This window comes from Mytilus galloprovincialis, chromosome 6, assembly GCF_965363235.1.
Source record: "Mytilus galloprovincialis chromosome 6, xbMytGall1.hap1.1, whole genome shotgun sequence".
NCBI classification, from domain to species: domain Eukaryota; kingdom Metazoa; phylum Mollusca; class Bivalvia; order Mytilida; family Mytilidae; genus Mytilus; species Mytilus galloprovincialis.
In genome coordinates, this window is record NC_134843.1 from 87,054,439 (window position 1) to 87,115,386 (window position 60,948).

General features: G+C 32.7%; 4 protein-coding genes across 4 annotated transcripts in view; 1 reads left to right on the plus strand and 3 right to left on the minus strand.

Annotated features, from left to right (window-relative positions):
• Positions 1-892, minus strand: part of LOC143081052 (uncharacterized) — a 4,483-nt gene extending 3,591 nt beyond the window's left edge. Inside the window, exon 1 of the mRNA XM_076257288.1 lies at positions 730-892. Within this exon, the coding sequence (XP_076113403.1) occupies positions 730-841 (112 nt within the window). The 5' untranslated portion in view covers positions 842-892. The remainder of the gene's footprint in view (positions 1-729) is intronic.
• Positions 893-16,389: 15,497 nt separating this feature from the next.
• Positions 16,390-23,567, minus strand: LOC143080592 (monocarboxylate transporter 13-like). The gene is made up of 5 exons (XM_076256503.1): positions 23,159-23,567; positions 19,831-19,974; positions 19,283-19,426; positions 18,104-18,880; positions 16,390-17,174 (listed from the first exon to the last, which is right to left on the minus strand). Exons 1-5 carry the CDS (start codon positions 23,349-23,351, stop codon positions 16,969-16,971), a joined length of 1,464 nt encoding a protein of 487 aa, XP_076112618.1. The 5' UTR covers positions 23,352-23,567; the 3' UTR covers positions 16,390-16,968.
• An 887-nt stretch (positions 23,568-24,454) lies between these two features.
• LOC143080591 (uncharacterized) lies at positions 24,455-47,466 on the minus strand. The gene is made up of 11 exons (XM_076256502.1): positions 46,768-47,466; positions 38,779-38,926; positions 34,431-34,657; positions 33,757-34,080; positions 33,254-33,380; positions 32,116-32,348; positions 31,046-31,357; positions 30,437-30,703; positions 27,206-27,517; positions 26,599-26,865; positions 24,455-25,487 (listed from the first exon to the last, which is right to left on the minus strand). Exons 1-11 carry the CDS (start codon positions 47,360-47,362, stop codon positions 25,195-25,197), a joined length of 3,105 nt encoding a protein of 1,034 aa, XP_076112617.1. The 5' UTR covers positions 47,363-47,466; the 3' UTR covers positions 24,455-25,194.
• A 1,622-nt stretch (positions 47,467-49,088) lies between these two features.
• On the plus strand, positions 49,089-54,082 carry LOC143078389 (monocarboxylate transporter 12-like). Its single transcript, XM_076253263.1, has 6 exons — positions 49,089-49,293; positions 50,030-50,173; positions 50,962-51,105; positions 51,553-52,356; positions 53,461-53,723; positions 53,936-54,082. Exons 1-5 carry the CDS (start codon positions 49,245-49,247, stop codon positions 53,694-53,696), a joined length of 1,377 nt encoding a protein of 458 aa, XP_076109378.1. The 5' UTR covers positions 49,089-49,244; the 3' UTR covers positions 53,697-53,723; positions 53,936-54,082.
• Positions 54,083-60,948: the final 6,866 nt, after the last annotated feature.

A 60,948-nucleotide genomic window follows, 5' to 3' on the forward strand; every position in this document is an offset into this window, starting at 1 on the left:
ATTATTAATTTCAGACCATTATGCTTATTTGTATCAATATCGTCATTTGATATTGTTTGAATTTTATACATCATATTGTCTCCTTGACAATAACAACACATTCGTTGTTATTTAATTATTTTGTTTGTTTGTTTGACATCTGAGGTATTTGAAGATTTTTTTCGTCAAATAATCGATTAAAGATATCATTTGTTTCAAAACGTTTAACGATATCATGAAATTCATTACATGACGTCACAAAGTAAATCGGTTTTTATATATTCTAAAAATAACCGTGCAATATGCTTTTTGCTATCCGCCGTTTTCTCTCTACCTGCGAAAATATAGTTTAACATGTGACTATCCCTAAACGAATTAAACCTGTAAAAATATACGAATTTATAATATTAGAAGTTATTAATTATATTGTGCAATTCATTTGTACCTTGCATCGTAATCATCTATAATTTTAAAAAAGACGTTTTACTATTTTATTCTTGTAAGAGATTATAATTGAAATTTGTACTATATATAACATAAATAAACGTAGCATTTCAATATATTTTATAAAGTTAAAATATCAGTTGGCGACTTACATGATTTAACTTTCGCTTTTAAATGTTATTTTTTCAAGTCTCATCCGTCACGTTTATTTTTTTCTAAGTCCTTGTCTAATAAGTTTATTTATCTGTGATTATCCCTTTTCATTTTTTTTTACAATATCATAAACTTGCTCAATAAAAGATTTACCACACTTTTCCCATTTGGACAGATCTTTCAAAATAGAAACTTCATCTGTAGCATTTAGTTTCAAATCTTTAATGATCTGTTCCATTAACTTGAAACAATCTGAAAACTTCATTGGGTTCCATTCTGTGAAATCACAATGTGCCCATGGATTTCTTATGAAGGATCGTACCTGTAAATTAAATGTAAACAATACCAAAGGAGCAAACACATAAATCTATTTTACTGAGTATGATTACCTCTATATACCTTACATGCATGTTAAAAAATACCATTAAAATAATAGGTTTATATTTTGAAAATGTGCAAATTTTGAGACATGACTGACAGTGGAATGGTTATATTTCATATATATTGGGGCAGGTGTAATGCGCCCGAATTGCAGTAAATTGTGTCTTAAAGTTTACATACAAGGTTTAAAGATAAAATACATACTGTGATATAAGGGAATATGCAGATATGCAGGAAAACAAACAGTGTGTAATGCTTTCATTATAATTTCATGATGCCTGATTTCTCTGATGAATATAAGCTATAATGTACAGCCCAAATCCCACTAGAACACGATCTCACCACGCTCACCGCGATCTAAAATAAATTTAGATCGTGCTAAGCTTGCAGTATCAGCGGCATGAAAATGTAAATTTTTTTTCAATCTCACTGCTTTTACGTCCCCATTACGCTTCTACAACGACCCCGCTTCGAGTATACCACGTTCTAACCACACATATTCTGCGACCTCATTCCGATTATAACAATCTTTCTACGCTCATCACGGCCTCACTACGACAACACCACGATTTATTCGATTGCAACACGATCTTACCACGCTTCTACTTCGATTATAGCACGCTCTTATCACAACCATACTATGAACATAACACGTTAATACTGTGATCTCAGTACAATCCCAATGATAACGTCAATATCGTGTTCCATATAAATACTGTATCATTCCTTCTTTTTCATTGATACGTAGAGTTTCTCAGAAAAAAAACACAGTCATTCTACCAAAATATACGCAATGGAAAGGGTAGAGGTAGAGAAAGAGTGAGATCTGATAGAAGCGAATCTTGATTAGGAAGATATATGTCGGACCGAACAGTCCAAACTAAATCACAAGTTATTGCTGGTCCATAAAGTTCAAATGAGAATGCTTTAGATATCGATATTAGGGATGACACAAGACTCAAGAATGATTGAGTCGTTGGCGATAAAGGACAAGAGGTTCAAATTACATACAGCCAAACAAAAGTTGGAAAGCTTTTATAAATTTAAAATGACAATGAGCATGATAACCGAAGTACGAACGTAAGAACAGCGTGATGAGGACGGCGTGGGCGTACTAAAATCGTACTGTTGTCTTGTACAGCATGGTATAAACGTAATATAGTCGTCATGGAAGCGTGTTTGGGTCGCTGTAAGAACGTGATAGTCGTATTGAGGTCGTAGTAAACTCGCTGTGAGGTCCTAGCGAAGTATCTCTGTCTAGAATCGTGCTGTCGCTATGATGACCTTTGCGATCTTACCACGGCCTTACCGCGCTGTCATTACGCTTCTACTGCGACCTGATTTCGCCACGACCGCACCTGATTGTTTTGAACATGTTCAAAGTTGGCCACACTCATCACGATCATGAAGACCTCACCACGACCGTATTTTGACCTTACTGCGTTCTACGATCGTCAATTTTTTTTCACAGATCGAAATGCAATAGTGGCCTAGTGGGAGTGCGGTATGAACAAAACTTGGGTAAAAAGTTATTATTAAAAGTATCTTTGGAATAAATCTATTCTTAATAGGATTAACCTTTAGAATCTTTAATATAGGCGCAAATGATCTTTTTTTTTTATATACAAGGCGCAAATGAAATATAATTGCGGTGCAATGAAAGATTTTTTTGGGCAAATGAAATGCAAATTGGCGCAAAATGAAAGTACTGCCGCAATTCATATGGTTGAACTATCTGACATTAAAAGAAACTAATAATTTGATATATAATCAACTGCTTTTACAAATACATACTTTTTTGTTTGGTTCCATTTCGAAGAAAAAAAATTGTCTAAAAAGGGAAATAATTAAAATAATAATTTGATTTATAAACTCGTGTATTATTTTAATTTTTGTTTTGAAGCAAGAAAATCAGTACTGTGAGCTCACATGTTAACAGCCATCTCCTCATAATTCATCTTAAAATTAAGTTTCCTGTCTATTCAAACAAAAGTGTTTTCCCATATCATTTTAACAAAATTTAATTAATTCTTATCAAGCTTGATGACCAATAATTTTAAGTGATATATTTTTTAAAGCCTGATATAAGCTACACTTTTGCAAAGTATCAAAAAGGAGAATATAGTTTGTGACAATTTCTTTTTTTATTAATCAATTTTATTGCACATTTGGTGTTTTAACAATTGAAATTATATTTCATTGGGGTCATTTCAAAAATTATCTTCTAAAGTTTGTACGAAAATATGCTTATCAAAATATAGGCTTATTTTATACTTGCCTTTTTAGCAGTAGATTGTAAACTTGGTAAAATATTTATGATAATTCCTAGCAAAGCTGATGAATCACAAGAATCGTCGATCGCTGTGTAATGAGCCATAAACGTCTGTACAAATAGTTTGGATAAATCAACAGCATTGTAGACTCTGTAGTCATACTGCATGTACTGCTTAACGTTTCTTACAAGCTTAGTATTGTTGGTGTTGATAGCCTCATAATTCAAATTAGTTTGAGTTGGTATATATTTCTTCAAATGAGTACTATATGTTTGCTTATCAATGTTGTCTGAACTTACAAGTGAGTTATATAAGGTGTCAAGAACCGGAGTAATAAACGTTCGCAGTGTAGGCGAGATCACTGAGTGGAGACATATACCAACAACAAGCCATCTTTTCCTATTGTCATCCAAGGCATCGGGAAGACCTGGTAGATATTGAAAATGCACTTTATTAAAAATACTGCATATAATTATTTAATATCTTACTTTTAGTCAGAAATATGACCACAATAGAATAATTGACACGAGGTTATATTATTTATAACTGGCTACTTCAGAATCTTAATGACTAAGAGTAACTTCGCTGCTCGTATCCAAATTTGAAAATAACGTCATGTCATTATTTAGTTCCATTTTCCAATTTGAGGGGCCTTATTAGCCAACCACAACATTTGATGTACACTTTTGAAAATATTACCCATAGTACACTTGATTCAGTTTCAGTATGTGAAATTCCGTGTTAGAAATAATTTGACTCTGTTTTAAAGCAAGAGTAATACTGTGGGCAAAGACAATAACAATCAAAACCAAGGAGTAAACAAAGACTCACAAAACCAAAGGACATTTACATCAACATTTATAAATAATAATTAAGAAACAACACGAACTCCACTAAAAACCGGGAGTGAAATCAGGTGTTCCGGAAGGGTAAGCATTTCCTGCACCGTATACGGCACCCGTCGTGTTATTTCTTTGTTCAGTTCGGTAATGATGGAAGGTTCTTATGACTGAGGAAGAATATCAGATATGATTTCTGACACACTTTTGTCATATTGGACAATCAGCTCATGATTGCGACCGTAAAATTTCTTGAGCGATGACCTTAATTTGATTGGTTCATAGCACTGTCTTTGCAACTTTTTAGAAAGCAGTATTCCTCGTTCAACAAAATCAATAATATAATTTTAGTTTTCAAATTTTGACATGATCTAACCACGACTCATGTGATGATTGAAACAGTATTAACTTGAAAATTTTAATTGAAAAGAAAAGATTTGCTATACATGATTTACCTGCAGTTTTTGAACATATATCGAATATTGCAGTAACTTTGTCTTGTAGGTCGGTTGGAATTGATTGCTGTATAGGTATGAATCCGGTATCATCGGCCATCTCAAAGTGTTCTCTATAATTTATGACACCAAGTTTAATCTATTATTTTCATTTTCTACATAAAAAATGCCTGTACCACATCAGGAATAAGACAGTTGTTATTCCTACTTTGATGTGTTTGAACTTTTGATTTTGTCATTTGATTCAGTATTTTTGTGATTTTACTATATTCTGATACAACCGGATAAAATCAAAACAAAGAGATGCCATGGGGCAATACAAGTTACAAAACTAGCAAAAAAAAAAAAAAAAAACTAAATGAGTAGCTCTACTCTTAAATGAAGTGGTTGCTTTGGACAATAAAAAAACCCTGATAAGTTGTATTTGAATTACTTTCATAGATCGATATTGTAAGACGCAACCCAATGTCAAAAAATTACTGACTAAAAACAGTTCGTGTAGCGTAGTCTTTTGTTTTTTATGCTGTGTGCTGTGAAATGTTGTTGTTTTTGGTCTTTTTCATTTTTAGTCAAGGTGTTATCAGTTTATTTTCGACTCATGAGTTTGGATGTCTCTTTAGTGTCCTTCGTTTCTCTTTTTGCATATCTTATTAAATAATAAATAATTAATAAACAGGTATTTTTGCAATATTGAATAGTAGTCTTTTTTTCTAGTAAAACGTAAAATAACTTACAGGAAAATTCTAAGCAAGTACATTTAGGAAAATTTCAAAATCAAAAGCTAAAGCACATCAAACGGATGGATTACTGTCATATTTCTGACTTGGTTATGTAGATTCACCTCACTGCTGATGTTTATGTGAAGGCATAGCTATACGGCTTGTTATGTTACGCTTCTTAATGTCTAGTTTGATATAACTTGGTAATATATTGCGACAGACAAGAAAGCAATAACATCTTACCCAAACAATATCATGTCCTGAGGTATTCAATACAAACATATACAATGTATATATATAAAGTCTTTTTTTTAAAACATTTTTCTGTCTGTTATCATCATTATTTTGATACTTAAATTATCTTCACTTTGAAATAGCATCGTGAAAAGGATAATCATCTTTAAATAAGGAATTATACTATCTAGTAATGTATGCGAAAAAGGAGTAGGTTCAGTAAGACCCCTTTTTGGCCCCAAAATAAAGCAGTTTTACAAAATTGTTAAAAGGTAAACTTTCAGCTATTTATTGGGAAGTAGAATACTTCTGCTAAATAAATATGGACTGTTTTTTTTACAATACAATGCACAAATATCGGGTACTAGCATCCTTAAGTCATGCTTAACTACTGAAATCTTCATAATTTTAGCATGTGAGTTAAATGGCCGCATTTGTGGTCATTCTTTCTATTTGAAATGTAAGTTGTATTTCATCATGATTATACATAACACCTATAAAGGTTGAAAGTGAACACGAATGCGGCAACTTTCATGTTTGACAAAAACCATCGGAACAGTGACATATTATGGCATATTTGATAGATTTTGCATATTTCAGCTTGAATTTGAGCGTTCTAAATGACTTAATCAGTTCAAATCTTTCACATAAAATCATTGAATCGAATGAAGTAGACACTTAAGTGTTTAAAAACTGTACGAGATCTTCCTTCGGATGAACCTGAAATTTGAGGCCAAAATCGGCCCTACTCCTTTGCGTTTACATATGGTTTATATCATTAACGCGTATATATTTCGATGGTTTACATAGGACAATTGATTTATGTGGGTTAATACAGTAAATGCACTTACAGTTTCCAGAAGATACAAGCAATATGTACCGATTTAATCAATGCTTAGTCCAATCTTTTAATGTGCTCCATATTGAATGATTCTATGTTTAGTGAGAAAAAAATGGCGTTCAATTACCAATAATACAGAGTATGCATACGATTTATATTTTTAAACTTTAAGTTTACTTTATTTGTATAGTACACCGACAACCCTGATAACCCTGATAATTTAGTGTTTTATTATGGTTTTGTATGTATGCACTGTATTATTTAAATCTACCTTTGTAAGAGACTGATATCTTACACATTTATAAAGTTTCAAATGATTGAAAGAGGCCACTTCGTTGGAAGGGAAACATAATGTCTTTTCGATATGTATTAACACTTTTTTCCACCTAGTTATCAATACCCAAAATGGTATATCTAGTGACGACTCGAAGAAGCAAAAACTTAATAGGATTAACTAAATTTTGATCATTGAGAAGCTTAATATTCCTTTTACAACACAACGTAATTTAAGGTAATACCTAACACTACAGGGAGATAACTCTGTAATATCAGCAAAACGTTTTAATTACGTTGCCTTGTGAAAGCAATATAAAGATTCACAATGATCAAAATTAGTGTTTGTTAGACTGCTATATAACCAGTGTAATTTTTCTGATAAAACGTTTTGTTAAAATTTTTTGATTTTTTTTATATTTTTGTAAAAGGGTCAAAGTAAATAATTTGTCAAAATTTTATGAAAATTAAACGAGCCACATTAATTTTGGTGAAAGTGTTGGGTACCACCTTAAACGTTTATTTATACTGAGCAATGAACCGTGAAAATGCGGTCATGGTCAAATAAAACCTGTGCGACTGACATATAGATCATAAAATATTTCCATACTCCAAATGAAGGTCGTACGGTGACCTATAGTTGTTAATGTTAGTGTCATTTTGGTCTCTTGGGGACAGTTGTCTCATTGGCAATCATACCACAACTTAATTTTTTTATATTTCATAATAAACATACCACTTAACAATATTTCAAGCTTAAAATCATCCCAGATAACATCAGTTGCATGTTATCATTCTAAACTATAAAGTTTCTACGTCTAAAAAATGCAAGTTATGAATATGACAGTTGTTATCCATTCGTTTATTTGGTTTGAGCTTTTGATTTTTCCATGTGATCCTCAATGCTCTTTAACTTTGTAATGTATTTGGCCTTTTTAACTTATATGGATTCGAGCGTCACTGATGAGTATTTTGTAGACGAAACGTGCGTCTGGCGTAAATACAAAATTTAATCCAGGTATCTACGATGAATTAATTTATTGATCAGGGACTTAATTTCTGCTGTAAGTTTTCCTCTCAGTTCGGTATTATTGTTATTTTACTTTTTTCTTTAAAAGTATCCAATACCCGTCAACAATACCAATTCTCGAAATAACTAAAAGAAAAAGCCCCCAAAAAATTAAAAGCAACCAAATATAAAAAAGAAGATGTGGTATGATTGCCAATGAGACAACTATCCACAAAAGACCAAAATGACACAGACATTAACAACTATAGGTCACCGTACGGAGTCGACATTAAAAACGACTCTCGGATCCCAAACCCTTGTTTTATCTCGCAATGAGCAATTCACACATACTAAATTGAATTGTTAAAACGCATTCAGTTTTATTTGTTGATGGTTTATTTCAATTGAAACACCAAACGGCTTGATCGTTCAGGTGACCGGCCACTTTGAATGCATTTAATCATGGAAGTCAGAATGAAATAATCAGAGTTTTGTGTTTCATTACTTCCATGACATAATATTTTCATGATCCAATCATTAAAGTCCGATGAAAAGGTATACTAACGATTAGTATTTGTTATTAACATATAAAGCTCTGTGCTAAATTCATATGAGGTATCTCATTATTTGCTCATTTATTGGTACAAAGAATCATAATAATGAATTGAAAAGGGGAGCGGTCTATACGTAAACAGAATATTAGACAATTCATTAAAAAAACAGTCTCTTCTTTTTATCATCGTGTCATTATATATTTGTATAATGTATGCCTTAAAAAAAATCCTAGAAAAACTAAATATTAATGATAATATTCTTACACTTAAGAATTTAGTGTGGGGTTATAAAATAAATGATGAGCAATACTTTGAAATTAATTTATTATGTTTTGTATATACAAGGCAAATTAAATGTCTGAAGGGAAAAACAAAAGCTCTAGATGTATATTCTATGTTTTAAGCAGAATTCATGCACAGCTACAAAATGCAGACAACTATTAAACATGCATACCAAGAATAAATTTCTACTTGATAAAGTTGTCAAATTGTTGTAATAGTTTGTATGGTTCAAAATGTATAATCTAGCCAAAACGAAAAGGAAAAGGTTAATAAATTATAAAAGTTCTAGATCCGGAACTGATTTAGATTATAACTTTGAACTTTATTTGATTACTCCGACACAATACATACGTGTATCAGGAGGAAGAGGAATACAATGTTCTCACATACAAACAATACAAAACAATGGTGGGTATAACAAGGAAAATGAAAAATACATTTTAAAAGAATCATTTTACAAAATGTTTGTTCTATAAATAAGAAGACATGTTGACAATAACAAGCTATATTTATTGACCTTCTATACAGGAGAGTATCATAATACATAACAATAATGTCCGGATCGTATCCGGTTGAGATATGTCAATATTACGGCATGTGACATCCCCCTTTTTCTAAAGATGAAATGAAAATGAAATGATTTAATGAATAAATGAATTTGAGCATTACCCAGTTTAAATTACTACTGAATGATTTTGACTAGAAATTAATACAGACTTGGTTTTGACTAGAAATTAATACTGACTAGATTAATGTCTCTTTTCCAATTTAACTTAAAGTCTATATATTGTCTTTTCTGATAACTAACTAAAACTCTAAGTAAATGCTTTCTAAAATCTACTTGACAGTTCAACAAAATCATTTTACATAGTCATTTAATTTGGTTGGCACTTTGAATGTTCGTCCTGATCTTGTCACGGGTAGCTTAGATGGTTCAATACTTTCATTTTCCTCGGACGCAATGGTTTCACTGCGGTCTAATGTTTGTGAAGTGTTACAGACAGTTGAAACTTTACGGACGGTTGAATTGTGATTGTCCTTGAAATGTTCATTATCAACTGTGTTTCCATTGTAAGCTGTTGGTCTTATATGCCTACGGTGTCTTCTGTAACGCCTGTCATGTTTGTACTACACAGGAGCGAGGAGTGTGGTGTTTTTGAATTATTTTTCCTGCTTTCCATTTTCCATCTGTGTACATAACAATAGAGTCTCCTTGTTTTAGCTGTTACAATTCAGATCCACAATGTTTATCATAGTTGGTTTTAGCTTTCCTTTGGCGAATTTCGAGTTTTTTGATAATTTCACTGTTGTTGACGTTTTGTGGCATCAATAGCGGTAATGAAGTAGGTAGTGATGTTTATAATCTCCTATTTAGGAACAATTGTGCTGGTGAAAGATCAATGTCCAACGGTGTGTTTCGATAGTCTAATATAGCTTTGTGTGGATCCTTCGATTTCATAATTAGCTTCTTGATGGTTTATACGCTTCTTTCTGCTTGTCCGTTCGACTGAACATAGTGTGGGCTGCTCGTGGTATGTTTAAATCTATATTCAGTAGCAAATCTTTTGAATTCTAATGAAGAAAACTGAGGACCATTGTCAGCAACTAATTCGTCAATATATCCAAATCTTGACATTAGTCCTTTTAAATAATCAATGGTGTTTTTGCTAGTTTCATTGTCTAGTTTCATAACTTCTGGCCACATTGAGTAATAGTCTACTACTAATAGATAATGTTGTTTTTGGTATTCAAATAAGTCGGTAGCAACTTTTGACCTAGGTCTTTCATGTATTTCTGGCATTAACATCGGTTCCTTTGCGTTTAAAGACTGATGTTGAGCGCAAAGTCCACATGCTTTAACTTTGTCCTCGATGTCTTGTCCCATGCCGATCCAGAATAGTACATCACGTGCACGGCTTTTGCACTTTACGATTCCAAGATGTGATTCGTGTATTTTGTCCAACATTTCATTTTGAAGCGCTTTTGGTACAATAGCTTTGTTTGACTTGTACAATAGTCCATCGATGACAGAAAGTTCATCACGGTAAGTCCAATATGGCCTCAAAGAGTGTATAAGTTCAGATTTTTCATTTGGCCATCCATTAAATATGACATCTTGTAACTCCTGAAGGTGTTCATCATTTGCAGTTTCCTTCTGAAATTTAGCATACATTTCTGGTGCAATTGGCTAGTATGATATCAAATGAATGTCATTCACGTGTAAGTCTGGTACTAATACTTCCTTTGTTTCTTTTAGGAACGATCTACTGAGATGATCTGCTAGATACATCTCTTTACCTGATTTATAGTCAACTTTAAGATCATACTTTTCTAATGCTATTAAAAGTCTCTGTAATCTAGGCGGTGTTTGGTGAAGCGGTTTCAGGAAGATTGATTGGAGCGGTTTATGGTCTGTCTCTATTTGAACTCGGCGACCATATACGTACTCATGGAATTTATAACATCCATAAACAATTGCAAGAATTTCTTTCTCGATCTGCGGATAACGTTGTTGGGTTTGAGTAAGAGCATACGCAACTGGTTTCTGTTTTGTATCAGTACAGCTCCAAGTCCTTTTGAACTAGCATCAACACTGAGTGTAAGCGGTTTGTTCGGATTGTAGTATTGCAGCAGTGGTGCATTTGTTGCCATTTCTTTCAACTTCTGAAAGCTAGTTTCTTGTTTTTCACCCAAGAATGTTCTCAACGGTGCACTGACTGTTGACATGTATGGCATAAACTTGCCAAGATACTGAATAAAACCCATGAAGGTTTGCAAATCCTTGACGCACTCCGGTTTTGACATTTTTTTTTCTTTCTGGGTCTGGTTTCACGCCTTCGCTTGTTAGACGGTGTCCAACGTATGCTACTTCCGGTTTGCTGATTTCGCATTTTCCGGCACTGAGTTTCAAGTTCTATTCTCGCGCTCTGTCTAGAACTTGTTTAGACGCATATCATGTTCTTTTTGGTCTGATCCCCAAATAAGAATGTCGTCGATAATTGCTTCTGCTTCTTCTATGTCGGATACCATTTCAAACACAATTTTCTGGAATACTTCTGATGCTGAATTTTTTCCAAAAGGTAAGCGAGCAAATCTATAACGTCCAAATGGTGTATTAAATGTGCATAGCTTTGAGTTATGTTCGTCTAGTTGAATATGCCAAAATCCACTGGTGGCATCCAGTTTACTAAAGACTTTAGCGTTCGGCATTTGCGAGATAACTTCGTCTACGGTTTTTAACGGATAATGTTCACGTAAAATTGCCTTGTTCAGATCACGTGGATCAATGCATATTCGAATTTTGCCGTTTGGTTTAATGACAGTAACCATTGAGTTGACCCATTGTGTAGGTTCTTGCTGTTTGAAGATTACACCAATGTCCTCCATACAATCAAGTTCAGCTTTGACTTTGTCTTTGATAGCTATGGGTATCTTACGCGGTGAGTGTACAACTGGTGCTACAGTTTTGTTGATACTTATCTTATGTGTTCCTGGTAGACATCCTAGGCCTGTGAATAAATCTCCATATTGGTGTTCCATATTTTCTGGTAAAAATTGTTTTGTCGTTTCTAACGGATTGCTTGTATGAGTGATTGAATGTATGCGCTTTATGAGTTTCATCGCTTCGCATGTTTTGGCACCTATTAAAGATTGTACATTACGGTCTACAATGTGAAATTTCACGGCATGATCTTGGCATTTATAACTACACCTAAGATTAATTACTCCAACAGTGTCAATGATGTGTCCTGAGTATGAACGGAGTGGCGATACTTGTTTAGTGATGATAGGATGCGAACAAATGGTTTTCAGTTTGTGTAGGGAAAGTACGTTGCACTTTGCACCTGTGTCTAGCTGTAAGTTAACTGGAACGTCGTTGACGTTGATTGTTTCGGTCCATTCGTCGGTATTTAATTCTTGATTATCAATTCTTGCTACGAAAAGTTCGTCGTCATCAGATTCACTGTATATGTCTAAAGTGTGCATTTTCTTTGATGATTTGTTTGATGACAGACAGACGGACGCAAAGTGGTTGTATTTATGGCATTTGTTGAACTGTTTCCCAAATGCAGGACATTTTCTACGCTCATGTTTACCTCCGCAGTTTTAACATTTGTTTGCGAAATTGGGTGATTGCCCCTTGTTATTTTGAGGTGGTCCCCTTTGTGGTGTGTGTTGCTTGCCATACTTTTTTCCTGATGATCTTGATTCTTGTTTGTTTAACATGTTAATTGTTTTATCTTTGCTTTCCATAGTTTTAAGTTGAGCCTTTGAAAGTTCATAAGTTCTAGCGAAATTTATAGCCTTTTCTAACGAGAGTTCGGACCCTTCAGTAATACATTTCTCCCGAACTTTGTGGTCTTTAGTTCCAAAAAAACAATGGCATCACGTACCATTTCCTCCGGCGTCAGATATCCACAATCTTTAACCAATATTTTGAGGTCTGTGAGATATTCTTCGAAAGTGCCAATTTCTTTTTGTACACGTCTCAAAAATTTGTATCATGAATAAATCTTATTCGATTTAGGGCGGACGTGTTTTTCAAAGTTCTGATAGTGCACATCAAGTTTCTTTTTATCATCCTCCGAAATTTCCCAGGTTGAATATATGTCCCTGCCCTTGTTGCCAATCCATATCATTAGATAGTTACATTTTTGTGCTTCGGCAGTTTTAGCTAGAGGTCCCGCAAACCAGAATTCTGTATGTTGTTGGAAAGATTTCCAAGCGGTCACTAGGTCTGTCGCTTCCCAGTCAATTTTAGGGTGAGATCCTGATAGTGCATCCATGATTATGATAATTTAGGTAGCTGGATTGTTCATGCAACTTTTAAGATTGCTTCCATCTACGGATGGCTTATTTTCGTTATGATGGGCGATGGTTCAGTCTGACACCATGTTGTATAACTAGGAAGACATGTTGGCAATAACACGCTATATTTATTAACCTTCTATACAGAAGAGTATCATAATACATAACAATAATGTCCGGATCGTATCCGGTTGAGATATGTCAATATTACGGTATGTGACAATGTTCTTGAGTTTACTAATAAACAGTGATATATATAGAGAAATGATTCAGACATACATGTGTATAGCTTATAATCATATCTAAATCACTACTAAACTAGTTATTTCCAAACCAGGAAGAGATATTAATACAATAATTCTAAATTATAGTAAAAATAGTGTGAACTATTTTCGGAATTTTTTGTTCACCAAACAAGGTAGATAATACATAACGATAAATAAGAATTTTCATTTATATGCTTATTTATTCACGATTATAAATAGATTATGAGTTAGCTTAAATAAATTGTAATGTAATATTGATAACCAGAGGGTAACCCTGGATTTCTTGCAAAAATAAAGAGACCCTTTACTAGAATGCTGGACTAATGAAGTAAATTTATAACAGCATACAGTATATTTTTGAATTAAAAAAATAAATAAATATATGCTTTTATAGCTGTAGCGTATATGTTGATTGCAAATCAAATTAGGCATTTATTAATTTCTATTAATAGTGCAAGATTAACAACGACAATAAAGTAAATGATAATTTGATGTTTGTATAATTAGAACATACTCACCCCTTCTCGTCCAATGAAAAGTCAGTTTTTCTCCCTCTAATTTTCATAGTACATGGTTTTCCATGCACTATGAAATGCTATACATGAATGACTTTTCATTGTCAGTTAATTATGAAAGTGATCTCTTAATAACTGCACTAACGAAGTGTACAATCCCCTGAGGTATTTTCCATGGGAAAAGAGCCTACTGATTAAAAATGCAAGAGCAAAGATTAAAACAAAACATTTTAAATTTTGCAAATTTCATGCATTTTCAAACGGAACACATATATAGAATAAACAAAAACAATTTGGGTAAGGGTGTAAGTACAAATAATACTTATTTAATTTATATACCTGACATTTGAGGAGGTTTTTTTCTTTCAAGAAAACAATGCCAGTCTGCTGATATATAGAGCAAAGATTTTTTATCGGAAAAACACAAATACATGTAAATTTATCAATAAAAAGTTAAGCATTAAATGTTGAATGGTCTGAATTTAGATATTCATACAGAGAGTTTTTAATATTTATAAAAAAGTCAAATTTTAAAGAGGGGATGTATTTAACATTGTGTTGCTTTCAAAATTAAAAAATCTCAAGATATATAAGTATTAAACTTTACCTTAATCAGAAGAAAAACAATTTATCAATTCGGTCCTCACAAACTATGTCCGAGCTTTTTCATTCCGTTCATTGAAATGACGATTACCTATGTTTTACATGTAGTTCATTATAAAAAGTGAACACTTATTTAGGTTTGAATATTACAATGGGAAAGGATAATTTTGTAAGGTCACTCGAAAGTGTGAATATGTTCTAAATTGGTCAGACAATACTTGATCATGTTTTATGAAGATTTAAGCCCTCGGCCTCGCCTTGGGCTTAAATCTTCATAAAACATGACCAAGTTTTGTTTAACCTATAAATAAATATTGCCCTCAAGCTATGACAATGTCATTTTATTGTCTAACATCACAGCACTTTAAACTTTGTCCGATGGACTGTATCCTTATCTTTTATTATAAGGTTCCTACTTATATCCTCTAGAACTAGAAATTAAAGAAAAACAGACATGACTTCCTCGTCTCTTTTTTTACTTAAACCTCGAATTCGACACAAACGGATATCACTGTACCAGAATCAATGACAAATGAGCCGATCATTATTTTGAAATTATCAACTTCACTCACTTTATTAGTAATAAACTAACCTCACCTGTGCATGAATTATAAATTCAAACTCATGCGGTATTCGAGAGCATTCAACTGCTTCCCAGACTTTATGAAACGTAACCGATGTCTAGGCATAAAAAAATTGATGGACGAGCCAATGCTCCGTGTTGAAGGCCGTACATTGACCTATAATTGTTTACTTTTTTAAATTGTTATTTGGATGGAGAGTTGTCTCATTGGCACTCACACCACATCTTCCTATATCTATTATGTAAAAGAACAACTCGTCCTTTATTTCTCTTTAAAAGTTAGTCGGAAGATTCCAAGTCCTTGTAGACATATTTTCAGTATCAATTTCACAAATAATACATAATATTCGTGAAGTAGAGATTCTAGGTGCTGACGTTACTTTTCATCTTTATTACGTTTTATATTTAGTGTTCTTTTATTTGACTTTGTAAATTATAAACATTTACTGTTTATTCTATTTTTGGATAATATCCTTTTGGCTTGGCTCGGTACTTATTTATTCCGCCTATATGTGATTGTGCTAAGGTCGTTTTTATTCTATATTTGTCTTTCTTTTTTGCTTATGTGTTTTTTTCTTTGATGAAATATTTGTTTGTTTTTGTAGTGATTAAAATTTCCCTAACGATCAAATATGTCGTTTATATAAACCAATCCATTGTTAACCTAGTTCGGACAGAACAAGTCTTGGTTGCGATATTCAATCTTCTATTTCCAGAATTAATTTGTTTTCTGTTTACCGTAAAGTGATCAAAATATTTTGCTAAACCTCCTTCTGTTTTCCTGTTTATTAAGGAAATTTTATCTTAAAACATTCATGTAAAAGACAAGAAAGTTTTTACAGAACTTGTTTAAACATTTGATAAGAATAATCTTTCAGTTCGGCAGAATGGTTTGTACCAACAACTTTGAATTAAACCATAGATTGTGATTGCCAATGTTCAAACCAATGTGAGTGAAATGACAAATAAATATGTAGCTGGCCAGTTGAAGTACGCCTCCGGGTGCGAGAATTTCTCGCTACATTGAAGACCTGTTGGTGACCTTCTGCTGTTGTTTTTTTTTCTATGGTCGGGTTGTTGTCTCTTTGGCACATTCCCCATTTCCATTCTCAATTTTATTGACATTGTATACTAACATCTTCATTATTTATATTTTGGTTCTTTTGTCGTTATTAATTTTTTCATTCCAACTAATCGCTTATCGTTGTTAATCGAAAAAATAAATTGTGTAAAATATCTTTAATTTTGTTATAAAATGATTACTATGCCTACTAATGAGCGTCATAATTTTCCCAATCAAGTATCTTTTTATTACATTAAACACATCAAGGTTGAACGATATCCCTTAGGACAAGTGTTTGAAAATATCATGTTACTGTTTAACAAAAGTAAGAAGATACAACAGGAATTATCAGATCTCAAAGGTCGAATACGTAACACACAGGAAAATAAAACCAGAACATGATATACAGTCACACGAAACAGAACAGTGCATTGTATATCATATAAAGGAGACAAATGTTTCATTATCGTAGAAGGTAATATCTGATTATCAGTCAGTATTACATAATTATTCAGACTGATTTTTTGGTCTTTTGGTCCTTAACACTGCATTTAAATCTGTGCATTCTTTGTTTTGAGAACAGAACTTTCTTTTTCAATTTCGTCTAACGGAAGATATTTATTTTGCGATTTTTATTTTAGGCCATCAGGGTTACTATCAAATGATGTCCCTCCTTTTCTCTCATTTCTCTTGCTATCCGTTAAATTTATAAGCCACAGGAATGGACTTATCGACAATATCGCGGGAAACATCAATGATGTCGTCTGCTACTATTCGATGACAGCACCAGATATGTGAAATCGGACGTTCCAGTAAGTATAATACAACAGCAAGTGCACTAAGAATACCAACGAAATAAAATGATGAAGTCCAAGACCCAGTTGCATCTTCCAGCAAACCTATGTAAAGTAAACAAAACCTTTCATCAACTGAAACAATATTATTTTGAAAAACATAAATGAGACCAGAAAAACAATTTAAAAATATTCAAATCAGTCGACAATATAAGATAAAATATAAGACTATTAAATGAAAGCATTTCGACATCGTAATTTTGTTATGCGCGATGGAATGTCTGTGTCACATATACTCAAGGATATGATCAACATTCCCTTTTTCTAGGTTGTGATATTTTCGACATATCTCGGAGTATTTAATTGCCATGAACAAGGCGATATGTGTTTATTGTTGTGACGGAACTGCATCGCTTCCGGGAAACATGACTTTATCCTGGTTTTGATTTGTTTAGTGTTACTCAATCTTTAATGTTCTGTAAACATTGTTTTTACTGTTGCTTGTGTTTTTGAATAGGGTGTTGAATTGTACTTTTTTCATATATCTATTTGGAAATTTAAGTAAAAAATGTAGTATTGGTAAATGATGATATTTCAACTTGTACATTCCAACCAACAAACATGCATTGTATTTGCATGTTATTTAACTCTTCTTCTTAAAAGTTAACTGGTTATAGATTGAATAGAAAGTGACTTCTGCCTGAGCCAAACATTATCATAACGTTTTGGGTTTGTATACTGCACTGTCTAGTCGATAGCTTTTGATGGAAGCTACTAATTTGTCTTGTGCATACATCGACTCTTCCTCTATTCCTGATATTCCAGTAAGATTGCCAGGCATTATGAATCGCAAAACATTTGTAATAGAAGACTTTGCCAAGCATGAAGTTGTCTTCGTAAAATTACAAATGGTTTGAATAAATAGTTAAGTTGAATCACTATTATTCACCAATGATACTGAATTCTGTAAATAAACATTACAAAATAAACGTAGACAAATGCACGACAGGACAGTTATACTTATATTAACTTACCGGCTATTGGTTGGCTTATACATATAATTATACCGATACTCATCGACAACAAACCAAATGCTGGAGACAAATGTTTTAGCCCAACACAGTCAATTATGATTACTTGGTTTAAACCCCAAATTGATCCAGAAAAAGCTCCTATAACAACGGCATAAGCTATTACAGCCGGCTTGTATGGTAAGTAAGGCATGCAAAACGCTGTGATAGCACATATAAAAGAGCATATCATAAATATGGTTATTCTAGATACAACATTTTTATCTGCAAACCATCCCAATAATATTCTCCCTACAAGTTCCGAAGCACCGAATAAAGAAACTGCTAGTGTAATGGTTTCAATACCAAAACCCAGACCTCGAATATAGCCTGGTAAAATAACTTTATTTGATGTAGTATTTGCAGCTTGTAAGCATATTGCCGTTATATAGACACTAAATTTCGAATTTTTGAAAAGATCGAATCTAAATATTCGTTTTAACGCTCCACATTTTTGCGTCTCCTTTTGTCGTGCTTGCCTTTCTACTATTTGCCTTGTCACATATATTGGTTGTCTAAGAAACATGCTAACAGGACAAACATGGAAATAAACTGCTCCAGCTATTAAAATAGTTCCTGGCAGACCGTAATTTTCTATCAAATACTTGTACATATACGGAAAGCACATATTGCCTATACCACTACACGATGCCATTATTCCTGTTGCTAAACCCCGCTTTTTGTCAAAATAAAAACTCAGTATAGTAGAGCACGGACCAAAGATTAATCCATATCCCATTCCTATAAAATAGATAATGAAATTACAAAGTTAACCAAGTTTTTTTTAATGAAAATTGGCACTCCTAGAGAAACATAAATTGTGTAAAAAATGTATAATTAGATTAACTCTACGGAAAACATATAAGGCAATTGTAAACTATTAAAGTAATGGGGCTATGTGGCTGGACAAAGTGGAAGCAGATTTACTAAGATGTCACATATGTTTAAATGCTACCTCCTAAGAAAATGATAACAATTTCAACAATTTAAAAATGCGGGGCTTTATGTATGTATATTTATGCTGTTAGACCTATATAACCCTATCTAAATGGCATGCACATATAATAATAAAGTGTGATTTTATAGTTTTGCCTTCAAATCCTAATTTAAAATTTGGAAACAAAGAAAAGAAATATAATTTACCTGTAATTATTCCGTAGGTGATGTAAAGGAATTCTAATTTAGGCACAAACGCACTTGCAGTCTGACCTATCAGTACTAAACAGCTTCCTATCCCTATTACCACTCTATATGTATATTTTTCACCAAGATAGTTGGATACAGGAGCTAGAAATATAATAATAATGAAATAATGAAATTAGTTAATAAATTTGAATATGATGAAGTATAGTAAGTTTGCTTATATAGAAAAAAAAAAAAAAATATACCAATAATAAATGTTATAACATCAACAGTACCAATGCTACTGCACCAAATACGCATTAAAGTTAAGGACCTCGAGGACAAGATATTTGATAACAAATTGAGAAAGATTATAATTGAGAAGATGAATACATATCCCATATAATGTCTTTAATTTATCTTGATTAATTAACTAAGAAACAACTACGTCTAATCTTGTTTAATTTCAATCCTGGTATATATGATGAGTATATCTAAAAAGAAATTACGAATGAGATGAATTTTCCATAGAAGGAAACAAAAGTGACACAGTTTTCCATACATCTTACCAAGTCCAAAATAGAGAAATAAAAGTACTCCCGGAATCCCTGCCGTATTCCCAGCTCCGCCATCATAGTAGTCTAGCAGTTCTGTGTATAGCACACCAAAAGATTTTACACTACCAGGAACAATAATGTAGACGATACAACTAACTAAAATTATGCAAATACAATGAATATATATTTATTGTATTAGAACATTTCATATAAACCTAATGACATTTTTTATTCTTTTTTTCTATCCATATACATAAGAACCAACTTTCAAATTTCTTAGACTGATGTTCTTTTTTAAACTTTTAAAAAATTAATTAACAAGATAGTACATGTAGTCACTTATCAGCAAATCCATTTTAATATGAAACTGGCATTCTGATTTTTATAAAATCTCTACAGTTTGAATATTCAATGTAAATTCTTGTTTAATAATAATCTTTTTTTAGAGATACGTATCCTGTTTTAGTAATAAACCCAATTGTATTCAGTCACAAAGTAAGTAGTAACTTTCAAAACAATTAATGTGAAGTTTTGATCATTTTTCGCTACGCTAAAGGAACATAATGGGATATGAATTTAAGGTAGCACTCAAGTTGTGTTGTACAAGAATCTATAAAATATTTTGGGATGCAAGAAAGAATAAAGACGCTAAATTCATTCAAGTGTTGACATCACAATATAGCAACTAATTACATAATAATTAATTTTGTAATAATTATATCATAATGAAATTATCACAATTTGAAAGATTAATCTTTCTTCTTTCTTTTGGTACTCATTTATAAAATATAAATATCAGTTTAAAGTTGTCTGATTGGGAGTGAAAAAATCTTTGTAGTGTGCTACCTTAATAACTAAAATGTGTTCATTACTTTAAGCTATATTTAGCACATTCGTGTGTATGATTTTGAAAATATTATTGATCGAAACTCTATTAGAAATCATGCTCTCACCTAAGGATAGTTATTTTCGTGCACATGCAGATGTAACACGATTTCGTGCTCTCTTGGTGCCAGTTCTTAAACTTTTTACATCGATATATACTTTTTACTCTATCAAATAATCAAATGAACGAATACTATTATTTTATATAGAATATCAGGCAGGTTCCTTATAGTGGAGTGGGGAGGGTTACCATTATAATTTTAATCCAGATTCTCAGTTTAAAAAAGAATTGTATTGCAAGACAAAGGAAAGAAAACATTTTATCTGAATAGTTCGTTGAAAAAGAGTCAGCTTTTCCGCAAAAAAATTCATACTCTTTTCATAAACAAAGTTAATACAATAACTTATCAATGATTTCAGCTTTCCAATTGTGAATCTTTCCATTTATAAGTAGCAACATTCCAGCAGCACCTGCATACGGGGTATATATCTCCCAATTGATACGATATTCCCGTGCTTGTATTTCCTATCATGATTTTCTTGATAGAGGGTTACTGCTCACAAGGAAGCTATTAAACCAAGAGTTCCAAATGGTGAAGTTGAAATCATCCCTTCGTAAATTTTACGGACGCCATCACGAGTTGGTTGACCGTTATGAAATAACCGTTTCACAAATGATATCGGATATGTTCCTTACGTCGTAACTACAATCCCCTTCCCTTTCATGAATGTGACCTACCGAATTAGACTATTTACCGGATTTGTAATCACATAAACAACACGACGGGTGCCACATGTGGAGCAGGATCTGCTTACCCTTCCGGAGCACCTGAGATCACCCCTAGTTTTTGGTGGGGTTCGTGTTGTTTATTCTTTAGTTTTCTATGTTGTGTCATGTATACTATTGTTTTTCTGTTTGTCTTTTTCATTTTTAGCCATGGCGTTGTCAGTTTGTTTTAGATTTATGAGTTTGACTGTCCCTTTGGTATCTTTCGTCCCTCTTTTATCAAGTTACTTATATTTTTAATACACTATTACATTTATATGTGTCTTGATTCATGCAGTTACAGTGATAATTTTTATTGTAACTGGATAATGAAAAGTTTGTATCTAGATTTATTAGTGCATATTAAAACCTGAACGCATCAGAATAGAATATCTCAATTTAGTTTGATCGTTAAATAAGTAAGATATATTTTGAGGTCTTCTGTTCTCCTGTGTTATACGACAGGAAAACCCTCAAAATTAGCATTTCAATAACATAATATTTGTACTTAGGGTATAAACTCAAATTTCTATAAATTTCTATTTTATAAACTATAGTTTATTGAATCATACGTTTTAAGATGTAAATAAACCTTTTATTTAAAAGAGGGTCGAAAGATACCAAAGGGACAGTCAAACTCATAAATCTAAAACAAACTGACAACGCCATGGCTAAAAATGAAAAAGACAAACAGACAAACAATAGTACACATGACACTACATAAAAAAACTAAAGAATAAACAACACGAACCCCACCAAAAACTAGGGCTGATCTCAGGTGCTCCGGAAGGATAAGCAGATCCTGCTCTACATGTGGCACCCGGCGTGTTGCTTATGTGATAACAAATTGGTTTTATTTAACATATACTTGTGTATCACTATATACTTATTTACAAATTTGTTGATTATAAATGTATCAATTTCAGAATTTAAAAATATATTTCATCGATTTCAGATTAATAAGTTGAAATAGTAGGTAAAAACTACTTCTACCTGTTGTGCTATGTCTTGAACGAACTAATGATACATCGGCAGACATGTCCTCCGTGACATCGTTACCATCACACAAAAAATAATGCGCACGGGTTTTATGTCCTTTAAAATGATCCTATGCATGTTCTTTAGTTTGTTAAAGTTTGAATTGATTGATTGGTTAGTGTTTAACGCCACTTTTATCACTATTTTGCTATTTTGCCGCGGTAATTTTTTATTCATAAAGGAATCCGAATTACCCAGTGAGAACCATCGACCTTCGGCTGATGATTTGTGAAAGAGAAGCTGAAGATAACAAATGGATAGTCAATTTAATAAGTCAAAAACGAACAGTATATGCCATGGAAAACCAAGATTAACAATATTCAAACTAAAGTCGACCTTAGCCAATTAAAAGGTGAAAACTAATTCTAAAATAGTTTTAGTCATAGTGAAATGTACGTATATCTCTTTTGAGATCAAATACGTACTGCAAATTATAATTCACACAGGCAAATTACATGTTTACGCACTTTTATAATAAAAGAAGATTTAAGAAATTTAAGATGCATTTAACTAGTCCATGATAACGTATGTAAATGCATGTTATTGTACATAGTAAATTTAAAAAGTGTTTACACTGTTACACAATTTAAAAGTACCTTTATCTTCATAAAAAAGAAAGTAATCTAACTATAGGAATAACTTAAGACATACTTATCAATATAAACCAAGCATATCCCTTATCAGTGACATCTTCTTTCTGTACGGACCTTTGGAGCCTATCATCAGCGATAAAGGGGACGTGAGTTGTATCACTATCATCATAATGTTCCTGGTTTTCATGATGCGGTTGATTTCTATGAACTAAGAGATTTTCTGTATATTCAATATCTTCGTTGTGCGACATTAGTTTACCTTCTATGTATCAATTTATTAAAAATCACTCACATTGAACCAGGATATACAAAGTACAAATGCAGATTGCATGCATTGATAACTTTTATAAGATTTCCATATTTCTAAAAATATACAATATTTGTAAATTTTCCATTATTGATTATGCATCAATCCTCGTTGTAGTATACAAATATAAAAGTGCGTGATACTTTTGCACCAAAAATGTTAATAATTCTGGTATTACGTCAGAAAAAAAGAGGTGAAAATATTTAAAAAAATTATTGGAATTGGTATTCGAAAAGAAAGATTATGGTATATCATTTAATGACACAACATGTTGTAATGAAATTTCAAATTTCAAAAGGCACTAAGAACTGACCGTTAAAATTTTTTTCTTTGCCTAAAGCATAACACGCTACAAGTGCTTACTAAAGAACTAAGACTAAAAGTAATATAAAAAACAATCACAGTCAAAACAGCAAAATAAAAATAATAGAATTTTGCCTTACAATCTCTTGATGACATTAGGAAACAATAGAAACTTGCAGACAGTTACGGCACACCAAAATAGTTGTTGAATAAATGAACATGTGAAAAATTATATACAAACTAAAAACGGTCGAATCCACAAAACGTGAAAGATGGTTATCCCCGGCTTATAAAAAAGAAGATGTGATATGATTGCCAATGAGACAACTGTCCACAAGAGACCAAAATGACACAGACATTAGTATATTTATAGGATTTTGATTGGTTAACGCACGTCGATACAAAACCCAATGTAGGTTGAAAATTCAATGATACCGACATTTAATATGATATTGTCAAATATGCATTTTCCTAGGTAAGTGCGCTTTAAACACTTTTCCTAGGTAAGTGCTCTTTAAACACTTTTTTCATCAACTCAGCCTCAAAAATAGATTCCAACTTTTTTTATTTGTTATAAATAATCAGGAGCGGTGGTAGTGACATAAGCCGAAAAAATGTACAGCAAGTGTATTTCAAAGGTAAAAAGGAGGCCGAAATACAAGATGCCGCCGAAAATGAATAATAATAATATTAAAATGTCTTAAGGTGGCTCGTGGTTACAAAAATTCAGCAAAAAATTAAATCTTTATTTTTTCGTTACAAATTTTATTTATTACACTATAAGTTATTACTTTATGATATGATACAAAAATCAACCCAAAAAACCCATTCGGTTTGGCCCCAGATGACTTTTAAAATGTTTATATCATTGAAAAAGCTCCAAATTATCTCCCTTTGGTGCAAAAATGCATTAAATTTGAAATATCTTTTTTAACTCATCGGTGACCTATATTTTTTTATTATTGTTTTCAAATAAGCTGTAACATAAACTAAATAATTGTAAAATTTAAGCGATTTCTGGACATTTAAAAAAATGTATGCTTTTTCCGGAGGCAGATTGTGAGTTAAATGAACGGTGACCACATTTTTTTATTTCATTTTTCTTTTAAGTATATGATAAAGTTCATTTAGCTAAATCCTATATTAGAAAAAAAATTGATTTATACCCAGGAGCCCCCTTAAGTATCGTAGGATCATAACCTTTAATAAACAAAGATTAAATTTTATAAAATTAATAGAGTAAATATAAACAATTTAAATTGTAAATACGGTTTAAATGACTTATTTCTAATTTTTTCAGGCTAAGTACTTTTTATCTTTTTACTTTTCGTGAATGGATTTTCTAACTGACGTTTTTATCACAGCAAATCATTCATATGTTAAAACATTAAAATAAAATGTATTTTGTCCAACAGTGAAGAAAGCTACACCTAGGGAAACCAGATAGCAAAACGAAATCACTAAATTGTACAAATAGTTTGTATCTATTTAAAAGTTCCAAAACATTTGAACGATGTAATATCAATTAGAAGTAATGTGGAGAACACTGAACATAAAAATCCAATTCCACAATAACCAATCCGTTTGGAAGATGGCCTGTCATCTTGCATACAAGTACGTTTGTATATTGTGGAGGATAAAGTTGATGTATCGACAGATAATGTTTGTCGAAGTTTATCTGTTACTGGTGCGAGTATTATCTTTAATTCGTCAAAAGAATAATGACTCAAGTTCTGATTGGCTATACTATCACAAACACATGGACACAAACTCTCAGCTGAAATAGACGAAGATAACAGAATTGTATCGTAACATGTATAGGACAATGCATAAATGGTTACATACAATGATGTTTTTAGCGATCAAGATATATGCATTTTGTTTTTTTGTTCTATAAACGCAGGTCGAAAAATATGATGCAGTCAAACTGTGATTTTTTTATATCGGGAAAAATCTTCCATTATATATTTTCGTCTTACAAATTATTCAATCACAATTTTGCAGCAATATACTCTCTGAAAGTAAAATGTGTCTACGCAGTTTTTGGTGAAAAATGGCATGTCTATTACACCCGTAATTTCGAGCTAATCATTATCATTATCATTTGCAATAAATCATCATTGAAATAAAATAAAACGCTGACCTCGTAGTTAATCCTTAAACTATTGTATTCTATAAATGTAAATTCTGAAAAATAAGGGTTGAATTTTACTAGTTGTAGAAGTTACATATGATTCTTGCAACTTTTTGTTTTTAAATCAAATTAAAGATTCTGATATTTTGATTTTAGTTCACTTCTTATGACATTTGTTTAATCTTCAAATACATAAAATAGAAAACTAAACTGCTACTGCTCCATAATTCGAAAGGAATAAGAACAAGTATACTGTACAGATATAGTTTTGATGCCGGATGTCATTTCACTTTGTTTAAATTAAATTAACTACCTCTTTACTAAATACCTTTTTCTATATGTATTTTGCCCGTTTTAATATATTAAATAGAATCCGGATGTTGACTCATTGACTTTAACCACACATGACCTTTTATTCGTAAAAACATTTCACCACATTATTGAGCATTAAAATCCAATATACTAATAAATGAAACTTATTTGAAGGATATGGAGTATCCATCCGTGACACAAAATAAGTACAATCACGACAAAAAAAACCCAACTTACACACATAGAGCAAAAGGAACAGTGTTTTAGTGTTCAAAGTCACAGTGATGCAAGAAAAAAACCTCTCTCAATGCAGGGTAAAGTCAGCTTCTAGCACCGGTTTGAGCTGTAACATGTTGATAGCAATATGTTTTCTTTGAAGTTATAAAAACAGATAGAAACGGGGAATGTGTCAAAGAAAATGGACGAATTACACAAGATTTACCTTCGTTCACATAAACACTGTATACAAGCTTTCTTGACCCCACGGCATTCTCCACATAGCAAGTGTAATTACTACTATCGCTTAAAGAGGCGTTGGTTATGTCTAGATACATGCTTGAGGTCTTAAGAATTACTGTAGATCCTCCAAGACTCCTTGTCCAATATTGATTGGAAATGCTCGGGTATCCATATGCGTCACACGTCAAAGTTATAGTGGCAGAAACATTGACGTCGTAAAATGTTGTGGTAGGAACAATTATAGGTATACCTTGAAATTAAAACAGTTCTAGTTATTTATACTTATAAATTAGTTGAGATTGAATTACCCTCAATCAATAAGAGTTAATGATGCGAGTGTTACATTTCCTGTAATAGCTTGGTTGATATTCATTATGATAAAAAAAAATTGAAACAAGAACTAATTACATTCCCGAAATGGATTATTATGTAGACAAATGTAACGATTTCAGCTGTCCTATAGTTAACTTCTTGTTTAAAAATATTATAACCAAGAATACTCGATATTTGACTATAAATAATCTATATTTTTCAATTGTATAGCACTTATTCTCTACCAAAATACTAAATTGATAATAAATGTGTTCAACCTTGGTTAGCTGTGACAGTAATATCTTCTCCTCTGCCTAACCCAAATTCATTCCCCACAAAGCATCTGTATATGCCCTCATTATTTAAATCTAAACTATTGATGATTAGTGACGTGTTACAAATTGTGCCACCATTATACAAGTTGGTGTCCTTTGAATGGTCTAAAATAACTGTCTCGTTACTAGTCTTTCTTTGCCAATGTACGTCTGTGATGTTCCCCAAGGAATAGTACGGACATTCCAACACAATTTTCGTCCTTACTGGCAATAAAACTTTGGATTGCGTAATGTATACTAAAGGTGCTGCCCCTTCTGAAATTTACCAATTTAATACATTATACATTAAACAGGTCGAGAACTCTAGATTTCCTGACGTCAGAATATATTTGCATAGTAATTTCCCAAACACAAGGCCAATACGGCCTTGAAAAGCTGACCAATCGACTCAATGAACTACAATGTATTGTGGGCAACTACGAGTTTAATACTACTTGAAAACACGTGGAATTAGTGGGAAAACTGTCAACTAATATAGTGTCTGGGACTCTCAAAGAAATTGTTTTTGTTCTGCGAATATGTTAATTGTAAAATATATAACATAATCTTCAATTTGCATGCTCAAATTAAAAAAATATTGTTTACGGGCTTCAAAAGTAGTTGAACAGTTTTTTTTTCCATTGTTATGCATTGTACCTGTGTAATCATTTCACGGCGTGAAATAGTGAAATGTCAGATGAATTGACCACTGTCTAGCATGAACAATTTTTGAGCTCTTTTAAACCTGTATAATGTCATTCCAAAAAATAATCATTTCTGCCTCAAGGATCACACATTTTTCTTTTACTATCTATACGAAAGTTGCTGCCCTCATGAATATTAGCACCGGCTGTTATCGACGGCTAACTCTAGTAAGTTAGTTTTATGGGTAATTGTGTTTTTCATTGCTGTTTCGTTGCTGTCTGGTGGACGAACAACTGAAATCGCCGTGTCAAACATCAAACATATTAATGGCTATATATCGGATAATTCAAACAATTGTTTCTTCGCATAGAAACAACTCTTCGTTAATCTGAGCATGGAACGAATACTTTATATCACAAACTCTAAATGTGGATAAATAAAATGAAAAACTTAGCGAAAATGTTTATCCCGCATTGAACGAAAAAATGTTGCATTTCAGAAAATAACACGTGTTCTTCGTTGATTGTAAACACGAAGTAGTCCATCATGCATTGTTATTCATTTAATGGATTGGTCAAAATCCAAGGTAAACATAATTGCGTCACACGTTAATAAACAGTTACATGTGCGGGGACATAAGTATGCTAATTCATGCATTTTCATATATGGTAGAGTTCCTGACCTGTTAAACTGCACAAGTCAAATTAAACCAAAGGTGTATAGAATGGTCCGTCAAGTGTTTCACTATATGACTTTAGTGAATTAGACGAACGAAATTTATAAACTTTTCTTTTAATCCCTAAATTGTTTGTTTTATATCCAATTAAGTCTGTACACTAAGGCGTGGAAGTGAATTTAGACTAATACAAATTTAGATGTTTGATTCGGACTACCTGAATTCTTACAAATACCACACGTGGATCATGATCTGCCTACCCTTCCATAGAACTTTAGATCACCCCCGGTTTTTGGTCGGGTACAATATGTACGTGTTACTCCGTCATTATCTTTCTATGGAAAGTTTGGCAAACTGTTGTTTTACTTTGTTTTTCTTTGTTTTTCATTCTTTTTTGCCATGGCGTTGTCTATTCGTTATCAAGTTACGAATTTGAATATCCCTCTGTCTATTTCATTTTATTTCTCTTTTTTTTTTTTTATCAAAATGAAAACCTTGAAATACATTCTAAAAGATTTATGCATCATGCTTTTTCCTAATCAATTCTGTCTATATGGTCTCAGTAAAAAACCAGGAACCAAATCGATTCAAAGTCAAATTCTTTGGAGTAAAGACTGATGAAATGCTTAGATTTATCACAACCTCTTTGTTAAATTGTTTGAACAGATTTTCTACAGAAAATAAGCATTTCAAGCGGCATCATTTGTCAAAAAGGCAACAAGAGTATACCGCTGTTCAAAATTCACAACGAGAAAACAAATCCGGGTCACAAACGAAAACTGAGGGAAGCACATTAACTACAAGAGGAAAACAACGAAACAACAGAAACACCGAAGTGCAAGAAAAAAAACCACTGCAGCGCAGCATACATAGATACGAACTATTAGATAACAATTACCATGTTCCTGACTTGGTACAGGACATTTTAAGAAAGATGGCCTTGTTGCTAACCAAACATTTCTCTTTATGACAATGTTAAATATACCGTCAAATGACAACTCTACATAATAGGAACACAGCACAAACAAAGGCAATAACATCAAGGACAGAGAAATACATATGTATATATAATAGCAAAGTACATTTTGACATGTCAACCACAGAATAACGAATATCTAAAATAATCTAGGACAGCACACAAAACAGCATAATAGAATACCGAACTATGCGTCACACGAATGAATCAACGCCACAAAAAAGTGACGTCAAATGAATATTTCTAAAATTTGGATATAAATCGAGTTAAGGTTTGTAGTTAAGTTATTTGATGTTTCCGGGTATCTTTGAAGAGTTTAATTATAACAATAACAAGAATATCAATATAGCATTGTGTAATTATTGTATTATCTAAGTATGTCGGTATTGCCGGTCAATATTTTTCTATCAAGTACTTATTGAGAGACTAAAAAGCTTTCAATGCAAAACAAATAGTTGTAAGCACACAATATCAAAAGTCATCTAATAATCGATGATGCGCTTTTGATTGTAGGATTACTATACTTCATTCATGAACTAAAACTATATAATTTCACAATTGCAACACGAAAGCTTGGCATCATTTTTGACAAATGGTACACAAAATCTTGCTAACTAACGAATGGTACCCAAATGTACTGGCTACTATCTCGTATGCTATATATTTTACTGGCTACATAGACCGATGGTACCCAAAGTACTACCTCCTTGTATGGATGGTTACAAATGCATGACAATTAAATGTTTGTACAGCTTAAATTTTTATTTTCTTCTCTCTTAAAAAACAAAATAAGTTTGCGTAAATTACTGAAATACACTTTTATTTATTTGAAATTATGAACTAAGGCCTAAAGCAAAAGACGATAACATTTGAACATTATGAATAGCACTATATTCACCTTTTTTCACATATATACTGTATACAAGCTTTGTTGACCCCTCAGCATTCTCCACATAACAGGTGTAATTACCAATATCGCTTACAGAGGCGTTGGTTATGTCTAGATACATGCTTGATGTCTTAAGAGTTACTGTGAATCCATGCAGGCTCCTTGTCCACTTTTGAGTTGTAATATTTGGATACCCGAATGATTCGCATGTTAAAGTTATATTTGCAGATTCATTAACTCTATAAATTACTGTGGTCGGAACTATCATTGGTATACCTATAAAACACAGTCATGTTATAAAGAGACCTCAAATATATCAGATTAGACAAATAGTGTTCATGATTTGAGTATTACAATTCCGAAAATAAATTTGTTGCTATGACTGAAGAATTGTGTAAAAATACCTAGAAAGATACTTGAGTTTGAAAGTATAGTATCATTTTAAATATGTATAAATTCAGTAGAAAAAGTAATAAATACCTAAATATTTTTTTCTGAACCCTAACATAATATCATTTTTTTTATTGTAAAAGATTAGAAATCAATCTAACGTCTATCAATAGTAGATCCACTTTAAAATTGTTCGACCAAAAAATATTTTTCACAAATGTTTCCAACCTGGATTAGTTGTGACTGTAATATCTTCTCCTCTCCCAAGCCCAAATTTATTTTCAACAAAACATCTGTAAAGACCATCATTATTAACATCCAAACTAGTGATTACTAATGACGAATTATTGATTGTTCCACCACCATACATGCTAGAATCTTTCCAATGGTCTAAGATAACGGTCTCTTGAGAAGTCTTTTGTTGCCATTGTACGTTTGTGATGTTCCATAAGGAAAAATATGGACATTCCAACAAAATGACTGTCCTTATTGGCAATGATATAGACGATTGAGTAGTGTATACTGAAGGAGCAGAACCCTCTAAAAATTAGAATAATCAAATTATTGCATTGATATTTGAAAGTAAATACATAAATAATAGATGAACACTCAGGTTTATCACTATCAAGATATATTTGTTATATTGTATGTTCTTATATCTACAATTACTTTTTTCTTTTTCTATATTTGTATATCTGTTTTGAATTTTTAATTCAGCGATGCTCTTTTTGCAGCTGGATCCCAATGAGTGTCACAATAACCAACTATGTTTGTTTGGGTTGCTCAATTAATTTTGTCATCACAGTGGAACTATAATAAACTCATCATAGATACCAGGACTAAATTTTGTATATACGCCAGACGCGCGTTACGTCTACATAAGACTCATCAGTGAAGCTCTAATAAAAAAAAATATAGCCACTGTTATATAAGTGGAAGTATTAACTAGACGGCTTTCTAGCATCCGAAAACATTCTATTCAACTTTTTGTTCATGTAGTTCTTACATCAGTCAACGAAATGTCAAATTTTTATTTTTGGAAGGTGCACATCATAGCGACAAAGTCATAGGATCCCGAATGTAATTCGAATACGACAGAATATAATGTCTCATTGTAAAATATTTGTAAGCGAAACGACTGCACAGTATGTAGATTGCAATCAGACGTGAACATCCTCCTTGATATTTTTATTTCACAACTAATCTGTTGCGACTAATGTTTATTTCCTTTAAATGCATTGAACTTACTTTTGTTAAAAAAAATAAACATAGAATACTCTCACAAAAATTGAACTCACCCGTACACAAATAAGGTGATGTGTCTGTACATTTAACATCGTCAAGTGCGTATTGGGAGCTAGGTTTCATGCGAACACATGTGGATTGATTTCTGATCTGTTCATTGTCAGGTTCATTGACAGCCAAATCTAGAGACATTACCCGAACTCCATTTATCCAAATAAACTGACTTGCATTGTTATCTAAATCGCTATATAGTCCAATCCATATTCCATTAGGGTTAAAATTGTTACTACAAATATAAGTTCCAAAAAAAAAAATCATAAACATTTCTAGTTACTTGTACTTTTTAGAAACCGCATCGGTAATTCTTTTAGCGTGCTCGACTCGCTTGCGGGAGTTAGTCGCTTTAATTCCTAGTCGGGTAATACCATAGCAATGGAAATTGGAACGTGTTGATTAGCTTCCTAGCATGCAAAATATATATGATGTAGAGCAAAGAAGGTTCTATTCGGAATCAGACTAATATTCCCGGAAAAAAGTGTGGACATCAATCGTGTGAACTAGCACATTGAAAGAATTTAGGACTGATAGACGTATGCCATACATTTTAACACATATTTTGATATTCCGACCCATTATTCTAGTATTTGTACCAAAGATTGCAAGAATTGACAGTTATTTTGAGCCAGGATAAACTAACCGTAGAAATACCTAGAACCTTTTTAAAAAATGTCGAATAGTTGCTACATATGTAATTAGATGGTCATTTTGATTGAAAAGCTGACAGTGAAATGTATAATGGAAATTTCACCTGATTTTTTTCACTATAGAGTGTATATATGCCTTTTTTCTCCTTGTTTGGATAGTTATTTGTTTTATACTGATTAAGATTATAACACAAAGTTGACTATTGTACCCATGAACATGAAGATGTGGTATGATTGCCAATGAGACAACTCCCCACCAGAGACCAAGTGACTCATAAATTATCAACTATAGGTCATATTTTGTTTTATGTGTTCTGTTCGAACATTGTTGTCTATATATTGGAGTGCTGAAGTAAAGAAGTCAGTCGCAGAAAAATAGCAAGTTTGTTTTACTATTGTAGAGATTGGGATAGTAACACATTTGTATAAAATGAAAATAGATTCATGCACAAAATACCTAAAAAAAAACCCAACAAGGTGTATTTACCTGTACAAATAGTTGACTGCATCGTTGTGATCAATCGTTGTTGACAAAACAGCTAGCTCCATGTTCAATGTTTGGCAGCCAGCTTTAGCTTCAAGCCAAGTGTAATCTCCATCTCTAAAGAGAAAATCTGCAAATATCGATGATGGATATAGATTTTGCTTCTACGATCTTCTAATGAGGAAAATAGGTTTATTAAACTATAATTCATTATTAATGTACATGATAATGATTCAACACGAGATTCCAGAAAAAAACATTTAAAAAACTTTTTTGGCGATGATTAAAGTATTTTAAAATATTTAATGTTCATATTAAGTAAAGAGAGAAAGATTTCAAAGGGGCATTCATACTCACAAGTCGGAAATAAACTAACAAATCCGTGACAAAATGAAAGATAAAAGAACAAAAGATAAACAGCATACCAACCACAACATAGAAAAAAAAACAAATATGTCAGCTCTTCTGAAATATACAATACAAAGTAAGAATGAAAATGAACTCACTTTTGTGTTTCTTCAGAGTGTTGTTCTTACTCATCCCTGTGCCAAACTGATTGGTCACTTGACATTGATACGAACCGACATCAGATGAATTAAAACTCGTAATATGTAATGTACTCTTGGTTACTGTTCCGACGGAATGTGGTGACTGACTGTACAATACCGGTTCTAATGTGTCATTAATGATGCTTATCCGGTTTGGTGTGATATGAACCCATTGTACTACTGCATCCCATAGCGACGAATAACTACAGTCAAACGATACAGATGATCCTAAGGTAGTGTCTATTGTGTTTGTTGTATCTTCGACTACCGGTGGTGAGCCACCTAAATGTATATAAAAAAAAAACAAATACATGCATCGGCTGTTGTCTACTCTATGGTCGAGTTGTTGTCTTTTTGAAACATTCTCCATTTCCATTCTCAATTTTGTTATCTGTCAACTCATCATACGATAGCAATTTTTTAATCGTATACTTTGTTGTTCAAGCTCATATATAAAGACTATAAAGATAATATAATTCATCTGAAGCAAATAATTGTCATGGTAATTCAACATTGATAATGAAAAAAAAAAGAAAGAAACAAAAGCATTGTATTGTTATCTGAGAGTATGCACTAATGCGGAAGTAATTTACATTTTTGATCGAATGGTCGGAATTGTCTTTGATACTTACTTGTACACAAGTAAAAATACTCTCCTAAACAATCCCAATCAGCAAATTTATATTGAGCTCGTTGTTTTAAGCGAACACAAGAATCTTCTTTATAATCTGGGTCATCAGGGTTCCAGTTTTCATAGCTAGATTTTTCACCGTTTATCCAAGCATATTCCTTTGTTGACACGTCTTTAAAATAATAACCAATCCAAACATCAGCGTTGCTGTATCCACCAGAATGAAAACTGGATAAAAAAAAATCAAAATAAAAAATCTATAAACCGGTTTTCTACCCGAGGACCAGACTTATTTCCTTGTTCTTTTTAGTACAATTATGAGTTAAACCCTGAAGATATATAATATGCATAAGCTTGCATTTAATTGGCTCTGTTGTTTTTTTTCCCTATGATTGAAGATGTTGACGATACTACTTTCGTATTTTACGAAAGCACTACAGTGATGTCACTGTAATATATTAATACTCGATGGAAATTTCGCTGTAATATATATCTATTCGATAAACATGAATGAAATCGTGGTTTCTAAGAAAATTTAAATTTAAAAAAAAAACACTGTGTTTAGAATAACAATACGGTGCAGTCTTGTGTATCCACGCACCGAAAACTTATGACTTCACTTTTTTAAACTGATGAAACCAATAATCGGATAATATTGTGTGAACAAATTCATTACATACTTTTATTTCATAAAATCTTTTGTATATATAAAAAAGAAGATGTGGTATGATTGCCAGTGAAACAACTGTCCACATAGGACCAAAATGACACAGACAATAACAACTATAGGTCACCGTACGGCCTTCAACAATGAGCAAAGCCCATACCGCATAGTCAGCAATAAAAGGCCCCGATAAGACAATGTAAAACAATTCAAACGAGAAAACTAACGGCCTTATTTATATAAAAAAAAAGAAGAACGAAAAACAAATATGCAACACATAAACAAACGACAACCACTGAATTACAGGTTATCCTGACTAGGGACAGGCATATACTAAAATAATGTGGCGGGGTTAAACAAGGAGGACCCCCCCCCCTAACCTGGGACATTGGTATAACAGTACAATATAAGAACGAACTATAAAAATCAGTTGAAAAAGGCATTACTCATCAGATGGACAAAATACAAGTTGACGTGGCCGGGAACTTATACATCCCGACAACAAAAAGACACTAGGAACACATCTGAGAGTACTCGCAGTTATCTGACAGCTAGTTCAAAGCCACTAACAACTAATAAAAAAAATCATGCATCAACGACTAAACTATCAATAGGTACACATTCAAAATCCAATGGATTTTAATAAAGACGTCATAAACAGCCAGAGAAAAACATGACCTTGTGCAATGCCAAGTTACAGATATCGACAGATTGTAGATCCATGAATGTGTATATGTATATAACATACTAGTAATTTATAATTAGCTTGTTTTTAATTTACTGATAACACAATCAATATTTATACCAATAAAAACAATATTCAATGATCTTATTACAGTGTTGAATTGGTAACCTTTTAGAATAAGTTTATTTAAAGGAGCGATAAGTTTACATGGATCATTTCTAAATTTCCGGTCCCTCTTTTTCAGTGTCCGAAATGAAGTCCGAAATGAAGTCCAAAATGAAGATTTTCTGCTTATAATTCAAACGAGATAAAAGATATAAAGAAACTTTGAAATGTACGGTTTCACCCTTAAGATTTTTTGTAATGTTTGTAGAAAATTAGAGAACCCCTGTTGTGAGGGTTACTGAAATGTCTGGTGATTTCGCGCATGCCTGTTTAAAAAGCTTATTTGTAAGAAAGAAAATATTTTATACTATGAAAAAATTTGAATCAAACAGACTGACAATGATGCAGAGCAAAATGTTTGTCTATCTGATATAAATTTACTTAAATGAAAGTAATCTGATGATGACTTTTTTGGGTGTTTTTTTGTTGTTGCGGAAATTGGCTAAATATGGTTAATCATTGGATTGCAACTATAAATTTGCTTTTGGACTTTTATTTGTTCTGTCTCTTTGAAAGACTTTTCGAGATCTACTTTTGTTATGTTAGGTGGACCAACTATTATGAACCTAAGGCACCAAAACTCTTTTTCGGTGTCCGAAATGAATGTCCGAAATGAAGATTTTCTGCTTATAACTCAAACGAGATTAAAGATAGAAAGAAACTTTGAATTGCAAAAATGTTCAGCATTCTTTGAACTTCAAAGTTAGGTCAAGGTCCTTAACAACGACATAAAAACCTTAGCAACCATATATTTTTGAACATAGAAGGCTGTGAATAATATAAAAATGAAATTTTTAATACTGGAAGTGACATTTTTGTCCCTAGCAATGACGTTTAAGAACAGAGCAACCACTTATCTTTTTTTTTTTTATAAACTGTTAATGCTATGAATAGAGGATATGACATTAAAGAATGCTGGAAGTAATATTTTTTTCCTTAAAACGATTTGTGACCTTATCAACCACTTGTTATGAACATATAGTCCTTAGCAACCATACATTTTGAACTAACAAGGCTTCATCAATGATCATCAATTCATGTGACCATGAAAATGCATCAAAGTCAAAGGTCAAAGTCGTGATCTAGATTTTGACCCTAGCTTGTTATCGGATTTACTCAATAACCGTAAAAGATTCTGAACTAGTGTAAATTAAAAAAAAAAAACAGAAAACGGAAAGACCTTTCAATTGTTCATGAACAACTGACTTTTAGTTATAACTGCATTTTAGCTTCTTTGTAATACACAGAAATCGAGTATTTGACGTTAACATGTTTAAAATATTGAAATTACTTAATAAGCCGATTAATTCATATATTCGTATCGTATGAAAGATTTCATTCCCAAATAATTGTATCATTATTGATTAATAAAAAATAAGACAAAATCCAACTAAATGTCTAAATTAAATTGCTTTACGATAGGTATGAGTATGGAACGCCAAGAAACTTCAGGAGAATGTTAATGCTGGACTTACTGAGAGAAATTATGTATCTATATCGTATTTGATATCAGAGCATTGACAAATTCTACTTGTATGTATAAAATAAAATTGAGAATGGAAATGGGGAATGTGTCAAAGAGACAACAACCCGACCAAATAAAAAACAACAGCAGAGGGTCACCAACAGGTCTTCAATGTAGCGAGAAATTCCCGCAACCGGAGGCGTCCTTCAGCTGGCCCCTAAACAAATATATACTAATCCAGTGATAATGAACGCCATACTAATTTCCAAATTGTACACAAGAAACTAAAATTAAAATAATACAAGACTAACAAAGGCCAGAGGCTCCTGACTTGGGACAGGCGCAAAAATGCGGCGGGGTTAAACATGTTTGTGAGATCTCAACCCTCCCCTTATACCTCTAACCAATGTAGTAAAGTAAACGCATAACAATACATTAAAATTCAGTTCAAGAGAAATCCGAGTCTGATGTCAGAAGATGTAACCAAAGAAAATAAACAAAATGACAATAATATATAAATAACTACAGACTACTAGCAGTTAACTGACATGCCAGCTCCAGACTTCAATTAAACTGACTGAAAGATTATGATTTCATCATATGAACATCAGGCACAATCCTTCCCGTTAGGGGTTTAGTATCATACCATCATAACATATATGAGAAGAACATAACCCGTGTCATGCCAACAACTGTTTTTAGAATAAATGTGTTTAGTTCCGATGCAAAGACCTTATCAGTGACTCAATATTAACGCCAAAATATGCAATCTTTAATGACTTGACAACAGTATCGTAATTATATCCCTTCTTAATAAGTCTATTCAAAGGTTTTGTAAGTTTCTGAGGTGAATACTGACACCTTTGTGCTTTATAAAGAATATTACCATAAAAAATTGGATGTGAAATACCTGAACGTATTAGAAGTCTGCATGTTGAGCTATATTTACGAATGATGTCTTTATATCGATGATAAAATTTAGTAAATGTTTTGACTAGTTTGTGATATCGAAAACCCTGGTGTAATAATTTTTCAGTAATACACAAATTTCTCTCGTTAAAATCTAAAACATTGTTACATACACGAGCGAATCGTACAAGTTGAGATATATAAACACCGTAAGATGGTGACAAGGGAACGACACCATCTAAAAACGGATAATTAACGATAGGAAATGAAAAATCATCCCTTTTATCATAAATTTTAGTATTCAGCTTTCCATTAGTGATATAGATATCAAGATCGAGAAAAGGGCAGTGGTCAGTGTTAGTATTAGCTTTATTTAAAGTAAGTTCAACAGGATAAATTTCATTAATATACATACTGAAGTTGTCATATATTTTTTAAATCAACGAAAAATAACACGTTACCTTCCTTCAATTAAAGTTTTAGCCGTGTTATATGAAGTTGCTGAGTTAAGGATAGCCAGTTCCATTCCTCTGTCTATGCAATCAAAATAAGCAGCATGCCAAGTTTTCTTTAGACTGTTCTCAAAATACATAGACGAGACAATATAACCTGCAAAATTTAAGTCACTCATTGCATTCATACTGTATCTTTGCCACCTCATCATTGTCCATAGAAACCAAATGTGATAAGAATGTCACTTTTCGTCACAATTTCGGATTTACGGATTGGAAATGGGTTTCATATTCTAATTTCAATAACTTTAAATGTAGCCATATTTAGTGCAGTATAAAACAGTATTACGTCAAAGTGAGATTTTTTTTCTTCGGTACGAAACAGTTAAAGGCGTTAAACCCAATTTGTTTTAGTACATCAAAGCTAGCTCAATATATGCATATCAAGAAACGGGTGAAATCACTAAGACCCTAAGGAGAAACCATTAACTGTAGTAGATTCACACGGTCACTTAACAATAAGACAGAGACCAATAATAGACATAGTCAAAAATATTGTTAATTTTGAATAATGAAATCAAATTTTTAACTTTGTCATAGAAATCAAATGGAAAAAAAAACTTCAGAAAGTTCTTTTCTTATTCTTGATATCCTGTCTTTGAAGGAATTGGAAGATCTAATGAAACTTTTAAACAACCTCATAATTTTATTTTCTGAAATATAAAGCCAAAAGTTGTGAGGCAGACTCAGGGTACAAACTTTCTCTACAGGACGATAATCTGGATATCATATAGTTGGTATTGAAACAGAATTTGATATACATTTTCTTATAATGATAATTTTTTTTATGTTTAAATTGGTTCATCAGAACATCTCGCAGGTTTTAGATAGAGTTGCAAAATAGAAGATTTCAAATTGACTTGTCAAAATGAGTATGCGTTAAGATATTTCTTGTATTACACGAATTGTAGTAAATTAGGTCTTCTTGTCGATCAGTTTCTGGCACTTGTCAATAGATATAAGAAGGTGATGTATGAGTGCTAATGAGACAACTCTCGATCCAAGTCACAATTGTAAAAGTTTACCATTATATGTCAAAGTACGGTCTTCAACACGGATATATTAATGTAAAATTAAGAGTCCTGGAAATTATGACAGCAATTATAATAAGAATCCCCTTCAAATTCCCTACATATGAGTATATTAAATGCACGAATATTATTTTGATTCAAAGACATCCATTAGCTAAAGTAAATATCAAGAGATTCTTTTGTACGTTAAGTAAACGTATTAATTGCATAGCAATATAATATTTCCCACAGAAAGTAACCAAAAGTTAGGATGCAACAAATTCCAATATTGCAGTAGTGCAATAAATCTTCAAAATTCATGACGTCATCAACGACAAAACTTTAGTTTAAATCAATTTTCTTTCAAATATTATATTGTATATATATACAATAAAAGGGTTATTGCATGAATATTGGGGAATATTGTCCCGAGTAGAATTTTATATTGCACGAGCTTGCGATGTAACGGGAGTGAAGTTTCCGGCCTTCTGGCTTCGCTGTCTTCCCGTTGTCTAACCCAAGTTCTTGGATATTGGACAAACTATGATATAAACAGAATGTTTATTTGAATAAATACATGGTTGAAATATACAAGTCATACAATAATGACATATAAAAAAGATACAAAAGTACGGTGGTAGCTTGTCTACATGTTGCCTAAAATGTACGAGCCAAAGTATATATATATATATATATATGGTTTTACATGACGTTCGAATATGTACACAGCCATGTATCACCATCATTGATGGCGATCCGATGGATACATCTGTTGTAGAGTTGTCGATGACTCAGACGTTCTTATAAATATAATTATTTTCTGTGACTGTATATTACATTAATTTGTAGGATCCTTTACTATAGATAATTTAGCTGATCTGTAACAATAACATCTTCATGCCTTATATATCATGTACTGTAGTACGCCGCTAGATTAAAACTGACGAGGAAAGGTAACACACGGCCAGCGAAAGCTCTTTTTTTTGAGAGCCCAGGTGGTCGTGTGGTCTAGCGGGACGGCTGCAGTGCAGGCGATTTGGTGTCACGATATCACAGTAGCATGGGTTTGAATCCCGGCGAGGGAAGAACCAAAAATTTGCGAAAGCAAATTGACAGATCTAACATTGTTGGTTTGATGTTTAGACGAGTTAATATATAGGACTCGGAGGTGCGATGGGGACGCTTAAGTGCGATGGTCACGCTGACGTGCAATGGTCGACGCCGAAGTGCAATGGTCGACGCCGAAGTGCAATGGCCCCTTTGCTCAAGTGTGATGGTTTTACATGACGTTCGAATATTGTGACGTTTTCAAATATAACGTTTAAATATAGCTTTGATTTGCAAGTAGGAGGATAGGGTTTTATAGATGAAGGTTTCATGCTAAAAAAGGATATGAAGAGAAAAAGAAAGAAACGAGCGATGAAAGAAACGAACGATTCAAGTCCCGAACAGTTTTGAACATTACATGTGTAAGTTACAAAGTATGTTTAACCATTCAGGCAGTAAATTAGAGAGAGCAACGAGGCTAAAACTGGATGAACTTGATCAGATAATGGGTTATACAGTGTTCAGAATTATGCCGCAAACTTACTGCACGATAAATACATCTGAAATAAAGTAAACTGATATAATTTAAAATATAAATATTGATTTATCTTTGAGTAAGCTTCACGTGATTTTATGTGGACAATTTAACAGAAAACATAATAATTGAGAGTATTAGCAATGTTTCTGTTCATCAAGTTTTAAAATATTATTGTTTAATCCCGCGATAAATACTGATTTGTAATAACATCGTCTTATTTTTAACAGCGTTAGTTGTCTGCAACATAGTAGGCCTAAATTAACCTGACTGCTCCTTATGTGTACTTCCTAAAACATTAAATATGAACATTTTTTTTTTATCAATTTTTAAGTTTTGTCATAACATTTGATAAACTGAAATGAACCCTGCTTGTGTTTATCATATAGATATACACGCTAAAAATTTGTTTTCATTTCGCCCTTGAATATCCTATATCTGACTCTATAATACTGCATGTTAATCGGGGAATTGGCAAATTTAAAATTACATTAAAAAAATTAAAGTTTAAAGTCTGGTTTGACTTGAACAAAAATTTCAAGATCTTCCAAAGGCGACGCTAGCGCAACTTTTGTCAAATTTTAATAATGTGATTTCATTTTAACAGCTTATGTACATTTTGCTTTTGACTCAATGTCACAGGTAGACCGTTGCATGACAGCGTAACCACCATCGCGCACTTCAGCGTATATATTTACAAGTTAACGTCAAAATGTCACCATCGCACTTCAGTGTGATAACCATCGCACTTCAGCGTGACCATCGCGGTTCGGAGTACCATCGCGGTTCAGAGTCCTACATTTATATTCATTTGTAAAAGTGTTAAACTATTATTATTTCCTTGTTTCTACACACAAAAGAAAATGAACGGTTGCCTTAGATTTTAAAATGCTATCTTACCCATATTCATAATTAATACACACATTTGTACGTGTCCTTTGAGTAGAAACATTATGTTAAAATGTGAGGATTAAACTTTAAATTGGTCAGATGTCACTTGTACATTTAATGAATTTTACACCAATCTGAACAAATAAATGTTTTATAATCAGTTTAATTAAACTGTATTTGATGTGTAAATAAAGTTAAAAAGAGGTAAACAACATCCCGAAATGGCTATGTCAATTCAATAGATTCGTACATATCAATATCCTGCTTGTTGTGAACATCAATAAAAGGATATTTAAAAGATACAAAGGGACAAAGTTTTGCATCATTGTTTCAGCTATTTTTGTTTTAATAAAGTTTTTTTTGCTGAAACCATCATTATAAATAAAAAAAAAATAATTACATTATATTTTAAATAACAAAACAGTTATGCATGCATACATATGTAGTTCTATCATCATACCGAAATGCTGTCTTTTAATTTATTTGTAAAATCTCTAATAGCTTTTATATAATTCAAGTATTTGTCCGTAGTCGATATATTGTAAAAACTAGTGACCCGAGAAAGATTTATTTTCATTCGTTGGCAATCTTTTATTTTGGAACCTAATTTAAAGGCAAATTTCGTAAATATGATAATTGAACTACTGTCTGTTAGTGTATTACCTAATAAAATCAGGATTTATGAAGTTTCGATAGAACTTTTTGTTTATTTTTTCATGTCGGGTTATTTTATAGATGACTAATCAGTGTGGTTTTAGCACAAGGCCGTACAGTGACCCATAATTGCTTAATTTCATTCATTTTAATCTTTGCGGAAAGTAGTTTTATTGGCGATCCTACTGCATCTCTTTTTTGTTATGTCTAAGTGATCGAGTGGTATAAAAAGTTAAATCGATTGTCAGTACGAACCACTCCCGTAGAACGTGCATTTGACTCCAATCATAATTGACTAGGATTGTCAGTTTATCAACTGAAGATCGATGGTTCTCTCCTTGCACTCTGGCTTCTTCCACCAACAAAAACTGACCCCACGAAATACTTAGTGTGTAGTAAATGTGCAACTTAAATAAAAAAAAATCAATCATGACTAGGATTGTCAATTCATTTATCAAAGAGTGGTGGTTCTCTACTTGCACTCTGGCTTTCTTCACCAATAAAACGTGGATCCTTGAAATAAACTCTGTATAGAAAATGGCGTTATCATCAAACTATCAATCATGACTAAAATTATAATTTATCTATAGAAGAGCAGTGGTTCTCTTCTGGCACTATAAGCTTCCTCCATCAATAAAAAGTGGCTCCACTAAAATATTTAGTGTGTAGAAAGTGGCTTGAAACACCAAAAACAAAAACAATCAGCCAATACTTATTTGTGTTGATAAAATCCTATAATATATATACTTGTATCAAATTGTTACCTGAAAATTTCGGTATACATTTATACGTTATTTAAATCCTTTTCTGTGGATATTCGTATGCTGAATTTTTCAAAAGGTATTTACCTTTTGGATTACGTTTTAGTAGAACAAGAACGAATCTTCGTTCGTATTTCGGGAGAAAACATGCTATTCAGAAACAAAAGGATGACGATCCCCATTGAAGGTTCACCATATCTAATCATGTAGTGGATGAGATACTGTTAACTCTTCAGCAAACTAAATATCATTTTCACTGTCATTTGATCAAAATTACTTACTTTTTAAGATAAAAGTGTAAACGATGTGTGTGTCTAAAATTTATGTTTTGCAGAAAACCATTTGAAATAGTACTCTTGATACATTTGGAATGATAATTTATTTATCGTGGTCCCTAAGGAGCTGCTGAAGAATTGATTGTTTGTTAAGTGAACGAAAGGCAATGCATCTATAGTCGCCAGGTGCTGTTTTTTTTTCTTAACAAGCACGATTGGTGAACTATATTCGCTTATTGATGGCTCTATTATGTAATATTTAAGAAGTTCTTCAACTTGCCTTTGAATTTCTTGTTTAGTTGCTGGGCCAGAGCTGGGCGGTGTCCTATAAGGACGAGATTTTACGGGCGGGGCATTTCCGGTATCAATTTTATGTTTATAGACATCAGTTTTCCTTAATTATTTTAAGAGAAAACGGTAGTATTACATTTTCCCAGCTTTAGGTTGGCCTTTTGTGTACCCAAGGCAGGTGAAGGAAGTCAAATTAGGAGCGCTGTGATTTGATGTAAGGGTACAATATATTTGTTTAATTATCTATGAACAATTGCAGTGTGTAAATTTACAATATAAATTTTAAAACCTATTGAAATATTTTCTAGAGAATTATTCGAAAAGGCTTCCAAAATTTCAAAAATTTGTTGTAAAATGACGGTGGGCATGGATAACATAAACAAGCTCCGTTGGAAATTGGTCATGATACTATTTGGCTTTAATTTTTAAAATAGAATAATAAAGTACTAACACCATACATAACTGTTTTATCCAGGTTTTTATTATAAAAAGTGGTAAATTTAGGAATTGTTAGTATTGTCGCCTATGGCAGAATAAATAGTACCGTTTTCCCTTAAATTGGTTGCAAAGACATTCTGGTTTAAAAATATATTTAATTTTTGTTTCTATTGATCTGTTAAATCAGCTTTTGATAAATCGAATTGAATATCTGTTTCATTTAAATTAGTTTGTACCAAATTCATAGATTTAACTGTGGATTTATTTGTAGTTTTGTCATCGTCTAAAGTAAATATATTACCGGTTTCCACATCATTAATAGTAGCTAAAATCAAACCTGACCTTAAAGTTATGACTTCATTTGTGGGATTTAAAATTTGTAGGTAACATTTGTTGTTACGATTTTTGATTAGACATTTAGCTGTTAGAAAATTGTACTTAAAATTTTTGAGTGGTTCTTGTAAGTAATTTTGATGCGGTAAAGCGTGAGACAATCTAACACAAACATTCATTATTGTATTTGGAGGAATTATTGATTTCCTATAAACCCTAGCAAAACCTGGTGTTACTCTTATTATATTGATTGTAACAGAAGTTTTAATTAAAGATAATTTATTAGTGTTCCAGTTTAAACATACACTTTTTTCTTTGCAACAATCTGTTCCTAATATCATAGAATGTCTTAAAGCTGGTATAATATAGATTTTTTAAGAAAGCACTACTCCGCTTATTTCAAAATTTAATTTAATTTGACTTTTTACTAAGTAAGTAGCTCCACCTGCTCCAACTATTTGCTTAATATCTGAATGTAATAAACGATTGCTTGCAAATTTTGTTTTCAATAATGTTTTATCATTGATAGCACATACCAGTGTCCAGAAGTGCTTTAATTTTAATACCGCAAAAATTTACTGGAATAAGACATTGATGAATATCTGTAACAAACTGTTTTGATTACTGATTGGAATTTTCACGACCTTGAACAATTGTTTTTAAGCTTGTGTAACTTTGTATGCCTGCCCAAAGTAGAAATTCGTACAGGCCTGGATTGTTATTGTGTTTGCATTCTTCTGGTAGAGAGACAAGCTTTAGAAAAGTGTCCTATTTTGTTACAAAGATGGCAAATGACACCGTTGGCGGGACATTGGGCCCTATTATGAGAAAACCCATTGCAGTACAAACATCTACGAGATAATATTTGCAACTGATTTTGATATCGAGTCGGTTGTCGAAATTTTGATTGGTTGTGTGGCGAGGCGGCATCCTGTTGAAATTTTGACGTGGCGGTTGATTTTGTGGTGTCCTGTACCTATTTGATGGATACATAGTATGATTTGGTGCTCTTGGGGTATAATAAACTGGCTGCTGTACATAAACAGGCTGTTAAGAAGGTTGATAAGACTGATCTTGGGTAGAAGTGGAACTGTACTATTCACATTAATAGATTGGATATGTTCCTTTAATGAATGAATTTCATCTAAAATATTTTGATTCATGGAATTTACAGAATTTACATTCGAATCAATAGCTTTTTCTGCCAAATTTGCGGCATGCCTAAATTCTTCAATATTTTTAGGTTCTTTTGTCATAACTGTTGGTTTTAAATTGGCCTTTAAACCATTCATTGCTACGGCTAGTAATATACTGTCCGATATATTTCTGTTAGTAGCTAATTTTAATAACCTAGTCTAAAATAAGAATTCAAGTACAGACTCATTTCTCCCCTGATGTGTTTGATGATGGTGATGTCCAAAAGATGTTGTTTATCTTTAAAACGATCTTTGAAAGCAGCAATCATAAAATCAAAATGCTGTTTCTTTGAATCTGAAACAGTGTCATACCAAATTTTGGCATGACTTTCCAAATGAAAGGGAAATGACTCTGCACGCTTTTTCTTGGACAAATCATAAAACTACAATATTGATTAAAATTAGTTAACCAAGTTTCGGGATTTTGAGTATTGACACCTTTAAATTTTTCAATTTTCAAAATTGAAGACATAATAAAAATGTTCATAGAAGGTTGCACTGTCCTACCTGAAGAATTTGTCGTAGTTGATGGTAATGATGTGGTTGTTGTTCCTGCCCCTGCTCCTGTTCCTGTTCTTGTTCCTGTCGTTGCAGTTGTCGAAACTGATGTAGTTGTAGTTGAGGCACTTACTGCAGCAGTAGTGATAGATGTTGTGGTAGTTGCAGATGTTGGCAAACTGGGATATAACGCAGCAAAATGCTGTGGTGTCTGCAACCGTGAATTTTCTGCAACATATGTCGGTATTTTGGAAAGCGTGGAAGGAATTAATGGCCGGTGTATAATAGATGGTCGTACTGGCGTGATACTCGATGGAAGAGTTGGCAGTCCTGTCCACGATGAAACGAAGGGATTGGAATGTTGATGCATAGGCGACGACTGAGAAAAAGGCTGGTCGTCTACGTAAGGGATAGTTGTGTCGTTGTCACAATCGGCAACTAGGTGTTCAATTGGATAGCCTCTTTTGAAACTGATAACGTCTTCCTGCTGGTCTTCAAATATATCAAGACCTTCAAATGCAGAGTCTAGTTTGTTGTGTACCTGTTGTTTGTAGTTGTCAGGGGTCTTCCAAGGTTTAGCTGTCTTCTTTTCGTTGCTAAACATGTTCCTCTACCATTATATTGTGTTGATGTTTTGTAGTGTTTTGTGTCCCAACAATTGTAAAGCGCTATGGCACACGGTAGGAGGCCGGAAACAGCAACGAGAAAGAAAACCAAACTAGAATATCAAGAAACTCGCTATTAGTTTAATAAAGAAAACATCAAAATAAATACAATATAATTTCAAAGTACACATTTTGAAATCAAAGTAACTTGAAAACAATGATAAAATAGTACAAACAATTCAGGTTACGTATTAAATAATAACAATAATAATTACTGTAAAATAAAGTTCTGAATTAAAATATTAGTTGCTTATAAACTTTATTTATTTTTTCAAAATAAAATTAAAAGAAAAATAATTTTATATCTAAATAATTTTCAAAACCAAGAGACTCACCTAGAATATCAAGAAACTCGCTATTGATATCATAGCGGCTTGATCAGTTTATATACTAAGTTCTGAATGTCCTAGTAACCCTTAACTGACTGTAACAAACAAAAGAATTTTGCTGACGAAGGTTGACCATTGTCCGAACTTTTAAGATGTTTTATAAAACTTTACTAGACATATAACCGGAAGTCAGTTTGGCAACTGCAGAAGTTTTATTGTACAGAAAAGTTCAATGGTTTATAAAAGTGCTTATTCGACATATTTGAAATATCCTACGCTTGAAAAATGTATAGAACAGTTTAACAATAATTTTATATAAAATAGTTTACAGAATAGAACTTACATACATTAACTGATAAACTATATGAAATAAAATAAACTGCATTTTTCTATTACAATAGTCCTATAAAAACTTTTTTAAAGATTTAATTGATTTTGTGTACAAATGAACAATAATTTGATTATAATAACTATGTCAGCAGAAAAATTATTAATGCTTTCCAACGTGACCTAGGACATGTTTTGGCTTTGAGGTAAGAAATGCGGATGGTCATCGCGGGTCATGTGGTCAGTTAATTGACATTTATAGTTTTTATTGAATGAACTCCCGTGTTGACCACTGTTGCGACGTATTTACATACAGCTTTTGGCCTTTGAAGAGTAAACAATTTTCTTTCTAAATCTTGTCACGTTTGTATAAAAGGAACTTTTACAGACAGTGCACACTGTAACGGACCAAAATGGGAACTTTGTTGAATTAAACCGCCTTTGTCAGTTCAGTCATTTTATGTGCCTGTGTATCTGGTTTATTGTTGGTGTGCTGCCTAACTTGACTTTTCGAGAGTCTAACACGATACTAAATAGACAGTAAAAACATTTGTCTTTTAAAATACAAGTGGCATATATAAGGACCGTTATGATACTATTATTACTATGTGGATAAATTTATTTTAGAGATAAATTGACAGCGCTTCATCTTCCAATTTAACGGTTTGAAGAAAATGAAGACAATTTTGACGAAGTAGAATCCTGACAGAACAAATTTAAAACCCTCGAGAAAAAAAAAACCCATTATAAATCGATATCTTTAGTGGATAGTTGTCTACCATACAGCATCTCGTTATTTGCATATAACCATGTATTACATCTATGATATAACTATAGTCTTGCTAGTTGCTGTATCTCAAAGTATTTTAAAAATACAATGTATTATCACGGCAACACATTCAATTTAAAATGCAGGTCATTCACGATACACAAACAATCGATCTTCACTTTCTTATCTTTAAAGGTCATTAAAGGAGATTAATCTTTGATCATACATGTACATTGTACATTCACAAGCCATTGTTATAATTAAATGTGTGCCAGAAATAGAATTATACACATGCGAAATTGTGACAGGTTAAAACAATTAATATGTTGTACTTTTTGTTATCCTAGAATGAAAGAAAGTTTGTTAACGTGATAGAAGAATTAAAACTATAGAAGTATGAAGAACTCGGATGTGGATCATGGTTATGCTTGGGTAGTATTGTTTTGTAAGTTTATGTTTTCAATTTTCAACATGCAAACATTGATCAAATTTGTATTATCTCGTTTTATAGAAATGCTCATCGGACTGAATATGTGTGTTTTCTTTAACTATAGCGTGCATTGGAGCATACATACCCCATTTCAATTTTCAATTTTATAACAATATCTCAGTGAGATTTAACAGGGATTCTTCTTTCGGACAGGAAGTCAATTCCGAATTTCCACGTCGGGTGTATACATTGTACCTGATCAAGGTTGACTGTTCCAGCTTTTCCGATTCTATCTCCTTCCAGAAAGGAAGAGTGTTTACCTCATAATATACCCCAAAAAATTAGAATATGTGATGGCGGATTGTCATTGATGATGAGAGTGTATGCCTAGTAGTAAGCAACTATAGGTCTTCGTATTGCCTGTAACAATGAGCTAAACCCATATCGCTCCGACATGACAAATGTTAAACACGCAAACTAATAAAACGAACGGCCAGATTTATGTACAAAACGATAAACGAAAAAATCAGTATGATTTTCAGCACCATTTAAGTCTATTTATAATTATACTTATAATTTCGTTAAATTGTTAATTACTATAGTAGTTAAATAATGATACTTTCCTCAGTGTTCATCACTGAAACTTTATACGTTTTAATTTTTTTCACATTCTTATGGATAAAAGTAGAGGATTAAATGAGTTTCTGTTATCCTTATTAGATACGTAAATTTATTTTAAAAAATCTGTCAGTTTGTAGCGTCAACTATTTCATCATTGCTGGGGGTGTTAAGTCTTTTGGAGTATTGTATACTGAGCTACTAGACCGGTACGATGATGGGGCGGGAAACACAGCATGGATATCAAGTGTGAACTCATTCCTAATGATGGGTCTTGGTGAGTTTACTTAGATGCTTCAATAAAGAGAGCAAAAAAAAAAAAAAAATAAAAAAAAATGGCAACTATAACCAGCACCAGCTTACTTTTTAAAAGTAAAACCCAAAGCCCACACAAATTAAAACAAGAGGTTTGTTCGTAATAATGTTAAATCAAAGTTTCTAATTTTACTGCACTAGAAACTCACTTTGACAGTTCATGGTTATAATATCAATGTATAGATGCATATTTAATGTAGTCCTTACGCGGTTACCCCCCTGACACAATCTAATCGAAATTGCCTTAATGTCGCCGCATATGATGATGTGCGTTATACTTTTTCAATCACACTAGAACGTTTCATACAAAATGTAAAACTCAATAATAAATAACCAAAGGAAGAGTATAAGTAAAAGAAAAACAATGCCTGAAGCTAACATTGCATTTGAGAGCTGTATCCGGAGCCTGAAAAAAAAACCGTAAAAAATAATCTGCTGAGAAATGTTCGAGATGTAGATAAAAAAATCACGACTGCAAGATTTCACTCGCCAGAGTCATGTGGTTGATGAACTATAAAGAAAGGCTCAAAATAGTTTTCCATACAAGGATCAAGCCCTATGCATGGACAAGTTTTTTTTTGCAAAATAAATGCCCGACACCTGTGTCACCACAGTGAATGATCAACACAAAATAGTTGTAACGGTATTTAGAGGAATCGCACGCTTAACTAAAAACTTAAATGAATAGAAAAAAACTTATTTAGATTTATTAGTAATCAATAATATAAGCATATTGTAATGTATTTGCAGGGCCTATTTCTAATTATCTTGGGGAAATTTATACATATCGTTTTATAATGGTTATTGGAAGTATCGTAAATCTAATTGGATACACAGCGAGTGCTTTCGTTACAAGAATGGAGTTTCTTTATATAACGTATGGGATAATTTCAGGTAAATACTTTTAATCATATATACATATTATATGAACCATATAGTTACCATAATGTCTAAGTCTTATGGCGGAAAACTGGGGAACATTTGGGATTATAAAATCTTTTATTTTCTGTGTTCACTTTAACAAAGATTTTATACTTGAGTGCTTTCTTTTTCTCATTCTGTTGTATGTTTGTTTTTAATTTTTAAACTTTATTTTGAATAATATTGCTGTGCATATATAGGATATCAAATTATATATGTACCATAATCCAAGTTATTAGAAAAAATATAAAGTGTAAAAATCCCTGGCTTGTATAAGTATAAAAAGGAAGATGTGGTATGATTGCCAATGAGACAGCTCTCCACCAAAAGACCAAAATGACACATAATTTAACAACTAAAGGTCACTATTCAAGACATGTTATAGTAATACAATTGTTATCTTTTTTCAACTTTTTTTAGGAACTGGATATGGACTCATGTTTGCTCCTTCGACAACTATTGTAAGCTTTTACTTTGAAAAAAGGAGGAGTTTAGCTAATGGAATTGTTGTATCCGTTAGTGGGATAGGAGCGTTTTTATTTCCATATCTCATAAGACTGTTAGTTGACACATATGGTCTCAATGGAACATTTCTAATTATGGGAGGAATTTATTTTCACACCTGTGCTGCTTCTCTGTTTCTTATACAACCCGCTCATTTTCCGTACCAGAAGAAATCTGCAGAAAACCACGCTATAATGAAACGCAAACCAGATATTAATGTTTGTAGTTCTTTTCGTAAAATTCTTATGAGAATGTTTAAGCCATCACTTTTTCGAAATCCGAAATTTACCATTTACCTAATGGCAATGTTTCTACAAGTAGCTAATTTTGCATCTAATGGATTAATTTTACCTGCACAAACTAGAGCATTGGGATTCGGTAAAGAGAGTATAACTGTAGCAGTCTCATTAGTAGGTGCATCTGAAATATTTGCACGAGCATTCCTAGGATGGTTTGCTGACTTAAATATTGTTAAACGTGTTCACCTTTTCATGATGTGTTCTTTTGTGAGTGGTTTGACACCTTTCTGCATGCCGTTTTTGCCGTATCTACCAGCGATATATACATATGCCGTAATTGTGGGATCATTCTCGGGATCATTTTGGAGTTTGATGGGTGTCCTTATTATTGACTGTATTGGTATAAAGAATTATTCTCCAGCTTTTGGATTGATGTCGTTGATAAATGCTACTGCTTTTTGTATAAGCCAACCGTTTTCCGGTAAGTATTTAGTAGTCAAAAGCGATAGAAAAAAACCTAATGCATTTGGTCTGATTGTTGGGTCTTTGACAGATTCCCTATTTCGATTTGTAATTTTCTGCATTACATTGTGTTGATAATAAGACATTCATTTTTTACTGTTCCTTTCTTTAGTTAAAAGGATTGTAGTAAGGTCAAATGTTAGATGAGGGTATGCAGCGAGCCTGTCAAAACATTTTACTTTTGTAATAAGATTAATGTGATCATTAAACTTGCATTATTCAAAGTAACCTTATAAAACACATATCAAACGAAATTTTCTAAAGATTGCGCTGTCACATTTCTATGAATACTCAAATCTCACGATACAATAGAAATAAAGAAAACTGTATTACTACAGGGTATCAGAATGCATGCTCTATGGTCGGGTTGTTGTCGCTTTGACACATTCCCCATTTCCTTTCTCAAGTTTATGAGAGTTCATATGACCCTTTCGAGTAATACTCGGTCTACTGTCTACAAGAGATAATTTATAAATTCGCGGTAATATTTGTTTATTGATATTAAAATCTAATAAATCCATTCGTTAGATATATGTAAAAGTTAAAAACTAAACATGAGGAAATAACACGAACTTCAAAAGAAGCGAGACCGCGTGCGTCTCAAGGGGGTAAGGCCATCGTTCTTTATATGCGTCAACTGTCGTGCTAATCCACACTTGGACAAAACAACGCAATTGGGATTAGGACATAATCAGTAAATGTTGAGATCAGATCTAGATAAATAACAACGTGAAAACATGTCACTAATTAGTTTGGACAAGTACCTGTACATCGCTTAACATATTCGTGATAGTCACGTAAAACGTCAACTTCCGAAGCAAGGTTTTCGCCTCTCAGGACTTTCCCGATTTTTGATTGCTGAGTTGATGAGCTTCAGTCCTTGGTTGAAAGTTGGCGAAACGTATGAAGAAATTGCATAATAATCCTTGATAACAAAATCATTAAACATACTAGTATTGTTTATCGAGTACTGTTTTCTTTAGACGATCTGAATAATATCTATATAATGCTATTTTACACAGAAGACGAACACAAATACTTTTATGTAACGTATTTTTTGCAGGTTGGTTAGATGATACAACTGGTTCCTGGTCCGCATCCTACTACTTTACTGGTGTTCTCAGTATTTTGTCGTTTTTATCCTGCCTCATGGTGCCCTTGGTTGAACGTATTTGGTGTTTTAACTTTAAAGAACATGACAACCATCTAGAAAATCATGAAGTTGAAATAGAAGAAAGTATCTGCTTGTATAAAGAAAATCATACCATTCATGATCTAACTAATAACTCGGTTAGTTAGGACCGATGAAAAGCAATTCCTGTTAAGGTCTGTTTGACTTTTATTTTTAGTTAAAAAAAAAACCAAACAATGTTTGTTCTACATGTACTTTCACATGTATAAGGTTATTCTTTTAGAATTGTACAATTCATTAGATGCACATGTATACTGTCCAAAGTTGCAGTATTTGTTTAATTTCTTTTTTCATTTATTTACATGTAGTTGTGAGAATTGTTTCTAATTTTTGTTATATTTTGTAGATTGTTCAGGCTGTTGATCATACCTCTAGTGAAGAGAATGTGATAAGGATTATTCTTTGCGTAACACCTGCCATTCTAAATTTTTGTTCACCTGTTGTTATTAGTGTTCCGAATGTATCATTAAAAGACTGGATGCTGCAAACCTACATCCCATAGTATATGTGTGTTTTGTGTTATTAAGCCTTGTATAGAAAAGAAATGCTTTATGTTCGGTTGAACCCGTCAAAAGAACATAAACGGTCAAGATTCCCACCCCTAAACACAATATATACTAAGTATGGGACAATATATAATCAATGACATGAAACATAGAGGGGTACCTGCACTTGCCAACCCTCCCATTTGAGAACTTGAAAATGGTCAAGATCCCCAACCCCTTAAACATACATACTCATGTATGGGACTATATAACAAATCAAATGAAATATAAGGGGAGTCCCTGGAGTTATCCCACCCCTCCTGTTTGATAACTTGGAACCGTTAAGACCCCAACCCTAAACCACATATAATCAGGTATGGGACAATATAATAAATAAAATAAAATATAGGGGAGTCACTGGAGCCACCCCACTTCCTCCTGTTTGAGAACTTGGAAACGTTCGAGATCCCCACCCCTTATCCATATATATGCATGTTTGTGACAATATGAAAAAAAAATGAAATATAGGGAGAGTCGCTGGGTGTCATCACACTTATCCTGTTTTAGAATTTGGAAACGGTCGAGATCCCCACCCCTAAACCATAAAAGAGTGACGAAAGAGACCAAAGGGACAGTCAAACTCATAAATCTAAAACAAACTGACAACACCATGGCTAAAAATGAAAAAGACAAACAGAAAAACAATAGTACACATGACACAACATAGAAAACTAAAGAATAAACAACACGAACCCCACCAAAAACTAGGGGTGATCTCAGGTGCTCCGGAAGGGTAAGCAGATCCTGCTCCACATGTGGCACTCGTCGTGTTGCTTATGTGATTACAAATCCGGTAAATAGTCTAATTCGGTAGGTCACATTCATGAAAGGGAAGGGGATTGTAGTTACGACGTATAATATAAATATACATGTATGAGACAATATAACAAATCAGATGAAATATAGGGGGAGTCCCTTTGGTCAACCCACCCCCTCCTATCTGTTTGAGAACTTGGAAACTGATGAGATCCCCACCCCTAAACCATATATATTCATGTATGGGACAATATAACAAATCAAATGAAATGTTGAGGAAGTCCTTGGGGTCATCCCCCTTCCTGTTGAGAACTTGAAAACCGTCTAGATCCCCACCCCTAAACCATAAATATTTATGTATGGGACAAAATAACAAATCATTTACATTTACTACGGGCAGGTCAGTCAGACCTAACCTTTGATCCCTGTAGTAGTGAACATTTTTCTGTTTCGTGTCTCATAACTTTTGTACTATAAAAAACAAACTCAGTTTTCTTTCCAGGGAAACAAGTCCATTCATACTATTACATGTTCGTACTAAAACAAATCGTACTACTAGCAGTCAACTTCAACCAACGTTAACTACCAAGTAGAACAACTTCAATCATAGGAACTTGTACCATTGCAGACTCACCATGAAAATATACTTTGATATATGCATATTGCGTTTGAAACCTTGATAACATAAATTATATGCCTGAATAATTAATTCATTATATAAACATAAATGTACTATATATGAATGTTTAATGTTGAAGCAACATTGCCAGTTTTCATAATTACGTTTTCCTTGGTTTTTGGTTAACTGCCTTCAGCGCTTACAGCAGTTGTTAGTGTTTTGAACTAGCTGTCAGTTAACTGCAAGTACTCTCAGATCTGTTCCTAGTGTCTTTTTGTTGTTGGGATGTACAGGTACCCGGCCACGTTCACTTGTATTTTGTCCATCTGATGAATTAAGTCTTTCCTAACTGATTTTTATAGTTCGTTATTACGTTGTACTGTTATACCACTGTCCCAGGTTAGGGAGAGGTTGGGATCCCGCCAACATGTTTAACACCGCCACATTATGCGTGTATGTGACTGTCCCAAGTCAGGAGCCTGTAATTCAGTGGTGGTTGTTTGTTTCTTTGTAACACATTGGTTTTATATAAATAAGGCAGTTAGTTTACTGGTTTGAATTGTTTACATTGTCATTTCTGGGCCTTTTATAGCTGACTTTACGATATTGGCTTTGCTCATTGTTGAAAGCCGTACGGTTACCTATAATTGTTAATTTCTGTGTCATTTTGGTTTCTTGTGGAGAGTTGTCTCATTGGCAATCATACCACATCTTCTTTTTTATATTAAGCTAAATCACAAACCATTAAAACAGTAAGCACCAAGGTCGAGTTCAATATCGTAGCAGCTACGTACCTGCTAACCATATTTATGTTACAACTAGTCTATAGCTACACGTTCAATAGTCAAAATCTACGTAGCACTACGTAGCTGCTACGATATTGAACGCAGCCCAATTCTAAATCAATCGATTCAACACCAATAACGCTCCTGGAAATTTTTTACAGTCAAAATTAAATCCATCAATTGGATCAACTAGATGGAGCCTTCTAGGGAAGTCGTATGGGCAAAGTATCAGTAAACAAGAAGTAGATGAGTGACGGCAATGAAAACAGTACACAGGCTATAGCATCATGGTTGACTTGCATACTAAAAATTAGATGAATATCTCAAGCAGTTTAGTAAACAAACTCTTGATTAATGTTTGATTTTAAATGTTCACCCCCTTTTTTTACAACTTTTAAACAAGTGATTTACAGAATCAACCTGGTCATAAATTAACTGTTAATGTTAATGCAATGTTCAAGTGAACATACACATTAATATTCTTGACAAGTATTTAATCATACTTTTATTGAAAAGGACTATACAAAGGTAGCCATGAACAAATTGAAATTTGACCACTCAACTTTTGGCCAGATATAGCTGGCTTAAATTGTACAAAAGTTGAACAGTATATCTCTTGTACTGTAAACGAAATCGTTGTGGGCAAATGGGGCTATATTTGACCTTCTTATAAGAAATCTTAAATTAATAACAAATCAGACTACACGGGGTGACAAAGTTGTGAGGACAGTTTCAACACATAATATTGCAATTTCCACCATTAAACATACATATAGGTATAGCTTATTCCACTACATTTTTAGTCCAGTGTGAATTTAACCTCTTTTTTTATTGTTGTATGCACGAAAACTAAGAGAAACAAAAGTTGATTGGACTCACAGGTTTTGACCACTGGATGTGAAATTTTTTTCATGCAGAGTTATCTACCCTTTTTTCATCTAACGGTGGTCAATACAGCTAGATAAAGAATGTGTTTTAAGGCCTCATTTTGTTTGCCATTGAAATTTATATGAGCCATCTGCCTTTTGTAGCTTAGTAAAAACAATAAATGTTCAATTGTTTCTTTGAGATACAATTTAAACTCATTATGACAAAGTGAGCAGGGTTTAGCAGAAAAATGAATGTTTTCAACAATTAATTTTGTTCATTCAATAAACTCAAATTAAAAATTGTCCTTGATGGCTATTTTCTATAAGCGAAATCATTGACACATGGTCTATAAAAAGACAATGGACTAGCCATGGTTGCATATTTGTTCTATCAAGCTTACCGTTTGAATAGATTGTACGTTATGACACACGGACTAAAAAAGTGTGTGGCGTTGTAACACGATTGAAAATGTGAATGAGACTAATAGTTGTGAGGGTTATGCAGTATTCTTGTCGTTCCTTTTTGACAGCTTTTTGTTAACTTGTTTCTTCTTTTAAAATAAGAATATGCTGCTAAGGCATCGGTTTTCACAACTTTTATCTGGGCGTCACTAGTAAGTCTTGTGTGGACAAAATGCCCTTCTGGCATATTAAAATTTTAAACCTTTTGTTAGCTATTATTCGTGTGTTTATTTGTCAATTGTGTTCTCCTATTTATTTATATTGTAGTCCTGTAATGTTGTGTTGCCATTTTAAATGTTATATTTCACATGGTCATAAAAGAAGGAGGTTTGGCATGCCACAAAACCAGGTTCAACCCACCATTTTTTTCTTTAAAAATGTCCTGTACCAAGTCAGGAATATGGCCATTGTTATATTATAGTTCCTTTCTGTGTGTGTTACATTTTAACGTTGTGTTTCCGTTGTGTCGAGTGTTTTCTCTTTTTTTTTAGTGTGAATTCACATTACTATAAGACGTGTCACGGTACTTATTTATCACAAATTCATGTATGTGGTTTTGATGTTATATTTGTTATTCTCATAGGATTTTGTCTAATGCTTAGTCCGTTTCTGTGTGTGTTACATTTCAATGTTGTGTCGTTGTTCTCTTATATTTAAAGGGGGAAACGCCCGAGGATATGGAGTGTTCTTAGAAATATACCAATATTTTTGAAGACTTAACACATCAATAGTCGGATAGACAATTTAGTCAGCATAAACCTACCTTCTACAAATAACATAAATGGTACTTATTGTACCGCAGCAAATGATCAATGAATACTGTTTAATAATGCTGCTCGAGGGCAACAGCGTTCCTGATGAAGATAAGACGAGTAAATCGCTCCGGACGCATGTAGTTTATAAAGTACTCCAATACTGATACGTGTATAATTATATATCGTTCTCTCTCTTTCAATCCGGTTTGATTTAAGGTGTCATACCACCAATTACTCCCTCAAATTTAGAACGTATGTGAAAGTATGCCTAATCGGACAAAAAATAGTGCGTTTCATGTCCTTGTTTACTAAAACTAACCAACAAATTGGCAGAAATGAAACTTTTGGTGAAAGAGAAATATATTAAGACCATTTGAGCTAAAATTTACTTGTTTATGAGTTTGCATTCAAAATTGAGGATTAATGCACTCCATAGTATACTAATTTAAGATTTCCAAAAAACCAGGGGTTATTTTCAGTGGTACCTCTATTCGGAAGACCTTTTCTTTTGTATATGATTTTAAACATCTGTTGAAAATTGGCATGTAGAAAGCTGATACATGTACGATTCAGGATATACCTGGTTTCTATGAAGTTAGACTTAAGGTAAAATATTTAGAAAGCTGTGAAAATTGTAAAATTTGGTTGAACAGATAGGGACTTTTAATTAGTGGTATGACACCTTAGGTTAATAATTTTAATATACACACAAAGCAAAGAAAAATAAAACATTTAATAAGAGACCCAAAACAATATTATTTTAATGTTCGGTACACATTATAAAAAAAGCAGTTTGCCAAAACAAAACGCATGGATTATATATCTTCAACACACTAACGGTAGTGGTTAAGCAAATCATAAGTGCACTTGTATTCCACTTCTAGGTACTTCGTTGTTCCACGGCAAGGGTCTCCATATTGACGATTGGTTGCTGTCAATAAACAAATACTTTTGCCATTGCATTGCCTTTTGACTTTATAGATTGAACTTTCTGATCCGCAATGAGTTGTTTTGACACTCCCAGGGCATACAGATGAATCCGTGGACCGCCCATATATTGCAGATTGTACCGATATTGTAAAAGGGTCGGGACATGTGATGTACGCAGACTTGTGCTCACATACAATGAAGCCACTCCCATTTACTGAAAATTTCAAAGCCAAAAGTAAGTCATGTTCAAACATTGGCAAGAATTGCATCGTCATAGTTTTGAATGGATATCAAAAATTTTAAGATGTAAGAGAAATGTCACACGGGTAATGCGCAAAAACACACTATATATTTTCTTTTTCCTTTTACAGTTTGAATATCAAGCAACTTTTTCGTGAATATCGTTTTCGTCTTATCTTGCAGTAACTATAATTCAATAACATATAATAAATTTAAATAGTTTGTTTGACATTGAATATAGTCTTGAAAGAATTTAAAAAAAAACCAGGCAGTTAATAAAAAATCTTCAAAGAATAAAATGAATATGCAATACATTAACAATTCTTTTTTTGTCAGTAAAATTTTTACTTACCACTTTGAACAGCAAATGATCCAATAAGAACTAAAGCCACCAACACTGCGACACTAATATTCTTCATTGTTTTCTATTCAACCTGTTTGCAGATAATTTGAGAATTACCCTTTAATCTATCTGACGATAGTCTGCGCTTCATATATACTTTGTTCAATCCACTCTTTGTAGATAAGTTAATCAAGAGGAAAAGAAACATGTTCCTGTTACAATAAGATTATGATTAAATACAACGTAAGTGCGTAGTATAATCTGTATACATAGTCAAATTATGCAAGAATGAAAATTGAAAAAGAAGAAATCATAAATTATGATTTATTTTAAGGGAAATATTGCTGATGTAATAAATGATAAAACAGTTTTTACTTTTAAACATTAGCAATGCTAAAACTGAACATTGTTTTGCTTCTTCAACTTTAAAATAGAACAAATCTAATTTAAAAAGCGCATGGTGTGGAGTGTTGTCCTGCAAGTGAAAGTTATGGACTTTCCGATTGGATTCTCCTATGAGTTCAAAATTTTTGTGATTTTACTTTGTATGTGCTGTTGATGTGGTCATCACCAGTCCTGGAAATCGTGGAACATTTGTAAACATAAACAAAAATGACGATTGTAGAGATTTTCTAGAACAGTACATTAATATATTTTGCGATTCACTCGTAATAACATATCGGTATTTATAAATGACCATATGTGTAAATGTGTTTCCTATCGTTTTGACTAGCTAGTAATGAACTTTACTGTATAAAACTGAATTTTATTTAGTTGATCTTACTATTAATTCTTAATAGATTTATAATAAAATGACCTTTGGTAGTGTCTTTTTATTAATGACGTGACAACTAGAAGGGTTATATGAAGAGTTTTGAAGTATAAAAGTAAACCTGTTATATACCCGGCCAGACCATACGCGTACGGTCGAACCATATGAGTATATACCCATATGGTCATGACCAAACGTGCATGGTCTAAATACTCATATGGTCTGGAACAGTTAATTAAAACCGATGTTCATTAAACGTCAATGACAAAAGTAAAAAACTGGA

Excerpts from the sequence above, each read along its gene's own strand:
- LOC143080592 (XM_076256503.1), bottom strand. The coding sequence starts at position 23,351 with ATGTCGCACAACGAAGATATTGAATATACAGAAAATCTCTTAGTTCAT. Across the intron at positions 19,427-19,830 it reads ATTTCTCTATTTTGGACTTG|CTCCTGTATCCAACTATCTT; the intron begins GTAAGATGTATG and ends TTATATTTCTAG. Across the intron at positions 17,175-18,103 it reads TATAAGCCAACCAATAGCCG|GTTTGCTGGAAGATGCAACT; the intron begins GTAAGTTAATAT and ends TACTTTACATAG.
- LOC143080591 (XM_076256502.1), bottom strand. The coding sequence starts at position 47,362 with ATGTTTAGCAACGAAAAGAAGACAGCTAAACCTTGGAAGACCCCTGAC. Across the intron at positions 34,658-38,778 it reads AAAACTTTAATTGAAGGAAG|TTTTCATTCTGGTGGATACA; the intron begins GTAACGTGTTAT and ends TTTTTTATCCAG. Across the intron at positions 32,349-33,253 it reads GCAGTCAACTATTTGTACAG|TAACAATTTTAACCCTAATG; the intron begins GTAAATACACCT and ends TTATATTTGTAG.
- LOC143078389 (XM_076253263.1), top strand. The coding sequence starts at position 49,245 with ATGAAGAACTCGGATGTGGATCATGGTTATGCTTGGGTAGTATTGTTT. Across the intron at positions 50,174-50,961 it reads ATTCCTAATGATGGGTCTTG|GGCCTATTTCTAATTATCTT; the intron begins GTGAGTTTACTT and ends ATGTATTTGCAG. Across the intron at positions 51,106-51,552 it reads AACGTATGGGATAATTTCAG|GAACTGGATATGGACTCATG; the intron begins GTAAATACTTTT and ends AACTTTTTTTAG.